This window comes from Phragmites australis, chromosome 20 (genome assembly GCF_958298935.1).
Source record: "Phragmites australis chromosome 20, lpPhrAust1.1, whole genome shotgun sequence".
NCBI lineage: Eukaryota > Viridiplantae > Streptophyta > Magnoliopsida > Poales > Poaceae > Phragmites > Phragmites australis.
In genome coordinates, this window is record NC_084940.1 from 15,036,257 (window position 1) to 15,108,345 (window position 72,089).

The window sequence follows — 72,089 nt, forward strand, 5'->3', positions numbered from 1 at the left end:
GGTCTACTCTACACTAAACTTTCTATTATTCTAAATTTTCTACTCTATTCTAAATTTTCTATCTTAATTTTTTTATAACTATTCTAATTTTTCCACTATATTTTTAATTTTCCTACTCTATTCTAATCTACCTATTCTCTAATTTTTCTACTCTATTCTAAGACTCTACGTAAGGCCTGCCGGTCATTGTATCGCTGGCCGCTGCTGGCCACTGACTCGCCCGCTCTCTGCCGCTGCCTCGCGTCGTTTTCAAATCACGTCACGTGGACGAAGGAAAATTGTTGCTCAGTTACCCTCGTAATATTATAAGCCTATCAGCACTTCGTGTACCGACAAGCTTTACGTGTTTGCTGTCGGCACTCCATGTGCCGATAGGCCACCGTGGTGCACCAAATACCTACGTGGCACCTCCTAGACACAGAGCCCACCACTTGCTGGCACGTTAAGTGCTGACGGGTCCCAGGACCCACTGTCACGTAGGATGTCGGCACATGAAGTGCTGACAGGTCCCTAGTCACCACTCCGCGTGCCGACAGGCATCTATTCCTATAAAATTCAGAATTTGAATAATATTTTTGATATTTTCAATAAAATAATATTATTTAAAAATTCCCATATTTAGCACATCCAGAAAGAACATCATGCAATGTTATATTAGGAAGCATATCATTACAAGGAAAACTTGTCTTGTACCGACCATAAAACACAAAATAGTTATTTTTGTCTATTCTCCGGAGATATACAGGCTTGTTTTTCTGCATAAGATGACAGTTTTGTGTACATCCTTCCTCAAGCATGCGACTATGCGAGGACCTTAAACCAACGTTCAGCATCCATACTCTTTCTTAGGTAGCTAGAGACAAGGTTTGCATATAGGAACGATCCATTCATCTCTCTATCCTTCTCTAAAGCGCTCGTTTCCAATTTCGACTGATCATTGGGATTTTTTTTAAAAGAAAGAAAGATTTATTAACTCTCATCGTTACATCAAGATGATACAACCGCACAAGAGTATATCACTGGCCTCTATATTTGATGAACACAGCCCAAACAAAGAAAACTGGACTGTTACAAAAAAAAAATTGAGAAAAGCCAAACAAGATACAAGCAGTATTCTTCGTCTAGTTTTATTACACCTATGCTTCAATTCGCAATCTAAATTGCCATCCAAATTGGGTGAAAAACTCCCTGGCCACTCTCTCTAGATATGCACATGTTGTAGTAACCAGTCCACAATGCACCTGCCAATGTAGCACTGATCACGAATGGAGCCAGTGTGTACATATAAAAATAACCTGAAGAGGAGAAAAAGATTGTTTTGTTAAAGATGATATCATTCCTGCATAGTCATATAGACCAACAAAAAGTGGCCACCGCTGTTAGTATTATGACCCTCAAATTTTTACTTAGACCATGAAGTCAATTCCCAAACATATTCGGAACACATCATGGTTGGTAAAGATTTGTGACCCCTTGGACTATAAACGGTGCAGAGCGAGTGAAACAATAATTAAAAAGAGGTGTTTAATTGTTTCCAATTTATAACAAAAGCAACACTCTTGATCACCTAGCCATTGTCTTTTACTTAGGTTATCATTTGTTAGTAGTACGCATTTGTATAAATATCAAAGAAATATTTTAATTTTTAGAGGTAATTTTAATTTCCATATAATATTGTTTCATATTTGATTGTCACCTTGCACAAGTGTCTTGTACATAGAATTTACCAAAAAATTTCCTGACCAGTTTAAGTTCCATATAAATTCGTCTCGTCCCTCACTCAAAGTGATGTTACTGATATGTGCCATCAAATCATTCTATTCCACTAATTTGGCTCCAATAATGTCCCACCTAAAGGATAAAATGGGAGGGAATGACTCCATAACACTAGCTACAATATCTTATTTGTTTCGTATAATGTTATATAAGTTAAGGTATTGGTCTCTTAATGGTGAGCTACCTAACAAAATATCCTCCCAAAACATTATTTCAGTGCCATCTTTTATTTTAAAGGTTCCGTTTTGGAGTAGAATGTTTTTTACTTTCATTAAACCAGTCCAGAAGTGCGAGTCACCTGATTTTTCTTTGACTTGTGAAAGTAATTTTGACCTCACGTATTTGTTTCTTATCGGTTCTTTCCAGATCCCTTATTCGGTCAGTAGTCTGTAAAACCACTTACATTGGAGTGAGACATTTTGGACACCCAGATCTTGTATCCCTAGCCTACCCAAGTCTTGTATCCTAGCCCACCCAAGTCTTTGGGTTTACAAATTACCCTCCATTTTGTCAAACGGTATTTCTTCTTATGACTATCACTTTGCCAGTAAAATCTGAAGCATAAGTAGTCAATTATCTTTAGCACCCCTCATGGGATTGGGAAGAATGATATCATATAAGCGGTTAGACTACTGAGAACTGAGTTGAGAAGGACAAGTTAGCCACCCGCAGTTAAGTATTTTGCCTTTCAACTACTTGGGTTTTTTTTCAATTGGTTCCCCTACTCCTTCCCAGTCCATATTTTTTAGTTTTCTGTAGTGAATTGGAATTCACATCCGAATATTTTGGGTATATTGGGCAACCCTATCTTGAGCCACACTAAAGCAGAACAATTTATTTTTGTGAAAATTAATTTTTAGGCTGGACAATTGCTCGAAAGCACAAAGGAATAGTTTCATGTTTTTGGCTTTTTCTAGTCTATAAGATGATATTTTCTGCATATTGGAGGATTGACAGCCCATTTTCTATGAGATGTGCAACGACTTGATTAGTATTCTTAGCCCTCACTATAAGAACTGCTAACATATCCGCGATAATGTTAAAAAGAATTGGTGAGAGCGGGCCTCCTTGCCGCAAATCCTTCTTTGTTTCGACGAATTTTCCAGTTTCATCATTGACTTTTACTGCTACATGTCTCCCAGAAATAAAATTTTGGATCCACGTGCACCATTTTGGCAAGAATCCTTTCATTCAAAGGGACTCTAGCAGGAACGGTCATTTTACCTTGTCATAGGTATTCTCAAAATCAATTTTAAGAATTACTCTATCATGATGTTTTCTATGGAGTTCATGGATTGTCTCGTGTAAGATGACCATCCCTTCTAAGATATTTCTGCCATGCATAAATGTTGTTTGCGTGAGTCGGATGATATGATCCACCACGTAGTTTATTCTATTTGTGATCACCTTAGTGAAAATTTTGAAGCTGACATTTAGTAGATAGATTGATCTGAATTGCTAAATATGGCAAGCCTCTTTGGTTTTTAGAAGAAGTATTATTTCTTCAAAATTTAAAATATATATCGGTAAGTTATTAGAGTGCATTTCATAGAACATTTGTATCAGATTATCATTGGGATCTGCACTCCCAAACGTAAGCATCTTGAAAAAGTACCAATGTGGTACAAAAGTTCATGATCTTATTTGATGTACTTGTAATTATGATATTTCTGCCAGTTTCAAGGCAATCAGCAGAATCTAAGTACAACATCCTCCATCGACGTCCTCGACATCCCCAGATAGTTCAGTGATAGCTAGCATTCTCCCATTACAATTATCCAAGGGGTACTTTTGGTGGATGGTGACACCTCCATCCTTTAAAGTTGTAAATCGCTTTGTCTATGAGATCATATTGGGTGAACAGCACAATTCGAGAAAAGTGGCCTCGCACTCTTTCACTATTGTAGACGCGTGCAATTCAACAAGAGCGCTCTTGCCAACACCGGCTGGGCCAATAATTGGTAAAGCGCCTATACTTTCTCTGGTTGAAGGCTCCAGTTGCATCAAGAAATTCATGATCCCCTCTATCTCCATTTGGCGACCAAACATGCATTTGTCAAGAAAAAGATATATGCATGCTATAAGGTTGCCGGTATAGCGTATGATAGCTCTTCAGAAATGCGACCAACTCACCCATATCGATGATGATGTTACGCAAGTTTTTTAAAACTTGTAAAAGTTCTTTCATGCACTGCGTGCTGCTACTGGAGAGAGAGAGAGAGAGAGAGAGAGAGAGAATTGAATTTAGATAGGGCTCACTTCTTCACTGGCTTTGTTTCTTCTGAAGCTGTCCAGGCTGTAGTAGCCCCTATACATCTCCTTCCTTAGCACGTTCAGTTTCTGTAGCATGACCTTGTTTGTGATATCGCGTTCTTCCACCTCCTCGACAATTACACGAACCCGTAGAAGCAGCCGTCGCAGCCCGTGTAACACCTCATCGGCAGTTGGCGTTGTTTCTTTCGAACATTCGCCGATCAAGAATGATAAAGATCTGCTAGCAACTTCACCCAGAATTGCAGTGAAGATGACATCCATTGAGAAACCTCTCCTTGCTAGATGGTGAGTGAACTACCATGTACCCCTTGCAATGGTGATGGTAGCTAGGATTCTTAGATCTAATTTATAGTCACTGTTTTCATTATCAACATGCATCACGTACGCATAGGATTAGCAGTCACCTTGACAAGCGCAATGTCAAACGTGTTTTATGCATGCCAAACAATGAAGCTTTCGAGGATGATAGCAGATGCAGGCATAATAGCTTTCGGTGTTACCCATGTGTCACCAAGTGGGGGGAGGATACAAATCATAGAAAGCAAAATTATCCGAGAAAGGACCAAAAGAACCTAAAGAGCTTCTTAAACTGTAGTAGATTAATGTTGTGTGCTTTAATCACACAAAATTTCACGTTGAGTACAGTACTACAACCAGCAAATTGCAAGTAAACTCTAAACGATCTTGAGTCGCCGATGTGTCACCATCCACCTTCGGAGCTACCAATGTACCATAATAGGGTATGTTCGGTTTGGGGTTATGACATTAATGTTTTTAATGATATGAACATCCAAGTTGTATATTTAGTTGAGTGGATATGATAGTTCAATTTTATATTTGATTGGAAGAACGAGAATGGGGTGAGAATAATTAACTAAATTATATCTCTTAATTTTAAATAGCAGTTGTTAACCATACTCTAATCAACACGCACTACCACTTATCAATACTAATATTGCTAAGGTAATTACTAATTAACATCAAAATATGCTAATTATTACTAATCATACTCTAATCGCCCTTCAACCATACACTAATCAACACATTAACATTTATCAACCATAATCTCACAGTAATAAATACTAATTAATACTACTGCATGTTAATTAACACTAGTTATTTTACTAATAATCATGATTAAACAAGATGGATAACATCTAGAAAAAGCATCTATAAAGAATATTTCTCAAAGTTAGCCATACTTCAACAAAACACCTAAATAAGTGGATTACCGTCTCCCATCCACTCTCGTCCTCCAATCAAACATACACAGAGTATAATAGATAGGCATAATAGTTTTCGGAGTTACTGATGTGTTTGAGGATACAACAATCCAAAATATCCAAGCTAGACAGGAACAGAAAGACCTAAAAAACTTCGAACTGTAGGATAACAATGTTCTGTGCTTTCATCACACCAAATTTGTTGGTGAAAACAGTAATACAGAAAGCAAATTGCAAGTTATTTGCAAATTGCAACCAGTAAACTCTAACGATCTAATTACAATGAAGAAGTTATTTGCAGCTCCATCATGCATCGATCTCGAAAAATAGCATGATTACTATCGCAACCTTTCTGCTTGCCTAGCAAACCTAAAGCATTGTATTCCGGAAAGCAGAAATTAGTCTCGGCGACAACAGCAAGACGAATGCCAAGATTGAGCCAAAGAACATCTTGCTCAGGTGATGCATCAGGTCCATGTCAGAATCAGTGTCGTTGGGCTTTCTGGTTACGAGTGCTGAAGCGGAGGGCAGGGCTTCGACAACAGCATCTGCAAGATCGGAGATGAATGATGACGTGCACCCAAGAGCAGGAACCCTACCCCAGTTCTCAATGCCCGATTCTAGAGCCAACTCCTTGTACTCCATATCAATTTCTTCCAATGTTTCGATGTGCTCGCTCACAAAGCTGTATTTTTAGTAGATCGTTTAGATTAGAGGCAATCAAAGGGTAATATGAAAAATATCAACTACAACAGGTCAAACTTCTCTGGTGAACAAAACAAACCGGACATTTGCATACTGCAGCTTCATGTTAGCTCTTAGCAAAAATCTTAATGAAACCAGCAAATCTATAGCACATAAGGCATCCATCAATAATATGAAAACTGAGGTCTGATATTGTGTAGATGTTCTTGACATGCCACTTCAAAACATCCATTTATGAAAAAATCTACAATTCACAATTTAGTTAAAGAAGTACCAGTTTAACACTTTGAGACATCAAGACTGACCAAGATTGTGCCAGTGATACCAATGCAATAAACACAAACAGAATCAAGGAGGTATTTACCACATGTATGGTGCAAAGTGCATAGATAATACACAAGACAAGAAAATGAAGATCTTATGGAGCTAGACTTTCCAGTAGTTATTTCGCTTGTGTGGAAAAATTGAACGAGGAAACTACCGGACAGCCAGAATAGGACTAATGCTAAACTTGATGATTACCTTACTGGAACAGCCAGGAGGCTCTTCACACCCTTTTGACCAAGTTCGACTATAACTTTATCGGTATATGGTTTCAGCCATTGAACTGGCCCCACCCGACTCTGCATGTATGCAGAAATGTTAACAGTGTGGTAAATGGTAACAAGAAAGACAAAAGAGCTGGCAATTTGAAACTGTGTAAACTTAGACATTTTCCACTTCTAGTTTTCAAAGATGTTAATAGTGTGATTTCTAGCTTTTAAACATAAGGGATCACTTTTATCTTCTTCGAATTTCCCCAAAGAAGCTATCACAACTCTGAAGGACATTGTTAGTGACAGAAGTATCTATCAAGTTTCAGTAGTCTATACCTGGTAAGCTAGAGTGTGGCTGTTTAAGATTCCTCTGGATCTCAACTCTCCCATGATCAAAGCAATGCACTCCTCCATTTGATCTCTGTAAGGATCTCCAGCATCCTCAACATAGGTAAGTGGCACACCATGTGCACTAAAGAATATCATAACCTGTCATTTATTTTTATAACAATGAAAAATAATGTCAGAATGAAATTACAGCCCATATAATTTTGTGATGATTATCCTACAACCAACTGCAATACTGCATTCAGTAAACAGTATCTGGTACTCCCTCTGTCACAAAAAAGTGTAGCCCATTTTGGAAATTAACACAGTATTCAAATTACATCCTTGAATGTTAATTTCCGTACCAATATGTTAGCAAGGGTAACAAAAGATACAGTGTAGATACAAAACCACAGTTCTAATTAAATTTCTATAAGAAAGAAATGGTACGGCTACATGAATGGCTGTGATGATATTTGCCATGTGTAGATGGAACAAGTAATCCCTTGCCATCAATATGCAAAGTGTAGAACCAACACAAGTAACAGTAAAAAACTTGACCTAAGGAGAGAAACATCCCGAAGGCATTGCATTAAGGTCGAGAAAAGGCCTCGAAAGCTGGCTACAACCCGCACGCTATCGCTGAGCGACTGCGCCACGACCACGGGGAACAAACAGTGAGAGACCTTTTTTTGCGAGAACTAGGGTTTGAGCCCTGGTTGGTAGCCTCACACCTAAAGGTCTTACCACCGTGCTATTCGCACGTTCTCAATACAAGTAACAGTAGAAATAGAGAATGGGCAAACCTCTTCAGGATTGGAAAAAATTGATAGCTCTTTCTCAATTAAGTCAGACATTGATTTCACATAGCCATCACGTTGGTACCATGATTCGATAATGGAAATTGGCAAGCCAGAAAAATATGAATCTTCCCTGCATGGATACCTCTGTGTTAGTCAATCAGGATCGCAGCATCAAGATGATAGGATTTCATATGAAGAGCAATATCACCTACTTGACAATGTTTTGGAGAACACGAATGCTTGATCCACTTGTTGATATTGAGTACTGAGGGTAAAGTGGAAGAACAACAAGCTTGGTAATCTTATCCTTCTTAATCTATCATCAATCAAAAACAGGAAACTATTAAGCATCAGTTAATAGCCGGATGGATAACAGCGAAGTACAACCAAAATAATCATGAAATGCATTTTGTGGAATATTCCAGAATACGATAAGGAAAATACTTACATTAGATAGGTTGAAAATAATCATATCTCAAATAAATTAGAATAGCAAAAACAATCAAATTACAAAATTAAAGTAATGCAAAACATTAGCTTCACTAAAGAAAATCAAATGCAAAAAATAACTACTATTTCCAACTACATGTCATTCTAGCTTTCAAATTTTGTTACCAAATGTATTCCGATCTACAATTTTGAGATGACTTACTATTTTTTCTTACATACCTTTACACCTCACTACGTCATCAGTATCTGAAATTTTACTTTTCCAACCAAAACTGCAGTACCCATGTCATTTACAGCTGGTTACAAAGATGAAATCGGGTATTATGTATTTATTGGTACCTCATACATGTACAGAGGCAAATGCACATGCATGTGGGAATTAATTGTGTATTTGATAACTCGCCATTCAATGAGGGTACTATGGTCATTTGCACGCATGCCATGGTTTAGAATGACATGCATTTGGAAACTGTTGGAATATTCCTGAGACTTAAAGGGAAAAAATAAGTATTTAACATTAGCTTAACTCAACAGAGGCAAGAGGTTTCACCTGATCAATGGCTTCTTCTGTGAAAGGGTACCAATACCTCATTCCAACATATATATTTGCATGCAGATTTTTCTTTTCCAATGCAATCTTCAAAGCATTTGCCTGAAACAACAGCTATTCTAATGAGAAATGTGAAGAATATTTTTTCATATAAGAAGTGCACTGAAATGATATCAACATGTAAGAAAGGTTCCAACATTAACAAATTTATGCCCAAGTTGATAAACCACAATCAATCCTTGTGAACCTTTACCTGCTCATCAGTAATTTTCCTCAAAGGTGATCCACCACCAATTGAAGAATACCCCTCTTTACTCTTAGGAGCTCTGAAAGTAGAAATAAGTTTGGCCAGTGGTTTTTGAAGAAACCTGAACAGCCTCGGTAGTCGAATGATATCCTGAACAGACAATAGAAAATGCGGCTACATTATGATAATGTTAACTGAAATTTAACAATGGCAAAAATAATTCAGTACACATAAGGGGAAAATACTTCTGAATTAGATGTTCGATAGAATTGATGGTGGATCTTAGAAAATTAGCAATTGCCTATGTTCAATGACAAAAGGAGATCGAAACTGGCAGTAAAATTTCTTGTTTTGTTTGGCAATCAATCAACTGATTACTGATGGGAAAAACAATCAATATTAATGCACTCTCGATGGGAGATATTGCCATATTGGTCAAACATGCAAATTAGGTTTTTGCACCTATTTTCTGCTTGGTGCTCGTTAACAGCTAGACTAGTCAATTCAGAAGACACAATTAAGAAACTGAATATCCTTCAATATACTACAAGGAGTGGCCCACAATCATTGGAAGTTGTTAAGCAACACTCAATAAATTGGCGTAAAAACACATTGGCAGTAAAAATGTAAGTGAGGTATAATCACTTACTGGGTCAGCAAATAGGTTGAACAAAAATGGTTGAACATCATCCAGGGTCTCTGGACCACCAAGATTTAACAAGAGTACTCCAATTTTTTCTTCAATAGCATCAGAAGATACTCCTTTGGCATCATGAAAAGTAGTACACACATTTGCAGAGCTAGACCTAGCAGCAAGATTCCGCTGCTGTTGAAGTACTGGACTTCTGTTAACCAAACGAGAGGATCTACTTGCTGCTAATTGCAAGGGCTTAACATTCCCATGCATGTTCTGCTCATGTTTGGCAGAACCAGTAAAACTTGTCGAACAAGTGGCTTTAACACATAACCTGTCAATATTAGCAGCAACCAATCACTGTTACAAACATGATATAAGCTTTGATGCCAACAACCAGATCAATCCATTTAAAAACAAAGGCTGTACTGCCCATCTCAAGTGGGAATATCATCTAAACGTAGCTTGACCTCACCTGCGAAAGGTATGGGAATGTAGCGAGGTGGATAAATGATCAGCAACAATATGAGCAAATTTTCTGTGGTTTCACTTACAAAGTCACTAACAAATTTCTTATAGCAATACAACTTCACTGGCTACATATATCTCATCAATTGTGACTTTTAATTTGTTAATTCCACAGCCTTCTATCATTTTATGGGGAAAAATACAATACTGAATAACAATTTTCTACATTGGAGCCCTAGGCATTCCTCCCAAAAATTCCATTCATAAACCCATAATACTACTGTACCTTGTATCCAGATTATATCACTTGAAATAACATATTTTGATTTTGAGGCTTCATAGCATTGATCTTACTCCAGTACTAATATTCTAAAATGTGTACTGTTCTGATAAATGTTCAGAAGTGAAAAATTACCACTGAAAACCAAATAAACAAGCATAAAGAATGTTATAATCCTACAGAATTGCTAGTTCCAGGTACTCCAGGCAATTAATTTTTTTTGGGATTCATTACAATACTTGTAACAAAAAAAACCATATGGTAAGTATGCAAAAACTGTTCCGACAAAGAGTGTGATGCTCAACTTATACAATTTGGTGCAATCCCAATTCAGATCGCACATCACTCATGATACGAAGAAAGAAACATCGCGAAAAAAATGACAAGAAAGAAAGCGGAGCGAGCGACACTCACGTCGCGGACCCGGTCTTCCCCAAGATTTGCCCACCGGCGCCGGCGCCGGCGCACCTGGAGCCAAGAACCCGGCACTCCATGATCCTGCAGGAGTTTTTAAAAATAAATCAAGAAAAACTTTCATCCAAGAACCTCGGGACGGGAACCTGATGGCCCTATCCCCCAATCCATCAAGCACCAAAGGAAGAAAACCCACCCACGCGCTGGAAGAATAAGAAGTGCGAAGAAAACCAACATACCTGGGGAGAGGGGAAGGGCAAGAGGCGCGGAGGGAGATCTGCTGGCGCGGAGTAGTGGGGGAGAAGTGCAGGAGGAAGAATGGCGCCGGCGTGGATCTCTGCTCGGCAGCTCCTCCCTCTTTCCTGTTCGAGTCGTCTGCGCTCGCGTTCGGTCGGGTCGGTTGGGCGTAGAGGTGGGACTTGGGCCGGGTCGGGCCGGCCCGACCCGACCCATTCGGGCTTCGGGCTTTTCGGGCCGTGCTTGGATGGCCCGATAAACTATTCGGGTCGGGTCGGGCTGGCCCAATCCTCCTTCAGCTATGCCCAAACCCGGCCCGAATGCACGATGGGCCTTATCGGGCCGGGCTGGTACGGGCCCAGTACCACCACATTCCACCGCATGTGAGGTCGCGAACCACTTTTTTACCGGGCTAGACCGCCCATTGGGCCCCATATCAAGGCCCGGCCCGGCCCATAAATCGGGTCGGGCTGACCCGGCCCATCAGTGCTCGGGTCGGGTCGGGCTTAAGCTTCACCGGGCCGTGCTGGGCTCGGGCCGGCCCAAAAAATATGGCCCAAAGTCCCAGCTCTAGTTGGGCGTGACGAATAATAAATTCTCGGGTCAAACGTGGCAGCGCGAAACGGCGAATCGGCAACTACCCTCCGCGTCCGTCTCTCCGCTTCTTCTACGGAGGGCACTGCGGCGGGGGCCCCACACGTGCCGCATGATCACACACGTGCCGCGCACGAATCTTGGAGCGCCCCTCTTGTTTTTTTTTTTTTGAAAAATGCAAAATCCCCCAACACTTCGATTTTGACTTTCTCCTTCAAAAATTATTTCGTTAAAAAAAGAACTCTCAAAAATTTGACTTTGCCATAACCCTAAAATTAAAAAATAAAAAATAACAAAAAAATTCTAAAACAAACTAGAGACAATTCTAAGACTTTATGTGAATTTTTTTTTTTTAAATAATATCCTTTACATCATATTTCATGGAGAGGAAGTTTGGAAAAAAAGGAAAACATGCCGCTCATTTATTAATTCATGTTATTTTAACTTTGTTATGTCTACCATTATTTTTCCTACACAAATCATTGTTTAAGTAAACTAATAAAAGTAGTTTCACTAATTTTGGGGTGTTATGGATTAGTTATGAATTAATCTATCTACAACACATTTACTCAATCCTCATGTTACAATAACTATTTCAAGATTTCATGTATTTTTGAAAGATAGAGGATCATGTAAGAAGGCTAAAAAATTGGTTTCATGATTTTTGGATTAGTAAATAATTAACTATGCATTTAAATCGAATTAATAAATGAGCTGCACGTTTTTCTTTTTTTTAAACTTCCTCTCCACGAAATATGATGCAAAGGATATTATTTTTTAAAAAAAATCACAGAAGGTCTTAGAATTGTTTCTAGTTTTTTAGATTTTTTTGTGATTTTTATTATTTTTTTCGAATTTTTGGGGTTGTTTTTGCAATAAAACAGAACCTTTAGGGGTTTTTTTACAACAAAACAATTTCTGGGGGGAAAGTCAAAATCCAAGTGACTTGGAGGGTTTGCACTTTTCCCTTTTTTTTTTGTTCTTTGCGCAGAATTTTCTATTCTCGAGAAAAATCGGGATCATTAAGTTTCTAGCTAAGTGTCCATGTGTTATAATAAAAATATAAATATTAGACGTGATACCATTAAATATAAACATAATGTAGGAAAATGTAAATATGATATAGGAGCGCTGCTGAACGAATACATCGAGAGTAATGTCGTAGTTTGATTTTAGATGAGATTTGAAAAATGAGGAGAAGATTATCTGCTAATTTTTCTCCTAATTTCTTTATTTATTTTTATTAGTAAAGCGGATCTCATATCTGTAGCTGATAACGAGACGGAAAGACTATAGGACGAGGGTGGATAGGAAAAGTGAATAAATTATTTAAATTTTAGGAGTTTTTGTTACATCAGAGGAGTAGAAGAAGAAGTGACGCAGAATCAACTCGTGTTTTATATAGTAAAGATTGATTTTAACTTTTAAAAAGTTATTATGTAGATATTGAATAAAAAACTTCTCTATTACCATGAGCATTTGCATGAGCTATAGAGATGGCAATGGGTCAGATCGGATCCGGGTGGAGCAAAATTATACCAGACCTGAGACCCGCTAGCCTTAGCTTGACCCGAACCTAAAATTATAAACGGGTAGAATCTGACACCCAAACCCGCATACATCGGGTGCTCGTCGGGTTTCGTTGCCCATCTGGTATAAGGAAAAACTGAACAACAACCATTTGTTATGAGGTAAAATAAACAGCAACTAACAGTTATCATGCAAAATAAACAAGATTACAATATGGATGAACAACAAGTCAGCAACAATATTACAAATATTACAATACAAATGTCAGATATGTTCCAACTTCCAAGTTCCAAACTTCCAACACAAATGAACAGCAAGTCAACAACAATATTACAAAGAAAAGATGAAACCATATAACTTTGGCAGAACTAAGATAACGTGGGCAGGTGGGGTTCAAATTCCAGAACTATATGTGCCATATTTTTTTTCTCTTGATATATCGAACTACATAACTTCTACTATATATATAGGGGGCTGAAATGCCGATGGTTGATTGATGAGGAATGCAGTTCAGTCTATGCCAAATAATCAGTTGCTTCTGCTCCAAATTGCTCTCACCAAGAGGGAACATAATTTCAGAACTAATCCTAGATCTAACAAGGACAATTCCATGAGAGGCATGATTCTACATCAAACGAGGACACGTGTCTTGCAGATGGCTTTATGAGTCCCACAACTTTTCCCAAATGAAGAATCAAGGATGGTACTGCTAGTACGTGGCTACATGCTCAAAAATCAAATTAAAGTTGAAAGCTCACGGCCACTCTTCCTCCAGGCCAGTAGAAAAGCTCAGATCTGAGGACTGGGGTACCAGCAAATCGTTGAGACTTGATAGTGCGAGCGGACGGTGAGATCGGACCATCGGAGGCGGCGGCGCAAACGACGAGGCGCAGAGCGGGACGACGGCGGCACGAATGGGGCGAGCAACTAGCCAAATCCCGATTCCTCAGTAGGCCAACGAGTTGCCTTTGTTGGGTAGGCCACCTCCGTGATTAGGCCTAGACTGCCTGCTAATGCTCGAGTGATCTGTGGGCACCTACGGACGAACATAAACCCACATCCAACCAAATCCATTTTAGATACCTGATCTATCAAACCTGTGGGTAAAATTTGGTACTCAAACCTAAACCCAAATGGTGCAGAACCCATGGGTACCCGAATCCACATGTTTAATTGTCATCTCTAATGAGCTAAGCCACATTTTACTGCCAAGAGCACTGGTTAATTTGCCTAAATTAGTTTTAAAAAGCGCATCTAATAAACATCAAAAGGTTTTTTTCTAATAAAAGGAGTTCATATAATACCATATAGGGTTTTATGAACCGCGAGTATGGGAAACTAATCATAAGTTTTATGAGATTTTGATCTGTCTTGCTCGTTTTTGGATTTCACATTTGGAATGTACATAACAATTTGACAATGTTTGGTCTAGAATAGGTCGCAAATGTTGGTTTAGTGGTGAAAGGTTAGATATCAGGTATTAGGGCCAGTATATTGATCTCGATTTATAGACCATTTTGTAAATTGACATGTAACCTTGAGACGATTTAAAAGATAACTCGTATAATAGGTTGTCTTTTCTGTTGTCTCATAATAATTCCATAACCTCTTAATTTGTGCATTGAATAAATAAATATTATGAGTTACATCGTAATTACAACTCTTATAATAGTGCGGAAGTAGTCTCGTCCTAAATTTTAGCTTATGAGATTGTTGCTTTACGAAAGAACAATCTCTTTCTCTCACTCGCTCTCCTCCACATCACTTGGAATCCTAAGACCATATCTCCTCCACATCATCTAAAATCCTAAAACAACCTAGGTTGACATGTATTAATGTACTTGCCCTTAGCATCTGCGTCATCGTGCCGAATCTGTTTACTGCTTCAAACATCAAAGGAATCAAACCCTTCCTTTCCTATGCAATACTGCTCCAAACCTAGATTTTGAAGGAAAAGAAAATTCACTCCTACCTCTTGGTTTCTCTTCCTTCCCAAAGTCTGAGACAAACCGCAAGCACTGAGTAGGGTTCATGAATTTGTTCAGCCACCAAAATGTGGTAGTTGGCAAAATTCTCCAACATCTGCGAATATCGGTACGAATTGCAATTTGATAGAAACCGAACAAATTTTGTTTATTTTTTTAATTTTTTTGAATTTTGAATCTAAATCAGACCAAAATGTTGTCGTATTCTGAATCTGGTGCGGACCGAATTCATCAAAAGCTACAAATTTCGAGCAGTTTTTGACGAATTTATGAACTCTAGTACTAAGGCGTCATTACCTTGAGGACACTCCATGTCACATCCCAAATCCTTAATCACGCAATTAAGTATAATCATGTTTTTTAAGTATTATGTTTAATTTTGCGTAATTATAATTCGCAATACTAATGCATTTCGTTAAAAGTAAATTGGATGAGAGAAAAGAAATTTGGTAGGGAAAAGAATAAAATTCGCAGTCAAAACAGACCTTTTTCTCTAAAATGTGGGCTCCACATGTGGGCCAACCACTTCACCACTCAAGTAGGCAGCCCCACCTGCTCTCTCTCTCTCTCTCTCCTCCCTCACTCCCCACGCCTCCACCTTGTAGCTGCAGCTCACCCCTCCCTCTCACTCCTCTCTCAAGCTCTCTCTCCCTTCTCCCTCAAATCCGAGCTCAAGAGGAGGATTTAAGGTATGCATGGCCATTGCATTCTCTAGCTCATGAATAGCTCATCTATCTGATTCATTTTCATTTTCATGGGAGATTCAAGTAGTTCTTCAAGTTCTTGGTGTTCTTGAGCTTTTTGAGCAAAAATAGAGTTTTGGGCGAATATGAGCTCTAGAGTCGTGTTGATAGTTGGTGAGTAAGTTCCAGGACCCTTGGACTACCCCTAACATGTTCCCCTTAGACTTGAAAAAGATCGCAACTCGAATCGACCAAAAATCCACTCAAGAGCAGTTTTCTAGGTTGACCCGGATATTCCGGCCTCACCCGGATACTCCAGGTTTAGCAGAAATCGTCCGTTGAATTGTGTTCAAAATTGGTTAAGGTTTAGAATGCAAGATGAGTTTAGAATCCTTTAGATAGGGCATATACACATTTGTGTAGCACATATTTGTAAAGTGAGTCGAATCACCGAAGGGAAAAGTTGTGGGAGAACCCAATTCTGTATCACCCGGATAATCCGGGTAAGCCCGGAGACTCTGGGTAACTACGTTAACGAATAACCGAGAGCCTCTCCCGGAGCCTCACCCGGAGTGTCCGGCACATCCCGGATAGTCCGAACCAGCCCGGAGGTTCCAGGTTAAATTAGAATAGTGGGTAACTGAGCGTCTTCACCGAAGGATGACCCAGAGGCTCCGGAACCCGAATATTCTAGATTCACCTGGATACTCCGGGTCAGATAAGCAAAAGGCCATAACAGAGCGCCTTTTCCGGAGGTTCACCCGGAGGATCCGAACTCGGATACTCCGGATGGCTGTGTTTTCCGGATTTCATTTAGATCGTTTAGTATTGCATCGTTTCGCATATCTTATACTTTTAGCATGTTGTTGAGCATTGTGGCATACCTTGTTGCATTCATTCATGCTCATCATTGCACATGTTCTTGTTTAGCGAATAAGGAGCCGGAGCGGGAGGCGGCCGTGGTCGAAGACGACTCCAATCTTCCGGATTTCTACGAGTGTTGTGTGGGTAACTATAGGCAGCCACCTGAACAGTAAGACAAGCATCTATCATATTTCACCTTTATCAAATTGAATGAAATCTAGATATTGATAAACTATGCTTATGTGTAGCTTTGCATGTATGGGGAGTTAATGTCGGGTTTTTATGGGTAGAACCTATGTTGATTGCATAATCTCTACTTGAATTATTCACCTATATCCCTGTAGCCTTGGTAACGTGGTAAATTTCTAAGAGTCGATCGAAATGCTTAGCAATGCATATGTCCTCGGTAGAAGATAAACAATAGTTTGACCGTTGTTCGCGAGCTTAGAGCTTACTACTTATTCATGTATATGGTTATGTGGATGTTGGTTGGATGAGTGGTGAGTATGAGACAAGGTGTGGGCAGTGTTAGGGGTGATGTCTGCCTTGAAGGAAAGTCTTGGGGGCAGTTCGGAAGAGGAATTCAGGCACCGTAGACCGCTTGCATCGTTTAAGGCCGATCGTTGAGGTAGTTGGCTTTAGCACTTACCTTACTCATCACATGCCGATCTAATGGTAAGGCGAGTTGAATACCTTCGCAGTTATGGCTTTGTGGGCCTGAACATCGACGGTGTGAGCGGACGGGCTTGTAAGTGGTACTAGTTTGCTCCGGGAGTAGTTCTAGTACTACCGCGCCGAGTGATGCATGATCCACACAGTTGGGGCTGGTTGGGAAAGGTTGTCACGAGTACCCCTTGTGTGCACTTTAGCGGGTGACACAAGCCGTATGGTCCTCGTGTTGTGTGGGTCCAGGAGTATCCCCATGCAGGGTGTATAAATAGTTCAAACTGTCACGCTCTCGATCATGAACATGCTATTGTTTCATTTGCACCCGGTCGTAGAGTTCTCATATGTGGTTAATGGTTCAGATATGTGGTTGATGGTTCGGTTATTATGGTGATGGATGAGTTGGTTCAGCTTTCTTATATGTTCAAATACTTATGTTACATTTATGTTACAGTTTTATTTGTGTTCAGTTAGTTATTGCAGGGCAGAATGGCATGTTTGGTTAAGTATAGGTGCTTGCACATATATGTCTAGTTTGCTTACTGCATATGTTTTACTTAACCTTATGGTCTGTCCTTGCTAATAGTTCAATGCATAATTCTTGAAGTCGGAATATTATATACGCATATTGTGTAAGTCTTGCGAGTACCTTCATACTCAGGATACTGCCCTTAAGTTGATGCAGGTATTGCTGCTGCCGATGAAGAGGCTGTCTTTGGCTACTTCGTACCTGCCAATCAGGGTGGCAGGCAAGAGTAATTCATCCTACTCTAGGAGGTCGTACTTTTGGGATGGTGCCTAAGAGCATGTGGCACCGCTCTCTCTTTTGTTGTATAGGTTTCTTCCACTGTGTAGTTGTTATTTCCTTTTTGCTGTAAATTGTTGGAAACTGTTGCATGTTTAAAGAACCTGTAATATATTGTTAATTACTTGCTCTTTATTAAGCTATGTTGTGATGTATTATGTTGGAAGGCATATGTTCCGATCTTGGGCACAAAATACGTGCCGGGACTACCGGAGCGGTATTCGGGTTAATCGTTGAATTCATGATTAAGTAAATAATCGACTTAATGATTAATTCAAGTACTATTTGGACGGTTCCCCACACACCATCATCGACGCGTTAGGCTACTCTTAATGCTTCAAATTGGCGTATATCTTAGATATTAAATGTACATTCATATATGATGTAACCTGATGTGCCAAACAATTAAATGAGGAAAAAGAAAAAATTAATGTATAATGGAAAAAAAGCTAAACTCGAAATTCAAGAGGCACAAAACAAGTAAATATATGTATTGAAGATATATAGTGTCATTGGTACATGTTCAACGTAATTATGTATTGCGAGCCGCTGCACCGAGCTCTAGATATTTCGCGTCGAAGCCCCTTCCACCGCCAATCGGACATACGCTGACCTAATTGCACAGCAATGGACCATGGTCGAGATTGGCTCGCCTTTATGTGTGTGAGAGAGAGAGAGAAGACAAGAGCAGGATCTTAGACTTTAGACGAGAACATGGATTTCTTCGATTAAACTTTCCTCATTCCTTTGTTTTCTGCTCCTCCAATCCAAACAGGGCCTCAAAGTAATACACAATAGTAAACAAACTCACGTTGTCACTATGCTGCAATATAGCTACATGAACAGCTGCCACATTGGAAAAATTCGTTTCAACATCTTGAAACAAACTGCAACGCGCATCCATGTCACATCTCAAAACGTTAATTATGTAATTAAGTATATATAATCATCATGATATTATGTTCTACATGTATAATTATTATTTTAAATGTTCAATCGGATTTTAAATATTTTACGTTTGAAACCTGTACGCGTTTTCCCGACCTCAATATGAGTATATTTGTGAGTAAAAATAGTCTAGAGATCTTTAGGAAAACCCAAAAAACTTTTGAGAAGAAAAAGAATATAAAAAGAAAAAAGATTGTTCCCACGGTCTGATCGGGAGCTCTCACGATCCGACCACCAGGACGCAATGCGCCTCGACGTGTTTGACGACCGAAGATCGATAGGGAGAACTTCCACAAGCTCCTCAAGGACTTCTCCGAGCTCATCCCCTTCCTCCTCTTCGCCGGCGACATTTCTATGTGGATTCATCCATCCCCGATCTCCAAATTGGAGCTTCCTCGAAGTGATCGCCTCTAATAGAAAGCTTCCCTACGTTAAGGTAAGACATCTACTACTATTTTCCTATCATTTTCGAGCCCTAATCGGTCCACATACCATTTAGACTCGAGCTCCACCCTAGCCTAAATCCCATCCATGGAGCTTTTCAAGTTTGGCTTGGTAAATATTGTCCAAACCACCCTAGAAGCACTCCACTAGTCTCCTAGAGCACTTTGGTACCCTTCGTAGTTGAAGGCATGCCCAGATCCTTCGTCAGTGATCTAGCTAAGGTGCTGCTGGCAGGGACTCGTGGTCTTACCATCAGTTGTAGGTCAAAATCTTAGTCAAACTCCGTAGTCAGGAGTCAAACTGCCACTATGACTGGTCTGACTACTAGACCACATGATATGACCACCTAAGGGTCCAGTCTGACCGCCAGAATACAAAACACTATGCACGTCGACGGTCTGACCACCGCTATACTGCTGATCTGACCGCTAGCTGCTCGAAGCCTTATAAACTTAAGACATCTTGTCCGAGGTTTAAACCTTTTCCAACCCGAGTTGTTTATCGATATTTTGCAAATGTTTTCGAAACACAATATTTTATTATTATTTAAGCATGCATCATATGCACACTTTTTCGTCATTTATTTATTTATACGATGCATTCTTGGTTTATTTAGAGAGTGACGCGTCGACTATCAAAGTGGTCGAAGGCGACACTGAACCATCGGAGTTCTGTGACTGTTGCGCAGGAAGTGTCAGACAGGCGTCGAAGCAGCAAGGCAAGCATATAAGCATATTTCACCTCATAATTTGGATCATATGGAGCCTACATTGATAAGTTACTGCTTATGTAAGATATGCATGTTAGAGTTCCAATGTTGGGTTATAGGGGTATAACCTATGTTGATGCATTACCTCTACTTTAAATTGTTGATGATTCATATCCTTGTAACCTGGGTTAACAATGTTGTTTTCTAATTTAAATTTCTCTCTAATATACTTAGCAATGCATAGGTCCTCGATAGAAGTCGAGCGATGGTTCAACCATTGTTCGTGAGCTTATGGCTTATTTCTTGTTCACAAGGATAATAATGATATTGAGAAGTATGAGTTGTGAGAATGAGGCAAGATGTGGACGGTGCTAGGGTGGGTTAAGAGAGGAACCCGGATACCATAGACCGCTTGCATCGTTTAAGCACTGGCTATTGTTGCAGTTGGTTTTAGTACTTTCTGTACTAACCACGTATCTAATTATGGGAAGGATGATCCAAATACCTTGTGTAGCTATGATCCTTTGGCTTGAATGTCTCAGGTGTTATGGGCATAATAGACTTGTAGTAGTATCTAGTTTGCTCTAAGAATAGTTCTAGATGACCCCTGCACCTAAAGGTGCATGTCCTAATCAGTCGGAGCTTAAATGGAAAAGGTTGTCACAAATATCTCCTTGTGTGGACCTGTGTGGTCACGCAAGTCGAAGGGTCCTCATGACGTGTGGGGCAAGATGTACCCCTATAGGGTGTAAAAACAATTTGAATTGCTATGCTCTCGATCATAAGCATGCTTCTGTTCATTTGCAGCAATTGTAGAGTACCGATGTGGGATGATTGTATGGTATGTTAGGAAATAGTCAGTGATGGCTATTTATAAGATAAGATGGTTCTGTTACATATATGTTTGTGTTATGGATCTCAAGATAGAAAGGTATGTGTGGTTAAGTGTACATGTTCATACTTTTGTGTCAAAATTGCTTTTGTGTATGAATCTACTTAACCTTATGGCCGATTCCTTACTAAATCATCCAAATGTATAATCCTTAGAGTCGAATTATTATATATGCCTATCATGGATTAATTCTTGCAAGTACTTTGGTACTCACGCTATTTTTACAGGTGCTATATGTGAGGAGAAGCTAGTGTTTGGTTACTTCACGTTCGTCGATGTAGGTGATAGGCATGAGTAGTGCAAACTACTCGAGTGACGAGGTTTTAGGGTGATGCCTCAGGGCAAATAGCTCCATCCATCTTTTATTGTTCGTAGATTTTGTTTTCCATCGTGTAGTATCTTTAGCTAGGAGATGAGTCGGTTCTTTTATCCTCCTAGTGTTCGTGCGTTGTAAATTACTGTAAATGATAATCCTCTAAAGACTTGTAATATAATTTCATTACTCGCTCTTTATTAATCTTTGTTATGATGACATATATTGAAAAGACGTGTGTTCCAATCTTAGACATAAAACACATGTCGAGACTATAGAATGTTATTCTGATTAATCATTGCGGTCGTGATTATGTAAATGATTGACTCAATGATTAATTAAAATACTATTTAGACAGTTTCCCACATCGTGGTATCAGAGCTTGGTTTAATGAAGTAGCAAAAAATACTTAGGATGTAGCTTAATAAAAATATGTCAACATCACTAAAGCAACACACTAAAGTTAATCTTTAGGTTCTAAGTATTTGCTCTACTTTATTCCTCACCTTGTCTTAGATTTTGTCATACATCTTCTTGTTGGTAACATGTTTAATCTTGATTCCTGACTCATCTCCTTCTTAATAGTTTAAGGATGATCGCTTTTGGCAAGTGGTCCTAAGATGGTGAAGATAAGAGAAGTGAATAGGATGTACCCACTTTTTCGTTAGCTTTTGAACAATTAATTAGCTATACTATGCCCCTAAGTGTGATATGTTCGTGACCTTATCTAAATGACGATCGTGGTCGTCGGGTCGAATCGCTTTCATAGTTGAAAGATTTCGTTGTGGGGGAATTGCTGTGGAAAGACCGTTGCTGGCGCCAGACCTTTTAGCGATTTGACTGCCATGTAGCGGCCTGACCACCAATGCCAGCAGTCTAACCGCCAGCTTGCGATCTAACTACTGACACTTGTACAGAACGCTTTGAGAATTGTGAGCTAGGTTGCGTGTTTGCTGTAGTTCTATTATACCTTTGATCATACATTTTCCCTATTATATAATGCTCTAGTGTGCATCACTTGCTCGGATCTGATTGATGCCATTTCTATCAAGTCAGAGTTTAACCTTTCACCTCTTTTTTATTTTGTCGTTACTAACAGGACGAGAACCCGCCAAAATCTCATATATCTTCCTGAGGGTTCTAATAAGAACAATCCAATACCGTCTCGACTATTGAACATGGTAGACATCTTAATGCAAATTGAGCAAAAATGTCAAGGTTAGGCGACTCTCCTCGAAACTCTCATGTGCAATACGGCCCCTCATGGAGGAGGTGAAGACGGACGCCGCGATGACTTTGCTGACTTTCTTTGGACTCAGCCACCCACCTTCACACATGTTGAAGATCCTCTTGATACGAATCATTGGCTTCGTACCATTAAGCAGAAGCTCGGGCTTCTCAAGTGCGAGGACTACAAGAAGGCTCTATTTGTGACCCATCAACTTCAGGGTGTTGCTAGCGCATGGTGGTCCAACTATGTGGAGCACACTGCCAATCACCGTGTGTCTTAGGCCAAGTTTCGCGGAACCTTTTGCAACTATCATATCCCTAAGGGAATAATGTAAATCAAGAGGTGGGAATTAATGGACCTCCAGTAGAGAGGCATATCTGTTATGGAGTACATGCAGGTGTTTAACCACCTTGCACAATATGTGCCGAAAGAGGTTAAAACTGACATGAAGAAGCAATATCATTTCATGAATGGCCTCTTCTCCAAGATGCAAGACTGTCTATCAGCTCATGAGTTTGTCAACTTTAACAAGTTGGTGAGCACCCCCCGTATAGTTAAGTTCAAGATGAAGAACCAACAGGGAGGAGGAGAAGCGCAAGAGAGTTCTATCGCCTACCATGGGCGAGAGCTCTCAACGTCCACGGATGATGAGTCAACCTCCTCCATCTCACATGCCGACTTCGACTACTCCACGACCAATGTGGGTAGTGTGATGTCCATCCTCCTCTTCGCAAGAACAACCTCCAAGACATGCAGGATCTCAACGGAGTGTGATAGGTGGCCCCACAAGCCCATGCTATAACTGTAGGCGTGTGACTTTGCACAGGATTGCCATTTCCCGAAGCCATGAGCTATGGTGATTTCTCCAAGGCCACCACTACTGGTGCAACCCCCTCAACAAGTCACCTAGCATGCGCAAGTTCCCAAGCGTGGTCGTGTCAACTACACCACTGCCGAAAAAGCTCACGAGGGTGTCAACGTCTTGATGAGTATGTTGTGAATTCACATCCTGCCTCTGTTCTCTTTGATTCTGGAGCTTCTTATTCATTTATAACAAGAAACAATACTCGACATCACAAGCTAAGGGTTAACACTACCCCTAGACCCTATCTCATAGAAGCATCCGGAGCCAACATCGTTACCGATCTAATTATGTCTAAGGCGTTGATTCTCATAAATGGGATAACCTTTGTCGCAAATCTGGTAGTAATCAACTCAAGGGCATAGATGTTATTTTGGAATTGAGTTGGCTTGCCAAGAATAAGACCGTTATTGATTGTGCTAAGAGGACTATCACACTTAATGATCTATCTGGCACCAAGTCCATCTGAAGCTTAAGAAAGTTGATCCTTGTCTTTATGCTCTTAAGGTTGTCACCACCATAGATCTCTTGAATATTCCCGTCGTGTGCGAGTTTCCCAATGTCTTTTCAGAAGAATTGCTGGAAATACCACCTGATTAAGAAGTAAAATTCTCTATTGACCTTTTGCCTGGAACGACCCCAATTTCAATGAGGTCTTACTGGATGCCTCCAAATGAGTTGGCCGACATGAAGAAGCAATTTCATGAGTTGCTCTCAAAGGGTTTCATTCGACCGAGCTCCTCACCTTAGGGATGCCAGTCGCTCTTTGTGAAAAAGAAGGACCAAACTCTACGGATATGTGTTGATTACTGTCTGTTAAATGAGGTCACTGTCAAGAACAAATATCCACTTCTTCAGATTGATATTTTGTTTGATCAATTGATCGGTGCTCAGGTTTTCTCCAAGATTGATTTGAGGTTAGGCTACCACCAAATAAAGATCCGATCGGAGGATATTCCTAAGACGGTTTTCCCTGCTCGTTACAGGCTTTACGAGTATACCATTATATCTTTCGGCCTTACCAATGCACCAGCATTCTTCATGTATTTGATAAAAACAAACTTCATGGAGGAACTCAACAAGTTTGTCGTGGTTTTCATCGATGATATCCTCATATACTGCAAGACTGAAGAAGAACATTCTAAGCATCTCCAAGTTGTTCTTGGCAGATTTCGAGATCACAGTCTCTATGCCATGTTTAGAAAGTGCGAGTTCTGGCTCAAAGAGGTTGTTTTCTGGGTTTGTCGTTGACCCAAGAAAAGTACAAGAGGTTCTCAACTGGGTTCAATCCAAGAGTGTCACCGACATCAAGAGTTTTCTCGGACTTGTGAGTTACTACTGCCGGTTCATCGAGAACTTCTTCAAGATCTTCAAGCCCATGACAGAGCTTTTGAAGCAAGGAAGTGCATTCGAGTGGTCAAACGAATATGAGTCAGCTTTCTAAACCTTGAAGAACATGCTCACGACCGCTCCCGTTCTTGCTCAGGCTGAAGTGGACAAGGGTTTTGACGTCTATTACGATGCTTCCTGTTTTTCTAAAGATAATCAAGGTATCTTGTGGTTTGGGAAGAGACTAGTGGTTTTGAGGGTTGATACATTGAGGAAAAAGATTCTGGATGAAGCTCATAATTCTTTGTTATCCATTCATCCGAGGAGTATCAAGATCACAAACCAATATTTTGGTGAACCTGCCTGAATTGTGAAATTGCTCGATATGTAGATGAGTGTGATATTTACCGAAGAGTGAAGGCCAAACACCTCAAGCCGACCAGTACACTCCAGTCCTTACATATTCCCTCCAAGAAGTGGGAGGAGATCGGTATGGATTTCATTACCGAATTACCTAAAACCTCTCGAGGGTGTGACTCGATCTGAGTCACTGTTGACCGATTGACCAAGTTAGGTCATTTCTTTCCCGTTAAGACAATGTACTCGAACAAGTAGTATGCGGAGCTATACCTCACTCGAGTTGTTAGCCTTCGTGGAATTTTGAAGAAGATCGTCTCCGATAGAGGCACCTAGTACACCTCTAATTTTTGAAAGAGCCTTCATGAAGTCAGGAGAACTGAACTCTTCCATAACACCGCCTACTATCCTCAAACCGATGGTCAAACAGAGAGAGTGGATCAAATTCCTGAAAGACATGTTGCAAGCTTGTGCTCTCACATATGGGAAGAAGTGGAAGATTTGTTTGCGTTTGCCGAGTTCTCCTACAACAATAGTTACCAATCGAGCATTAAAATATCACCATTCGAAGCTCTCTATGGGTGAAGGTTCCGAAATCCGTTGAATTGGTCTGAGTTCGGTGAAAGCTTTTCTGTACCTAGATTTGGTCAAAGAAGCTGAAAAAGATGTTCTGACCATTCACAAGTGTCTTCTCACGGCTCAATCTCGTCAGAAGGGCTATATGAATCGCCGCCAACGAGAACTTGTGTTCACTATTGGGGATTTCGTCTATCTTAAGATGTCTCTTCTCAAGGGAATTCGACGCTTTCAAGTCAGAGAGAAATTAGCACCTCGATATGTGGGACATTTCCAAATTATCGCTTGGCGAGGAGAGATGGTATATCAGTTGGACTTACCTCCATTCCTCTCCGCCGTACACAATGTGTTCCACATCTCGCAATTAAAGAAATGTCTTCGAGTCCCAACCGAAGTCATTGACGTTGCAAATCAAGATTTACAGTCGAATCTCTCTTATTGCGAGCAACCCATACATATTTTGGATGAAGCGGAACGCAAGACCTGACATTACTCTATCAAGTTTGTTAAAGTGCAATGAAGCAATCACTCGGAAGATGAGGCTACTTGGGAGCATGAGGATCGAATCCGCTCCGAGTTTCCCAATCTTTTTGAAAACTTGTGAGTATTGTTTCAATTATGCATAAGTTGAGTGTTTCAATTATGCATAAGTTGAGCATCTCACATGTCTATAGTTCATTATCATGTTGGTCAAAAAGTTTGTTCCCAAAGGAAATCGCTTAGAAACTGTTTCAGCCAGAAAAATACACTCCTGGCGGTCCAACCACGCCTTTGCCAGTCTGACCGCCAGAAGCATTCAAAACCCATTTCACTCTCTGTTCCTGGGTGGTCTGATCACCCTAGCGTCGCGGTTCGACCATCAGAACCAAAAACTCTATGAACAATTTGCGATCTAACTGCCGTACCAACAGTCCAACCATGTCGCGGTCTGACCGAGCTTAGTTGTAGTATGACCGCCAATGCACGTGAAGGTCCGATGACCGAGCTTAGCAGCGGTCTTGTCCCGTCGATGAAAATCGACATAATTATTTTCCAATTATGGAAAAATCCAGTACACTTCATCATTGTCATCTTCTCCCTGAATTTGCCGAACCTCGAGACGAGATTCTTTTAAAGGGGGTTAAAGGGGGTTGTCACATCCCAAAACGTTAATTACGTAATTAAGTATGCATAATCATCACGACATTATATTTTACGTGTATAATTAATATTTTAAACGTTTAGTCGGATTTCAAAGGTTTTACGTTTAGAACCTTTACGAGTTTTCTCCACCTCATTGTGAGTATATTTGTGAGTAAAAAATAGTTTAGAGATCTTTAGGAAAACCCCCAAAACTTTAGAGAAGAAGAATAGAAAAAGGAAAAAAAAAAAGCTGTTCCCGCGATCTGATCGAGAGCTCTCGCTATCTGACCACCAGGGCACAGAGTGCCCACTTAAAGAATCGACCAACTCTCTCAATCTCTCTCTCACTTCTCACTCTCACTCACTCTTCACTCAACCCTAGAGAGAGAAGGAGAGATTCACCTCGACGTATTCGATAGCCGGAGATTGACAAAGAGAACTTCCCCAAGGTACTCGAGGACTTCCTGGAGCTCATCCCCTTCCTCCTCTTCGCCGAAGGCGTTTCTATGTGGATTCATCCACCCCAAACCCGTACACCACCCCGGTGCCCGATATTCAAATCAAAGCTACCCTGGAGTGATCCTCTCTAATAGAGAACTTCCTTATGCTAAGGTGGGACATCTCCTACTATTTTTCAGTTGTTCTTGAGCCCTAATCGGTCCCCATTCCATTTAGACTTGAGCTCCACCCTAGCCTAGATCACATCCATAGAGCTTTCTAAGTTTAGCTCGATGAATATTATCCAAACCAGCCTAGAAAAACTCCACTAATCTCCTATAGCGCTTTAGTGCCCTTTGTAGTCAAAAGCATCACGGAAGCCTTCGTCGGCGACCTACCTAAGGTGCTATCGGTAAGGACTCAAGGTCTGACCACCAATTGTAGGTCAAAACCTTAGTCAAACTCCGTAGTCATGAGTCAAACCGCCACTAGGGCCGGTCTAACCGCCTAGAGATCAGGTCTGACCACCAGCTGCTTGAAGCCTTATGAACTTAGGACGTCTTATCCGTTTCCAACCCAAGTCGTTTGTCGATTTTTTACAAATATTTTTAAAAAATGACACTTTGATGTTATTCAAACATGCATCATATGCATGTTTTTCTATCATTTATTTGTATATGTGATGCATTATTGATTTATTTAGAGAGTGAAACGAAGACTATCCAAGTTGTAGCAAAAATGGCCCTACTAAACCATGATTGTAATTTTGGTGATTAATGACAATATAGTTATTGGGACTAACATATTTGTCTAGAATATATGTTAGTAAGTCTTATGGATGTAATACATGAAGAAGTCACTTAAGCCGAGACAAAATTTGGTTGAATTGGAAAAGGTCTCAGGAGAAATGACTTCACCGGATGGTCCGGTTGAACACACCGGAGCATTGTGTCCAGAGGCATTTGACCTCACCAAATGATCCGGTGCTCAGAGGAGGATACACACCGGAGCATTTCTACCAGAGAAGGTTGCAGCTATTGAAGATCGAAGGTCAACACGGCGGAAGGTCCTGTAATGAAGAGAAGTGCACCGGACAATACACCGGACAATGAACAGTGCAAAGATGAAGAAGAATAAGACCCCGTCAGATAGTCCGATGATTGATTTGAACATATCGGAGGAATGCACCGGTGCATTGTTGATAAAGGGGAGAATGTAGTGACCTCACCGGAAGGTCCGGTGCTTTGAAGATTTATACATCGGAGTATATTTTCCAGAGAGGGTTGCATTGGCTCGACTGGCGGAGGATAAGGCAGCTTGTTGACTCTCTGACTTGATGTGAAGTGATCACAACGGCAAGGAAGCAGAAGAGAGGCTAGTGGTGAGATCTTGCCACGGTGGCTCATCCGGACGGAGGTCTTGTCTTTGTGACTTGGTGACTCAAAGGTCGTGACCGGAACCATATCCTTTGTAGAGCTCCAACGTAGACTAAGGGTGGTATTCATATCATCGATACTATAGGAAAAAAAATCCTTATGCCGAGTTTACTCTCTCTATCTTATTTATGTTTCCGTATTTACTTACTTACAATTTACCTTCTTAGATAGGTTCGTTGCAAGCGCTTTGATCGGTAAAGTAGATACACTAGATAAATATAGAACACATTTAGATAGAAATTGATATAGATTTATTTTGTATTGTTTTGAGTAAAAATAATTTTAAGTGTCATAATTCACCCCTATCTTAGGACGTCATCCTAATTCACCCCTATCTTAGTATGTCATCGATCCTCACACAAGTGATCGAATGCGATACCAAACCACCAGAGTTTTGTGAGTACCGCGCAAAAAACGTCAGACAGGTGACGGAGCAACAAGACAAGTATATAAACATATTTCATCTTATAATTTGAATCATGTGAAGTCTAAATTGATAAATTACTGTTTATATAAGACATGAATATTAGAGTTCCAATATCGGGTTATATAGGTAGAACCTATATTGATATATTACCTCTACCTTGAATTATTGATGATTCGTATATTTGTAACCTGGGTTAACAATGTTATTTTCTAATTCAAAAATTTTCTCAGATATACTTAGCAATACATTTCTCGATAGAAGTAGCCATTAGTAATTGATGCTTCTTGAGGCAACAATTTCTTTAGGAAGATTCTACTATTTGCCACTGAATAAGTTGTTTATTCTACGATATACCATTAGTGTGTCAATAACATGTAGATCAGGTCCTACAATTGATGGCATATCATAGAACAGGCACTTATTAAGTGGCAAATCGTAAATTGTTCCATTTCTTTGATTGCTTTTGTGTTTACAGGAAGTAAAAATGTCCAAATGGACCGTGCAACATGGGCCAGCCCGAGGCACGATACTATTGGCACGACCCAAACACGGCCCGACCTGAGCATAAATGGGTCGGGCCGGCACGGCACGAAGCTTCGGGCCGTGCCTGTGCCGAGTGTGCGGCACGGCGCGGCCCGAATATTTCGGGCCAGCACGGGCACAGCCCAGCCCGGGCCGGCACGAGCACGGCCTGGGCACGCGGCGGCCCAAGAGGCACGGTCAGGCCGGCACAGCACGACCCGGGCACGCGACGGCCCAGGAGGCACGACCGGGCTGGCACGGCACGACACGACCCGAACACGCGACGGCCCGTCACGGCACGGCCCGCCGCGCCGACTCGGCACGCGGCAGCCCACGACACGGCCGGGCCGGCACGGCACGGCCCAGCCCGCGGGGCATGGCCCGGCCGGCACGTGGGGGCACGACGGGCACATGGGGGTACGCGGGTTAACGGGTTAAACGGGCCGACCTGTTTAACCCGTTAACCTGATATTTTTGAATTTTATAGTCATTTTGTGACCGTTTGAGCTAAAAAAATTCGAAATTTTTTGCAAAAATCACTATTTTTCACCTATAAATAGAGGAGCACCCTGCTCTTCCATTCCACACCAGCAACACCATTTTTTTCTCTTGTTTCCTCCTCTCATTCTTGTCTCAAAGTTCTTGAGAATTAGCGATAATTTGGTAAAATTAGTTTGAATTGTTGCAAAAAAATCCGAGCAATTCCAAAACCGTCATCCTGCTGACCTGCTGTCTTGAAGTTGAAGAAATCTTGGTGATTTTTTTGCATCGTTGTTGAGTCTTATTTTGTTATTAGTTTTATTACTTGATTATTTCTAACTCTGAATATTCACAATTTTTTAGTGTCATTAGACATTGATCATGGATACCGATGATCATGATACATCCATAGATCATGATTTTTTCTCCAATGACTCATAGCGGACTACGGCCCCTTTGATACCAGTGCTACAGGTGATGATGGACCCAACGGTAAACCTCCGGTTGGTTCACATGCAGGTGATAGAGCAGCACCTCCATCGTCAGGCTCTACAAGTGCACACACATTAGCAAGCACCGGATCTAAAAGATCAAGAGCCGGTACTTCCGAAGTTTGGCAAGACTTTGAAAAGTTCTACAAAGAGGACGATGGGGTAAGTATCAGGTATGCTAGGTGTTATATTTGTAAACATGAATTATCTGCAAACACCTCGGGTGAAACAGAGCACTTGAATAGGCACACCACAAGTTGCAAGCGAAAGAATGGAGCAGCCATGAAGCAGACGGTGTTGCAGTACAACTCCGACGGCTCTGTTCGTCATTGGAAGTACGACTCTGCCAATACTCGAAAAGAGCTATGTCGCTTCAGTACAAGAGCGGATATACCACTCAATATTGGTGAATTTGCTGCATTTGAAGATTACATTAAGCAAGCTCATAATCCTAGGTTCACGCATGTTTCTAGACAAACAACTAGTAGGAATATGATAAAATACTACAATGCGTGTCGTAGCAAGCTTAAAAAAATATTGCAAACATGTACATTTTCAGTTGCTTTGATCTCGGACATATAGGCAGGTAGAGCTAGAGAGGATTATCTTAGCGTGGTTGCTCATTTTGTTAATAATGATTGAAAATTAGAAAAGAGAATAATCGATTTTCGGTTGATTGACAACGCGCATACCGATGAAAATATTGTTGAAAAAATATCTCAAGTAGTTGTAGACTTTGGTGCAAGTTCTTAATCAAAAAGTTTAGACCAGAATTCCAACATCCGGAGGGGAGCTAACTACCTTCATCGACAGTGACGTTATCAGCCATGAACAAGAAAACTTCAACACACTGCAATGATGGCATGAAAGACGAATTATCTAGTGCTTTCACTGTTAGCGCAAGATTTGTTAATGGTTCATGTATCTAAAAAAAGCTATCTTCAGTCTTACTAGAAGGATAGTAGAAGAGAGAAAAACAAATCTATCAAATAAGATAATTAAAATACTCACCATAATAAAAGATTAGGAACAAGCTGAAGCACGAATGCAACACACTACAGAAAACACTGAGCTTGAAAAATCATTCCAAAATTTGTATCTAGATGGTGATGAGAACGTGTAATTTCCAAAATTTGTATCTAGATGCTAATGAGAACGTGTAATTTCAAATTTACTGAACTAGGTTGTACTCTTTTTTTTCCTTTGCTAGAAAGATTTTTAATAAGGTAATCTATCAATAAAGCTCATTTTTAGAATTAATTATGTGTCCCTATTATTTCTAAATTTTTTATTTTATTAATATTTTTTCTTTATTTTTTTTAAATGACCCTCACGACCCCACCCCCACCCACCTCTCGTCTTACCTATAAATATCATCTCAAACTCTATGTGATCTCATCGACCACCCATCTCTTTTCTTAGTTGCTAGCTAAGTAGCCAGTAGCCACTTCACATCAAGAAATCAATTCCATATTTCAATTCATGGATCAAAACGTCGAAAACTCGCATGTATAGTCATGGGTGTGACAACATTTTAAAAAGGTCTTTAGAGAAATTGACAAGAAACAAATAAGATTTGCTAAGTGTAATATATGCAACATTAAATTAGGTGCTAGATCTCCAAATGAAACGGGACATTTAAGGAAGCATATTAAATATTGCAAACAAAATTCTGAGATTTCTAATAAAACCATATAATTTTTACAGCATAACCATAGATTATACTCTTTTTTTCTTCTAGTAGAAAAGTTTTTAACGAGGCAGCCAATCAATAAAGCTCTTATTTATTTATTTTCTATAATTTTTTGATTTTTTGGAATTTTTAGCTATTTTTTATTTTTTTCCTATTTTCGAAGTGCTAACGGGTTGAGCGTGCCTCCACCGTGCTGACCGGGCCCATCGTGCCTCCACCATGCCAACCTGGCCCGTCATGCCTCCACCATACCGGCCAGGCCCGTCGTGCCGAACAGGCCCGTCGTGCCTCCGTCGTGCCGGCCGAGCCCATCTGCCGAACGGGCCCGTCGTAACGAGAGCCGACCCAGCACGGTAAAAGCTGGGCCGTGCCGTGAGCCGACGACTCGGCACGCGGACCGGTACGACACGGCCTGTTACAGTAAACAGCCCTATCGGGCCGTGCCGAGCCCGTACCGGGCTGACCCGAGTGACCCATTTGGTCATCTTTAATAGGAAGCTTCTTACTCAAGTTAGTCACACTTAGAGGAGCAGTAAAGTCTTCGACAACGGTACAACAGTTTAGCACAGTGTCAATGCAATATTGTTAGTAACTAAAAAAAAATCCATATCAATCAGAGTTGTTGGAGGCTGAAATTTGATGTTTTCAGTCAGAACCTCTTGGACAGAGACGAAAGTCTGCTGAGGAAAGTTCCTGTAACAAGAGTCAATCGTTACCGTGCAGTCAACTATGTGCAATTAGAACAGGTTTCACGATTGATTGCTCTTTGCTAGTCAAATAATCCATTCCAGAAAAAAAAAAAGAACAGAATTGCAACAATCTAAAAATTACCTTCACATGGAAGCATATCAATTCAAACCCGTCTAGTGGTGCAAACTTTTCCAGGATGTTGTAGACGTAGTTCTCGGGAAATGTAAGCATTGTAAGCATGCAATGCAATAATTATGTTCCGTGTTACAGTGCATGCCTCTGAACCTACAATGACAAACAAATAAACATAAAGTTTAACTCATATAATTAACATAAATGCTAGCAATTACAAGCTTAACTTTTATGATTGAATCGAATACATGTAATAATAGCAGTTTGCAATAATGAGCAATCAGACAAGATATCTATTAAAAGCTCAAGGCTATAGCAAAATTGAGTTTTTGCTGGTTTGGGCCTAGCATAAGCCGAACTCAATGTATTTAACCTTAACATAAGAAGCTTAAGATTAAACATGGTTTTGTGTACTTCTAAGAAAGGGGGGACTAGCCAAGCCCTCCCCCCCCCCCCCCCCGGGGCGCATTTCGAGTCTAACCCTGCACAGAGGGGCCGTAAACCAGAGAATCCAACTGTCAGGGGCATCATAAATGAGGAAAAAACGTATTAATGGTTCCAGCCCAAGCCAGCCTCAAGTTTGCACCCGTCAAATGTCCAAATAAAGTTGAACTAACATGCGCTGCTTATACTAGCCAAGTAGTAAACTGGAATCCTTGCAAATGGTAGATTGGACACAGTAAAACACTAACTAAAAGATAATATACTGTTCTCTGAATAATAATCCACTTTATGTTTATAACTCACACTGCCACTCAAAAAATAAAAAATGCTTGAACCTGGTTAATCAAGACCTGATGCAAAGTATATATGCTGGGAAAGATCAACAAAAAAGACCATTATGTCTAGGATATCTAAGTATATCAAAGACCAAAAAAAAATATTGATGGTAAGTGCTACCTCAAGCATATTTTGCCCAGCAAAGAAATTCAGCCCCATGCTTCCACCATTGTGTTGAAGAATCCTGAGCTTCCCTTCCTGTCATTCACCATAAGCATCAGCAATGCATATATTTGCTCCATCTTTGTTGTTGATCTAACTTGTATCTCACCTTAGTCCCATAAACAAGACCTGCTCCAGGGGAAGGATGAAAACATGCAACATTGACTTCATCTAAAGCACTAGGAAGAACTCTTACAAGCTCCATGTCTGAGACTCTATACACCTATGGCAGTGGACAGAACAATGATGTCAGCTCATAACCTAGATAATTTTGAAAATTTTCAGTGGCATTTTGACAATTGGAGCAAAACCCAGCAGTATTTCAATAGATACCTCAACTGTAAATTATAGTGAGTAAACTGCATCTATTTCCAAGCATCAGAAACAAGTATCATGAGAGCAACTTAGCTAGTGTTTCTGTAAAATAATTTACTAATTCGTATAGTGGTCTAACCAACATATGGTTTAGGGTAACTCAACAATATCTACCTCCAAAACAGTGTACACAGGAACTATGGTCTCCCCATCCATGAAAACGCTCCTAAGCAGTGACTTATGACAACGACCATATGCCAATAGTATGTGTTCCGATGTAGGTGAAAACTGCAGCAAATGAAAATGTCATGGTGCAGATGATTAAAAAGCTTCCCTCGAATGAATCCAAAATTTAATAATCAGAACAGAAGAATTATAAAACCCAATATTTATTATGTATTGGCCTGAGACGCTACAGGCTGTTGATGAAGAGTAGAGATGACAGAATAATTTCTGAGATAGAGAATAACCCTAAGAGATGTTATTGGTCTCGGAAGAGAAGGAATATGTGGCAACAAATATTTACCGCTTTAAACAAGCAAATACCCTGCAAAAAGAAAATGCTGAAACCCTACCAGGGAAAAATGGAAAGAAAAAAACCTGAATGGAAGTTAAGCAGTTAGCAGCCCTTATTGCTCTAGACGCAAGAACCGTGCCGAACCTACAAAGGACACATAGAAAAAATTATGAATTAACAAGTCCATCTGCAAACAATAGCCAGATAAAGATTGTGAAAAAACAGCAGTAAGAAAACTTGCGTTGCCTCCTCAAGAGAATAAACTCGAAGCTCATATATAATTTGGTGCGAGGGAAGTGGATGCCGAGTAGGAGATGTTCCAGCCCCAGTAGAATCATACTGCACAGGTAACTGGCTTCCATGGTCACCTTCTGTTTGTGGCAGCATGCATGCAACACAAGCAACCAAAAATCGTCCACAAGGGGAAAAATGGGTGCCCATTTCACTGCAGTAATTGATACTTCAAGTAAGCAAATAAGTCTCAAAACTCAACTACAGCAAAGAATTCATCAAACATGATAATGAAACTCAAAGCCACCAACACAGCTAAATGACAAAGTTTTGTATAACTGCTGCTGGCCAAAACAAGCAATGCACCCATTCAGGAGCATAAAAACAGAGTAGAGAATCAGTATATTTTGTGTAGTCCAATGTACCAGTTTAATCAACAAACAACATGAAAAGATCTAGGTATGTTACACAGGATTTTTTATTTTTATTTTTTATTTTTATTTTTTTTTTATTTTTTTTGGGGGGGGGGGGTGGGGCACATCAGAGCACCTGCAAAGTACAGCGTGAGAAATTGTCAAGCGGCATGTCCCAAGCTCAAATGCAACACACGGATCCTTGATGTTGTGCCGCCATATTCTAAGTTTCACTGTACAAGGTAGTTCAGTACCACTACCATCAAACAGCGAGGTAGGTAGTTCTGACCCAACACCTAATGAGACAGCATGAACCACAGCTTCATCAATTTGAGTACCCAGAAGCAAACTTCCAACCCCAGGTACAGAGGCCATCAGATCAGGGTGTGAGGTATAATGCCGTCTTGACCCAATAAAATTGCCAGCAGTAGCTGGAACTGATGATGAAACATCTACATGCTCTAAATTATGCATGTATGGTAATCCACTAGATGTTGTGAACCGATCCATTGGCATACCACTTGGGCCATCAGGTCTTGAATGCAGAACTATTTCTGGATTTGGGATATTTCTGCTCAAGTGGGATGTTTCTGTGCCATCTCTCTCCCTAAACCTTTCATTAGTAGCAGCACTTCCACCGTACACTCTTGAGTTAGATTGCACTCTGACAGTATACATTTCAGTTCCAGCATATAAAGATGTTGAAACTGAATCATCATCATTAGCCACACCTGTTTCTCCAGGGCATGCATCCATAGACGTAACCAACTGACTAATCTCTTGATTTTCAGCATCTGACAGCAGTGAATTTTGCACTAAAGATGATGATCCCTGCTGCACATTGATTGAATCAATATCCCGATCATTGCAAAGCGGACATATGATTCCGTCATCCCTAAGATATGCAGGCCAGAGCAAGCAAGATGATGACAACCTAGACTCAAGATGAGGACAGCACATTGAGTTAATGTTTGCCAAAATCACAGCTGAACAACAGTTCGAATAGCCAGAAGATGTTGCAGGGGTCAGTGTTGAATCTCCAGAATCAAGGTCGTTAACCTGCCAATGAACCTCTGGATGAGTTTTAACGGAAAATAGAAGCTAGGAAAAACATAAATGCTGTTGACGCAAAATTCTACCTCTGCCGTCAGTAGATATGGGGCACCATGGGGATGAAAATGGACAGCTCTCAGTGAACGGCGGGTTTTCAGTATCATTGCTGGGTCCAAAGCTTCAGCTTGCTTGCTGTAGTCCCAAATGAACAACTGACACGTGTGTTCACAATTTGAACATTAGTGTATATTACTTTAACAATTTACAGAAAAACTTGATTCTTTCATAAATTCAACAGAAAGGTCTCACTTTGTGACCTGATGCAACTGCCAGAAGCTCCCCCGTGGCATGAAACGCAATAGACGCAATAGGCCTATCTGCAAAAGGAATCTAATGAAAAGTTAAAGAGTGCTACTCGAGAAATACCCATGAATACCCAAAAATAATGACAATGAGTCTGTCAAGAGAGATTACAGAAGAAGTGTTCTCCAATGCAGTGTGATGTTTTAGCATCCCAGAGACGAACTTCATGATCCAAACTTCCGCTGGCAACGATATCAGAATGTAATGGATGGTACCTAACCTGCAATAGAACAGCACCTTAATAAAAAAAACTATTAATTTTACCTTTATATTGCTTCCCTGAAATAATAAGTTTGTGGTGAAATGGTATTATTTAACCCAGTGATTATTAAAGAAATATTAAGAACCAGGTTACTATTATGCTATTTATTTATAATAGCTTTAAAGCACATACTAGAAACAAAATATAGTAAGAAAAAGTATGCTGCCCATACCACCCATGGAGTGCGTTGATGTCCGAGCAACTCTTTCAAACATTTCCCGGTTTGGTAGTCAATTATTTTAACAGTGTGATCACCACTGGTAATAAAGAGCAGTTAGTCTAATTGTTCTTCAGCATAGGTCAGACATATATAAAGTAAATTAACCTACTGCGTGGATGCAAGTGTTCTCCCATCAGGACTGAACGCAGCTGCAATAGTTGACCTCGGAGCAGGCACAAGAGGGCAATATTTAGCTGACCAGCGATGCAAGGACTGTGATTCAGCCCTGTAAAAATTAAGGTATAAAAAGCTTACCCAATCAAATGATAGAAGTATAGCAAACAGTTCGAACATTTATCTCAATATAGAGATGAAATACTACTAATAAGAATTGTTCTTAAATATTCATCTTGGTTAAAAGAAAATTCCATTACCAAGAAAAGAGATCATGCCGAGCATCTGTAGAAAAAAACTTTAACTCAACAGAACCATCATCACATCTTGGAGATTTGGTCCAAAGCCTTTTAGCTTGATGTTTTGTTTGAGTTGAGACCTCCCGCTGGGCTAATATATGAAAAATGTTTCTGGTAACAAGAAAGGGGGAAAAAAAGTTACATTCAGCAGAAGATTGCATTGGAGTTAGTTGGGAATATTCTTATATCTTATACTTTTTATTAACATAGTAGTGGTGGACCCTCAGAAAATTTATTGTCACAGAATACAACAGAAGTTCCTCTAGCCCAAAATGATAGAAAACAATGATATATTAGCATCAATTTACCTTTGCCTTGATCTTCTTTCTGATAATGTTTGATATCTCGAAACCGAACAAGAAACTGATTCTGGAGCTGGGGCATGCTTTGAGCCTTCTACCCAACTTTCAGTCATTTCAGGCATTTAATATATCCCACCTAAAATTAATTTAACAAGCCAGATAAAAGATAGCTATGAACATTTTTTCCAGGATGATGCATTTGAAAACGCTTCAACCAAATAAAGACGATACTAGCCCAAACATCAGAATCTGACACCTCAGGAAGTTATATGGTCCAAATATACCTAGCATAATGGTGATGACAAATGCTGTTTCCTGATTTGCAACAATCAACTCCAAGTAAGTTTTCAGGAGATTCTTCCATTTGAAAAATTCTTCAGTGCAAAGATCCAACCATATGAAAATAATTATATTTTTTTATGTGAACTTACTATGCATAGTCGATGGATCTTGCCCACCTTCCTGTTATGGTTTGTTATACCAGTATATTTCCATTGTTTATTTGAATATTTTATAATCTTATGACATGTTTGCTCATTTAAGCTTATTTGAGATTAATCATTGCTGTTTCAAGGATTAATTCTCATGGAGATCACAGAAAAAGTTGAACCCAACATGCCATTTCCACTGGATGTGTGCTGACAAAGCAGGACACTGCAAACAGAAAACATTCAAATTGTCTTCCTTCAGCATATGCCACATCCATATAACATACAAATTAAGTGTGTTCTCTAGACTGAGATCTTGCCATTTAGAGAAAGAAATGTATCAACCAGGCAATAATTTCAAGTCCATTAGGGGGGTCTAAGCGATATGACTAGCGGCAAGTAGAAAAACATATAGTTGTGCGAGTGATGAAACAATTACACCAGCAATTGGATGCATTGTCACAGGGAGATTCATGTTGGATGTATAGGTATAGCCTATTGGGCGAAAGAGAGCACCCATTCAACAGAGCAGAGATACGAAAAAGACAAAAAGAACCCAAACTCCACCACAATCAATCATCACTTGACCTAACTTCAACTTGCCTTCTCTGAAAAAAAAAAATATGTACACATAAAGAACTTCTAGCTGACTTGGCATGTTGGCCAAAAATGGTGAAAGGCCATGGTGAGTTCTCAAAAAAATTGACCATTGAACAATGAACAGCACAATATATCCCCTCTTTGAAATTACCCAATCAAACAAGTTTTAAATGTTACGAATAGCAACTTGTATTCAATGGTAGCCCCAATGGGGCAATATATAGTACATGAGAGAGTACAGTGAAAGGACTCTAATAACCTACACGTAAAGTCGTAAAGGATAATGACTCTATATTCCTAACACCCCTCAAATGCAAGGCGTATGCAATAGTGTTGCATTTGAAAATATATCTATTAAAAGCCATCATAGAGTGGAGCATTTGTAATCCTGTCGAATCAAGCCGAAGTAGTGCAAACGAAGCACATGAGTAGAGTTGTGATGATGACAAATAAAAGAATGCCCTTGGTCAAGAATCGCAACAAAGTGACGATGAGTAGCAAGATGACAAACGAAATTGCCACTAAAGCTATATAAAGACCAAGATAACAAAAGAATGCCCTAGATTAGGAATTGCAAACAAAGCAAAGACGAGTAGCAAGACAACAAACGAAGTCGTCACTAAAGCTACGAAAAGACCTAGATGTCATTGTTGCATCAATAACGACAAGAAAGGATTAGCCAAACAAAGATAAATATTTGGCTAACCACAAAAGAAAACGACTAATTGATAAAGGAATATATGGACTCACACAGCATAGACGAACACAAAGAGAAAATAGACTTGGATGGATACAACGGAAGCAAAAACTCTAAAGAAAAATAGAGATACTAGCAATGACGGTAGAAGAAACAAGACTAGCAAGAGAAAGCGTCCATCGAGGGACCATCACAGTAGAATGCCAACAATAAGTAGACCACAAAGCACCTGGACTAGCTCAACACGAAGTTGCCACTCCCAAGCAAAAAGCCAGCCCTCGAAGTTGCCGCAACAAGAGCATTGAGATGGCTTGGAGATCACCCAGTAGCACCTCGCGGCGGCGGCAGCTGTCGAGCCGAATCTGACGGTCTGGTGGCGAGGGTGTCGGCAAGAACCCACACTGAGGAAAGCGAGGAGCGAAGCGACGGATGATCGAAGCCACATGACGGGTGGTGGTTGAGCGGGCAACGGAGGAGCTTAGCAGAGGAGCACGATGGAGGAGCCAGAACCTGGCGGCGAAGAAGCCCGACAGATCTCAAAGAGCCGTGAGGGATCTTGAAGAGTCAGCCAACGGCACTAGACGAGGCCCCGACGACAGCGGAGGAGAGGGGACCAGTCCCAAAGCGAACGAAGGCTGCGATGGAGAGACAAATGAGGCCCCGGAGAGGAGGCGCATTGGCGACGGCAATCATGGAATCGGACCGACAAGCAACAAGCAATGGATGGAGGATGCGATCTGTGCTACACGCACGTCACAGACGCCATCCTGAGCCGAGCACCGGTGCGGACTCGAGCACAGTGACCGGCGGAGGCGGCTGACAAAGAAGAGCCGGCACTAGGAAGGAGTCGGCAAGGACCAGGGGGAGAAGCTGACGGGTAGAAAAAAATCTAGGGTTTAGGGCGAGTTGCGGTTGAGGAGAAAAATCTAACTCTAATACCATATTAGGAATAATAATTTGTATTCAATGGTAGCCGATGGGGCAATATATAGAGTACGTGAGATAACATAGGGAAAGGACTCTAATAACCCATACGTAAAGGATAAGGACTCTATATTCCTAACATTAAAAAACCACATAAAGTGTTAACAGAGTTAGTAGTACAACAAACTAATAGCAAATTAATAGGAAAAAGTCTTCATTAGGTCCCTCAACTCTCCTTAGTGTCAATTTTCACCTTAAACTGGAGTACTGCTTACTTTAGCCTATCAAAGACCAAAACTGGTGCAAATCAAGTCCAAGGTTGGTTTTGTGAGTTGTTTTGGATGACATGGTATCCTAGTGGGATATCAGCTGATGTGGCCTTAAAATTCCGAGAAACATGGGCCCACGTCTCAGCCTCCCCACTTCTCTTCTCCAACTCTCTATTTTACTCTGTCTCCGTCCTCGTCTCTCTTCTCCGACTAGCAACTTCATTGCCCCTAGCGAGCGCAAACCCCATCGATGGTAATGCTTCGTTCTTGCACTCAGGATTGTTGCCCTAGCGAGTGTGACACTGAGTGGGGCTTCTCCTTCAGCTTTGAATGTTTATGGCTCGCACAAAAGAATGCAGAGCTATGGACCTTGGTAGCATCGCTCCAACTACAAGGCAATGCATTTGAACAAGACAACTTGCTATTCCTGGTCGTAGCTAGCTGCTTAGCCCTGTACTGGACCACTTCCTTAGCGCGAACATGGGCACTCCCACACCATATAGTTAACCTGTTGATCGGCCAAGACCCTAGCCCATATGCAGGGGCCTCCTTGGTCCATAGCGAGCGTGCATTGGAAACTACATATAGATTTGCTCCATGCCACCTCAAAACTAAGATTATAAATTTTAGGGACAATATCCAGCCCAAACGAGCGTTGTGGAAGCCAATTGGTCGTGGTCGCTATTTGGAAGAGAAATGGAGTGACAAGGTATGAGGGAGAGAGTCAGAGATGAGAGAGTGATGGAAAGAGGATTCAACTGACATGCGGGGTTAGTTTATGACGTGGCAGATGATAAGGCGACATCGATGGCATGGTGGCCATGTCACCCAAAATAGTCCACAAAACAAGCCTTGAGATGCAATTTGTACTTGTTTGATATTCAAAATACCTAAAGTAATGATATTGGAGTAGGTAAATTAGACACTAGGAAGGGTTTAATTTTTGACCAAAAGTAGACCTTTTCCAAATTAGTAAGACATCGAAGTACAAGAAGTCTCCTACTAGGCAACATCGACATCACAATTAAATCAAACTAACTTCTTTGTGTGTTTGTTTCTGATTCGAACCTATCGTTATTACTAGTCTGATTTGGAGACATTGTGTCTGCCTCAACACCAACATAGTCTACCGATACGTATTGTTTTGGTTCATGCCAATAGGGAGAAGAGATGGTTGTGGAGCCACTCATGCACCGGCGATAGCTGCCATGAAAGTAAGCGGGAGTCCAGCAAGCAGTGCCACTGTACCTTGCCCTTGCCAACATGTGACTGTAGTGGGGCAGCGTACATGGTTACCTGTACCTACTATCTTGGAAGTAAACTCTGGATGACAATACACGTGTCCTGTGAATGATTTGTCACCATGGTATATAGTCCTATGCTCTCACATATATGGGATGTACCCTCTACATGATAACAATTCATTTTGGCAGTTAAGTTTTCAATGTTTCCATGCACCATAGCACATATAAATCACCATCAAGGCAGCAAGAGATAAAATTCCTCCACCAACAGCTACAGAAGAAGTGAGATAGGCAAAAATGGAAAGTTTAAATTCTCCATCAAAAAGTGGAAACTTACCACCATGAAGAAGTTCATACATAGTGGTAGTGGAAGCTTCGAACAACACAGACTGAAAATTTGGAAGCCTTATTGATAGGCAAATCATTACTTTAAGGGCCTGTTTGTTTCCAGCTGCTTCTGGCTTCTGCTTCTGTCAAAAGCCCAGAAGCCAGTGGCTTCTGGAGAAGCCAGAAGCTGCTTCTGAGGAAAATGAACTAGAAGCTGAGAAGCTCGTTGAGAGTAGCTTTTCTGAGAATTTATGTGCCGAGAAGCCAAAAATTTATTGTAGAAGCCAACAGCTTACTTCCAAAAACAGCTTTTCAGAAAAATCAAAAGTACAGCTTTTCAGAAAAGCCAAAAGCAGAAGCTCAAACAAACAGGCCCTAAGAAGCCATAACCCCTCATCTAAATAGTAAATGACGAAGCCACAAAATCAAGCATGTCATGGATCTCCCAAACTAGAAACCCTAGGAATAGCCATAATAGGTGACTAAGAATCAACACTTGTGAAGCAATGATTTCATTGTGACTGGCTTTCAGCTTCGACCATTTCCTTAACATCTATCTCGTACAATAAACAGGACCCCTAATCCCTCGATCCACACGGAGGCTGCCAAAACAGCATTCCGGCAATGCCATTTTTGGAAGACCAAACACCATTGGCATGGCCTAAGAGTTCTCAACAAGTTGTCAGATTGTAATCACATAAACAGATGCAATATACATCTACAAAGCATGCGTAGCAACAGAATGGAAAAACCGGTGCATCCGCGCATGAGAAGACGATCCTAGTTTGGGAACTGAGGCTGCATAATTGACACACCGATCGAATCCCCTGGCCCATCGCAACAGCCAAGGCCATCCAAGAGTACCGCCCCCAATCCGCCATCCCGAGATACTACCACCTCGCCCTCCGCCAGGAAAGGACCGCAAATCACTATAGCGGGACTTGACTGGAGAGAGGACGCAGACTGTTGCCGTGGCAACGAAATGCGGCATGGAAGAGTTACCTCGCCGAGGCTGGCTTGCGAGGACGGAGGGGTGCCCAGCGGCAAGGACGGCCCGGCTATCGGCCTCCCGCGCCGGCGGCAATCGGCGCCCGGGACAGGGAGACGGCGGCGCGAACGGGTGGGGATGGAGGCCCCGCCGCCGCCGGCTTGAAACCCTCGCCACAGGAGGTAACGGCAAGGAGGGCAGGAGTCAGAGAAATGAGACGGAGACAGGGCCCACAGGAGCGCCGAGGAAGCGGAAATGTCTAGCACGCGGAAATTGTGTGCTACACACGTTTAAAATTTGGTCTTAGCCATGATAATTCGAAGACCCCGTCTAGATAGGAAAAATCATGACTCTCAAATACAGCTATAACAAGTGTGTGGATTAACCCATGTATTGTAATTGGAAGTTTGGAGCAAAGATGCTTGGGTAATTAACGTAGAGAGTATGCGAAGCACTTATACAGTATTTCATTAAAAAATAGGGTGGCCGTACCCTTTTTTTCCCTTCTATTGAATCAGCCGAAGAATTTGGACCATTCAATTTGCATCAAGTGCTCACCGTGCCTTCTTCTTTCTCTAACCTTGCAGAGCTTCTTTCACCTCCATCCCGTCATTGACAAAATCAACTCACTCCCCTCCCTCTAGTAGTGTCCTCACTCGGATCCGTGCTTCCCGCCCCCCGCTATGCTAATGTGGCATGTCATGCCATCCCACCCAGATTTGGCCTACTGGCGGTCCTTCGCCTCCTGCTGCTACGCTGATGCATTTCATCCTCCATTTGGCTTGTCTGCATCCTGAGAACCTTCTCTAATCCCAGTAGTCACTAAGTTTGCCATTGATTTAAATCGCTAGAAAGTCACAAGAAGTATAGAAGGCACACAATAATAAGATTGTGGACAGACAACCCGAGTTGGTAGGCTGCAAGCGCGCCGGCCAATAGATACCCATTGAGCGACTCTAGTTCATTTAATCTATAAATACAAGTGTAGAATGGGCTCAAAATAACTAGATACTTTGCTTGTCACAAAGATGATTTGGTTGAGATCGTTCATTTTTGGAAACCATCCTTCCCCTTGTTGCTCTCAGGCCTACATTTTCTGATGTTGCTACAAGGTTCCACTATGCCACCTCTCCGTGCCATCTCACCGGTTGCCACAAGGTGGCAACGCCTTCCTTCATCTAAGGGGGCAAAAGTTCGCATGCCACCAGAGGTGGATAAGATGGATCTTGTACTTCCCCAACACAGTTAGTCGTCACCGATAATACTTTTATTTTTATTTTGAGTTGAAAAATTCTAAGTACGGCTAAACATTTATGATTTTGAAGTGAATTACAATTATGTGCTGAAATTCTTTGAACTTGAGTTGAATTTGTTTCAAGTTGATTTGATCGTTTTCATGGTGACTGGAGGAGCGCGGAGCTCTAGCTAGCTTGCCAATGTTGGGGAGGAACTGAGGAGGGGGGGAGGATGAAGAAGCCCAATAGGGAAAGGGTGCAGAGGGGAGTCAGTTTCCAAAAATGGAATGGGATTCAATTGCCCTATCGGTAGCCCCGCAAATTAGGAGCCTCTAGATTTCGAAAGGACGACAAAGAACATTACCAAACTTTTTCATAGAAGAAAAGAACTGACCCAATTTATTAGGAGCCCCTAGATGAACTCGTAATTAGGTGAGAATCCATTTCTAGTCAAATGGAGTGAGTTTTGAGTCGATTCACCTTGCATCCTTACCATCCGATAGTAAACCCAACCGTATTATTTTTAAAAACCACAGATCATCCTAGAAATTTAGTCACTAAAACGAAGATTTTTATTAAATTCAGAATACCACACCTCGTTCTAGAAATATAGTTCAAACACATATTTTTATTGATCTTGGTAACCACGGTTCTTCCTAGAATCTAGTTAAACTAGGGGTGGAAAATGGATATTAGATATCTGTATTATCCGATATTCATACTAGATCAAACGTAAATGTGGTAAGAAAAATTCATATCCGATTGACATATGTATACGAATATGAATATGGATATATCCGAATCCGTTTTTCCAAAAATAGATATAGATAATATCCATATCAAAATATATAGAAACACTTTTATAGAATATAAATATGAGTAACATAAAATTTTATTTTTTAGTAAATTTTAAAAACTTACAACTATTCATATGTTGTAGAAAAAACTACAACTGCTGGTGCTCGTTTCAAAAATCTACAACTATTTTGACATATGTTATAAAAAACTATAACTATTTTGACACATGTTGTAAAAAACTACAACTTGTAAAATAATTATAGGTTTTTAAAATTTACTCTATTTTTTTATCTTGTTCTCTTACTTAATTCTTTCGATACAATCTATTATTTTGTTATTTTATACTATAGTAATAAATCTGGCTCTTTCATCTTTTATCCAACGGTCCAAAATCATCTAAAAATAGTGGTAGAGGATCAATCCACTAAAAATGAAGTTCCTTATGTTGAATTGTCATCATGTTCATATCAAATAAATTTATTATTTCATAATTTTGTCGTTGAAGCTGTAGGATATTTGTATACAACTAAATCTAGTACGTATTCAGATGCTGATTTGTATTCGAATAATTGAATTTGTATTTGTATTCAAGGATATTCGAATTCGTATTCGTATTAAAATATAAACATCAATGTGAAAAATGGAAATTCTGATTCATTTCCACCCCTAGTTAAAACAAACTCTTCCTCCGAGTTCGAAGAATGACAACTCTTAGGGTTGAGATAAACACAATTTCAATCGATCAAGTACACATCAAAGGAAAGGAATAGTCTAGTTAGGTCAACCGTACTAATTATCACCCCACGAATTAGGAGTCCCCAAATGAACTACCAATTAGGTGGAAATACATTTCCAGTTAGTGGAGTGGTGTTGAGTCGACCCACCTTGCATCCCTAATGTCTGATCCTAAACCCAAGCATAGCTCTTCCGAGAAATTTATTTACTAAAAAGAATATCTTCATTAATTTCATAAAACCAGCCTCCTAGAAATTTAGTTAGAACAAACTGTTCATTGGAGTTCAAAGAATGACAAGTCTTAGGTTCAAATACTCATCAAAGGAACAATACAGCTATTCTCATTAATTCGGAGGCTAATTGCATAATATAAGGCTTTCTGAAGTTCGTAAGACACGGTATACAACTGTACAGACACCAAAGATCCACTGTTACATGTAAAAATATCTAACTAATATTACAAACCCTTCAGTGTCACACTGTAAATGCTATACATGAGTTGCTGCAATGCAAAGAGAAAGGTGGAAAAAAACGCAAGCTGCTCCTTGGTTAAATTTCTCAAAGGAAAGAGGATAAAAAATGTTGTTATGTAGCGGGTCCGACAAGTGTTTGACGAGGTTCTGCACAGGGCCCTTGCCAGTTACAGCAGCCTGAATGTAGAACCCGAGCCACGCAACCATTGCCAGGCGACCATTCTTCATTTCCTTCACCTTGAGCTCTTCGAATGCCACGGGATCTTTGGACAAACCCAAGGGATCGAAGAGCGCTCCTCCTGGGTAGTTTATGTCCCCAGGAAGATATATTCCCAAAGGTTCTAGTGCTTCGATTCCGCAATACCTCGCATATTCTGGTCCAACCTGACGAATCATGCGATGGCAACAGTATTGAGTGTGTTACTTATAGTCCTTTGAAACAAGAACCAACAAGGAAATGATGTGACAACAGAATATTCTTACAAGATCAAGGAATTTTCATGAAGTGACTGTCTACATTTCCAAAGAGTTTACACACATACAAGGAAATCACTGAAACAGCTGTACACATTTACCTCTATAAGTGCAGGGCAAAAAAAAAGATGGTAATATCTTACCGGGTCAATGAATATTTTTTAGTAGCTCTCTACATTTTCAAAGTGTTTCAGAGACCAGTTACAAAGAAATCACTGAAGATAGCAACATACAAACTGCTGGACACATCTACCAATCTAAATGTACAAGACAAAGAAAAGAAAAAAAATCAGAAAGACAGTATTACCATCAAAAGGGCTTGACAGATAGCGATTACAATGACACCTTGACCACCAGCAATCCGGAATCCAGGAATCCCAAGGTAATCAAGAGTATCACCCTGTAAAATCGACTCATAGTTGAAAGAAAAATATCAGAAGAAAATGGAGATCTTGTGAACATTCTATAAATATTCAACTTGGATACTCTATGAAAATTATCAAAATATTTCCGGATGTAGAGGAGTGCATGTTCTACATCTTTGTAAAATGCGAAGGTCAACTCAATAACATTTTTGAAATAATAAAAAGATATATATTTAGTGAAATACTGTATTGCTAAGTATTTGTCCTTTTCTTTTGTATATTACAGATGTGATAAAAAAATTAACTTCAAAATTTCACTTTCTCTATTATATCTCCCAGCAAACAAGAAAGCTGATCTGCCAGCATTTGGGGATTTCTAATATTGCAAGGAAGTGACACTTGAGTAGAGCACAACAGGTTCTCTTCCAGCTGTGGAATTTTGCAGCAACGCTGATGCTCCATCAGACTTAGCTGTTAACTAGCTTTCAGATGCGGAACATCTGTTTGCTTATAGTCAATTAGGAGCAAACGGAATTGATCTATCATACGCACATAATTGTAATATGCCAGAATTAGTCTTCAACATGTACAGGTGTGTACAATTCTGTTCTAGGAATTATCTATTGTGATAAAAAAAAAAATTCAAAGTTGGAAATCATGAACACCGATGTTTTACCTGAAGTTTTGCGTAACCAACTTTCCACCATACAGGCTCAACAACTAACCCAAATAGATCTAACAGCTCAGGAACAACAACACCAAGAGCAGCAAGCATGGCCCACCGACAATGCAAGATCTCAAAGCTGCACAGTAAACTTGTTGATCAAAAAAAGGAAAGTGAAAAGTGTGCAGAGAAAATAAAACGCACTAACACAAAGCTACAATGACAACAGTTCAGATCATGTTTCAAGAAGAAATACTTGGTTTTAAGAAGCTGCCAAAAGCAGCAGACTATAATCCTTCTGTGATAGGGACAAATACAACAACATATTACCTAATAAATCACACGATAGGTATAATAAGAAGATGCCATAAGTTCGTCCAATGTAAGGAACTATTTACTTGATTTTATCACATAGGATCTTGTCATCACTCAAATCAACAAGGATCAGCCATCATGGGTGAACCAGCAATCAGCAAAACAGCTTGTAGACAACCCGCTATCACAATGTAACAAGCTAGTTTACTCACTAAAGAGTAGAAAGCACAGAGAATAAAAAAGCCACACTAATTATAGCATCTAGCAATGAGTAGCACACAAGCACTGCCTGGAGCAGACAAACAAGTTAGTAGTAGATGCAATGTGCGAGTTGGCATCATGCAGGTACTAACCATTGTTGTACTGTTATTTGTCTTAAGAGAAAGAATGTAGTACTCTATTTTGTGATCATGATCACTGGTAAGTCTATTCTGCTTTCGATCTTTCGGATTGCTTTGTCATTTGCACCAGTATTTCTTTCGTTTGACTTAGTTAACACGTCGTCTTCATCCTTCTCCCTCCATGCTTTGCTTAATCTCCATGTGTATCGCTAGGATCACTCTTGACTTCATCCGGTCTCTTTGATCCTCTGGCACCAAGTCTCCTACTTAGCCCTGATCATCCCACCGTTGACCACCAAAATGCATCCATCACCTGCACACCATGAAATAAGCAAACATGTTTCTGTCACTCTAAACCATCTCCAGGTCAGTTCAAAACAAAAAATCCTCAAATGAAATCACATCCTGCAGAAATCGTGAACATCAGATGTTCTAATGTGTTCATCCTCTAAACATCGGACCATCTAGTGAATGTAATCCTTTCTGCGCACTAAAGATTTTGCCCTATACAAGAAATAGTCTGGTGCGATACTCTAGTGACTGTTTTTCTATCACTGGACTATCCGATGCATCCAAAGATATTATACTACATTTTGCAAACTCTCTGGACAAATTAGTCTGGTGTTTTTTTTGCCTTCAACACCGGAATATCTGGTGCTTCCAACTATACCAGACCTCCATTTCGCAAACCTTCTACAAGAAATGCTCCGATGGCTTGTCCGGTGTTCACAACATAAAGCATCGGACCATTCAGTGTACATCTTCAAACTTGGTGCCAAAAATTCTTTATTGTAGAAATTGCTCTGACGCTCACACTTTATACCACCAGACCATTCGGTGAGTAATATCGGTTTTGCCTCCAGACAGAAATACTCCGGTGTTCAGTTTCAACAGATCACTGGATTATCCGGTGAAACCACTTTTCCATACATCGGATATTCCGGTGAATTCATTTTCCTGAACTTAGACAAAATTTGCCAATTCCATTCTCTAACTCAAGTTAGTCATGAACATGAACAACATCAATAAACACAAGCTAACCAAATTTAACATAACTCAAACATTATCAATAACTCATCACACATATAAATCAAAGACTTTTATCCGAGGTCTTAAATCACCAACCTAGCTGGCGGCATGTCCAGGTCCAGCGGCATGACGACGATGTCCCGTGTGGCACGCGTTTCGGATGGCTTGACGAGCGCGTCTTTGTTGAGTTCCTCACAGCAAAAGCCCTCTTGACCAGCGAGGAAGCCACCACGCTGAGGGCAGTGAGTGCGACTGTGGAAACCCTGCTGCACGGCAAAAACTCCGGCAGTCACCCCAGTGGCGGAGCTTCCTTATAGCCAAGGTAGGCCATGACCCCCCTAAGTCCAAAATTTGTAGAAATAATGACTAATTTTGTCACTTAATTGCTAATTATACACTAATCCAACTCTTTTATTGCCCCCTGAATTCTTTGGCAAGCTCCGCCACTGAGTCACCCAATAAATTGGTTTTGGTGGAGAGGTTAAGATAGAGCAGGACATGGCAGCCGGTGAAGGAGTAGTTCAGTAGGCTAGCGTCCACTAGGTTGTTGCGTGGAAAGTCCAGCGGCGGCGCGAACGGAAAGCCACCGCCAGTTATGGAGTTCCTCAACAGGTTCAAGAAGACAAAGATTACAGTGCACAACACGACGCTAGAAACATCGAGTGCCTAAATCCCCATTCGTTGTGTCGAGTAGAAAACAAGAGAAAGAGAGAGCGATCCAGACAGATATGTGCACGTGAAGCATTTTTTATGTAGCTACTACTCGTAGGAAGAGCTCGAGGTGTATGATTCTTTAAGGAAATGCATGTAGACACCACTGGACACTGTGTAGGTTTTGAAGATGGCTGGATAGCCTATCCAGAAGATACCCGTGACGACAATAGAAGCTTTAGCAGCGGGGTAGCCACGCAGGGGCATTAGCCTCCGTCCCCTAAACACACTACTACAAATGATTTAGGTCATATTTGTTTCAGCTTTGAATTGTGATTTTTAGGTTTTACAATCTGAAGCTGAAACAAACAGACAGCTTTTGATTATAGCTTTTTAAAATCTACTGGTTAGATTATGGGAATATGAGAAGCTGGTTTTTCTCAGCTTTTGATAGATTATGAAAATCTATTTTACTAAACTGCCCATTAAAATTTTTTAGAACCTACAACCTAAAAGCTTTTCACAATCCAGCTTTTTACAATCTAGCTTTTCACAATCCAGCTTCTATAAACTGCTTTTCAGAATCTCTAGCTGAAACAAACAGGTCCTTAATAGGACGTACATGTACAAATATCTATTCAAAAATATCTGTGCAAAGGGTACGACAAACGGTTCTAAAATAGAACCGTTTGAAAAATGTTGAGAAGTAGTTTTCATAAAGTGAGAAGCTTTAGTACAGATGGTTCATATTTAAAAACAGCCTGTATTATTAATAGAAACAGCTCCAAAATGTGACCATCTGTACAAATAACGTAGTTCAGACAGTTCTAAAAGCCGTGCATCCCGCTTTGCACCTATAGTTCAGACGGTTCTAATGTAAGCTGTGTGTCCCGCTTTGCACGAATGCATCCCACTTTTGTGCAATAAAAATCCTAGAAACTTCTTCAATGCCTATACACCTGTACGAGTGCTTATCCTCGAAAGCTTATTCTCTTTGGTAAGCTCCTCAAATCCGACCCCCTCCCTCATCATCTTCGGTGAGTACCTGCCCATCTTTGAACTGCTGTTATCACTGTCATGGAGGCCGGCACGGAGGTCGTTGTCTTCTCCACCGGCACCGTTGCTCACCACCTCCACTTCGCCGGCTCTGACGCCTACTAAAACCGAGGCATCTCCGCTTGCGCCGTCTACGAGATCTGCCTTTTGCTATTGAGATCCGTCTATGAGATCTTGTGGCGGTTCAAAGATGGGATTTTTTTTCCTCTTTTGCTGTTGAGATCTGCCTTGTTGTTTGTCCTGCAGGTCCATGTCAGTCGACGAGAAGCTCGAGATGCTTTGCGCCGAGGTTGGCGGAGCTCGACGAGATCAGGTGAGTCTCTTGCTCCACTCTCCATCGGATCTCGCTGGACATTTGTCCGGTGTTTCGCCCTCATTTTTGCTGATTTTTTAGTGGGTTTTTTTTTCCATGCAGCAAGAACGAGAATGCTGTGTTCATCAACGTCGTATCGTGCTACCTCAGGTAGATCCCATAGATTCCCTTTGAATGTTTTGTGCCCTGTCGATTTGTCACTTGCGCGTGGGTTTTGATGGTTGTGGTGGTGTTTTTGCTGCGGGGAGGCGGAGCAAATCGAGTGGAGGAAGATCCAGATTTTGAGGATTTAATTTGGGTTTGGTTAGATATTGTGACAAGGAGGCCTATAGTGTTAGAGAGCGATGGCATTCGACCTTGGAAAAGGGATGATAGGGTAGCATGAGCCATGCTTGGTGCAGTGCCAGTACCTGTGCCTCAAGATGACATGAGCATGTATCTTATCCATCCATCACTGCTTACCAACTTCAGCTTTTGTTGTGTTGCAGAAGAAGTAGTAACCAATAGTGCTCTTCTATTTTTTTCTTTTTTTTTGCTTAGGTCCTAGGTCGCCAACGGATCATGCTAATGAGTGCATCGTGATTGATTAATGTTCAGACTGTTGCTAAGTCATGAGTAATATATCTGGCCTTTTTCAATATTCTGTGCTCAATCTTTCATTCATGCATGATGCATGCAAAGGCACAGCAAGCAGCCGCCGTGGCGGTGATTTTATTTTTTGGTATTTTTTGAGTTAGTACAAATGGTTCTAAACTATGAGCCGTCTATATACTCTTCGTAGTTTATAAACAGCTTCAGTTAAGAGTTATTTGTGATATTCTCTAGTATAGACGCCTCTAGTTACGAGTAATCTGTATAAATCTTTTATATAGTCGGTTTAAAATAGTCTGTACAAATTAGATTTGTATAAGTTTCTTTTCATAAATAATTTAAAAAGTATATCACATAGGTTTTTAAATTGTCTGTACAGATATTTTTTTTATGACAATCCATCATGTCATCCGCAGAACGCTGATCGCGATAGCAACACAGGTCAATTTGTTCTTCAGTAAACTCAATGCGACCAGAGAAGAAGGCTAGCCTTAAAAGGAACCCACCAACCCGGGTCGTCAAGCGGCACGAAGCATGGAGCACGACTTCATGTTTGCTAAGAAAGGAACATCAATAATTAGAGCTAAGGCATGGAGCACGAGCATATCTACGGACACACAAAGGGGATGCATTGCGTTAGTCGGAGCCAACGAGATGGTTGATGAGCTCAAGCCCTAAGGTGTGTTCAATTCAATCAAAGCGGCAATTAGTGTAGCCATTATCTCATTGGCAAGAGGCCACAAAGAGCTTAGAATTTCTTTTTCTTTTTTTAGAAACCATAATTCAACATGCAAACCCACTCTCACACTCACACCACTATAAATGTCTCGCTGTTGATATATATATCGTCTAATACCGAAACAAAATTCTATTTTTATGAGACACACCTGAGGTTTGATCCCTGGTTGGTAGAGGTAAAGTCATCTCTACTAGCCACCCAGGCATTCCTAGCCAATGTTTGGTTTTCAAGAGCTTATAATTTCTAGGAGTTTTTACATCAGAACTAACTTCAAAAAACCAAATAAATAACAAAGAATAGCACAAAAGTCTATAAAAAAAATTATGTGAACTCAAAAAACTCAAAGAACTAAAAAATATTGTAGGGTCTAGCTGCGCTATTTGCGCGGACTATCTTGCTAGCTATTTAGAAAGTGCACTAACAAAGTGGTATTCATGTAATTTCAGTCAAATTACTTCTTTGCATCTCATGTATTTAATTTAAAGAAATATAGCTATTTGTTTTTTTGTCACTTTTGACTTCCAGGAACACGCTGAGCTTAAGCCTGTACAATCTAAGCCTCAATTCACGTCAGCAACCGTGGCTGCAGCAGTATACGTCAGCAACCATGCCAGTGGTCACCTGTTTGGCGTGGCTACTGAGCTACACTACGCTAGCTAGCACTGTACAAAAACATATATATTTTAACATGAACTCTAGATATATGTCTAGTTGATATATATATATATATATATATATATATATATATATATATATATATATATATATATATATATATATATATATATATATATATAGGAAAACTAGTATGTACTCCTGGGTGTATGTACTCCCACCTCTCATATACCACTTTTACACGTGTGTTATACTTCTTTATCACTTTAAATATACTTCATTAGTAATTATAAGATACTACAATACAAATCCCATGAAATTTTTTATGAAATTCCATGATTTTTATCATAATGTGCGTATATACTTCTTTTATGTATAAAAAAGAGTATATAGCAAAAATGAAAGGCTAACATTGAATTTTTTTCATACAACTCATATTGGAGTATCTTAGAATTAGTATTAGAGTATACTAAAAATGATAAAAGAGTATAAAGTATTTGTTTAGGTGGTATATTGCATGTGGGAGTACATACTCCTAGGAGTATAGAATAGGTGTCATATATATATATATATATATATATATATATATATATATATATATATATATATATATATATATATATATATATATATATATATATGTATATATGCGCGCGTGCCTGGATTGTCACGCATGGCAGGATGGAGGTGGTGAATCTGAGGAGCGCCGCCGGCATAGCCAAGGTCACCGGCGCAGCGCTCTGCCTCGCCGGCGTCTTTGTCATCGCCTTCTACACCGGGCCGGCGCTGAGCCCCGTCAACCGCCACCGTGCCTTAGCCACCCACGCCACCTCGGGCCATGTGAATAGTTCTTCGAAGGCGACGACGTGGATAGAAGGGACGTTCGTCATGGTCCTCGCTAACATGGCATTGGTCCCTGTCCATCGTCTGGCAGGTTGCTCGGCTAATTTCACTGTGAAATCAAAGCATGCACGCATCAATAGTAGTAGTTACTTTGATCTTGATCCGATTCCAACGACGTTATCTGTATTGATGCATGATGCAAACCTGCAGGCCGTTCTCCTCGAGGAGTTGCCCAACAGGATGCTGGTGGCGGCGGCGCTCTGCGTGTTCAGCGCGGCGCAGTCGTTCGTCGCCGCGACGGCGGCCGAGAGGGACTTCTCAAGGTGGCGGCTCCGGCCGGGTGTCAGCTTGCTCGCCGTCGTCTACGCCGTAATAATGATTGTCTTGCGTTCGTTATTCTGCTAGTGGTTTAATGGGCGCGCATTTCAACTCCGGCAGCTGCGGCTTTCCTTTGATTGACTACGGCTAGGCCTTGTTTGCAAGTTCCTATGCCGGTCGGGATCTTAGCTAGATCAATCCCCGCCGCCCCAGTTCCCTTCGGCGGGGATTAATCGGACCGGGATCGTTGCACGTAGGATATGGGCTCTTAGACAGGACTTATCTCTCTAAATATATATACGATACTTCGTTCATCTCAAAATAGATAACTGTTGATCACATATCATTACGTGAAAAAATTATGTATGACGGATAACACACCTATCGTTTTAAACACATTATTGATGACTGGTAATAAGTAACGGAGAAGTATTCGTCACCAATGATATCATAGGTGACAGGTCGTAACCGTGTCCCATCACCTATTAGCGTCTCATGTCATAGAGAGGAAGCCATAAGTGATGGATAAACTGTTCACCTGTCACTTATGTTATAAGTGACGGATGAGTAAATAAGTTATCCGTCACTTAGGTTACCCTGCAGGATTGTTCTGTTTCCTGGTTATATCCTGGAGCATAGCTAAGATTTGGTAGTCACCTTCTCCCTGCAAGCAACAACGATGCATCCAAATCTATATAAACAAACACACTTATATATAGAATCATTTCATCACAGAATCACAAATGTTACAAAATTCTAATCAATCCATCACAAAGTCGCATATGTTACAAAAATCTAATCAATTCATATTACATAAGACCTCACAACCTAGTGTTTCTATAGTGCAACTCCCCATGTGAGCTAATGACTACATATACTATGAACTCGATGATCCATTGTCGAATCCCCAAGAGTGCACCGTCATCGAAAAAACAAGCTGAGAAAAAACCTACATAATTTGACGTGTAACCAATATCATGTTATCATAGAATAAAACTAATTTTACGAACAATCTTGTATTGAACTTACATTGGAGGATTTCATATCCTTTGCTTAGATAGTGAGGAGCATGTTCTATGCAACATAGAATCCACATGCGTTGTCAGGTGATTATCGATGGTACTGAGACAAAGAAAATTTACTATTAGATCAAAAGGAAAGAAAACAGTAACGGAGAGCATTTGATAATTTGTTTAATAACATTTACTGTGAACCCAATTTTGTGTGTCAATCTGTGGCCGTCTTTAACGTTGTAGTTAGGATCACTCGAAGGTACTTGTCAAAAGTCCTGCATAAAAGGGATCAATTATAAAACATTTCAATGTTAGAAAAGTTAAATATATAAATTAAGGTAGACATAACTTACGCATCGAGAAGTCCTTTTACAGTGCTATAATCATGCTCTCCAGGTTTGCCTTTTCGTTCTACTTGTCTTGATGAGTCGAGGTATCACACCAAGTTTCACTTGAGAATATTTTTGCATTGCTATCAGTGTTGTGGGCACCTAACAGGTAGTCTATTTTGGAATACTGTTGCATTGTCTTGGCCATATAGTCCAACGTGTAGTCAGGGTAAAATTGGATGACCGAGACTATAATGGTCTCAGGGTCAAGAAATCTGATAGACTCCTTGTTCTTCTTTATTTCTTTCATCAAGTATCTACATATAAGAATATAGTTAGATTCAACACTTCATGACATTAATTAATGAATGCATAGTTTTAAGGGACTTACAATATGAAGATCTGTAACAACGATACATCCATGATATCAAGGTTGAAGATGTTGTATAAGTCATTAAAACTCACAAGGAAGTAGTCATCTTCAGTTAAGAAATATCGTTGTTTGTATTGTACGATTATGGATTGAGCATTGATGTCTCTAGAACTCTGCATGTAGTAATTATGCAGGTCGACATATGCTTGTCTCACTCTTGTTAGGTCATCTATCGTCATCAAAGTCTTCCCATATTGAAATTTCATGTTGGTACTAGTCCATGATGCTCTAATATACATGAACTTCTTCGCCAGTACAATGGCCTTCGACCTCTTCGGCATGTTCATCTTAGAGCCTTTCTTCTCGGCTCCCTTTTCCTTCTTCTTTGGGCTCTTTGGGGGAGACGGAATTGGAGCTGGAAGCGAGATTACCGGATGCAGAGGAGAAGGCAGTGAAGCTAACTTCTCTAGAAGTGAGGGGCGCGGTGGTGGTGCACTTAAAGCTCGTCCAGACTAGTATGCACTGGAGACCACGATATCGCCTCTCTTCCATTGGATCCTTTGACAAAGAGCTTCGCCTAAAGTTGTGAATTCATCAATGGGGGGAGCTCCAACATGTGATCAGTAGCATTTCTATATAACATATCCATCGTAACCACAGTATAGCCAATACGTGTCGGGACCGTATGTAAGATATGAACATCTGGATGCATCTAGCCCCTTGCAACCTTGATGTAATACCTGTCAGGCCTAATTACAAGGATGCATGGCGTGAGTCCTTCTACCAAATCAATTGTATCTAACTCAGTCACGTGGACTGTTGGTTGATCGATTTCCTTGGAGGCTCAACTACTCTTTCATTCAGTTCCGAGGCTAGCTTCCTTTGGGATGAAAATATCTATTCCCTTTGCTGTAAGCTGTCCATGATATTTGCATAAACTTTGAGGATGATGTCCTGTGTTAATGCATCCACATCCACAGCACCTGACCTCTTCCTCTTCCTCTTCTTGTACATTCTGAGGTCTTCGAGAAAGCCGTATTTTCAACCCTGAGAACTGGATACACCTCGCACTCAACCTGGGTACTCTGGGTTTCCCAACGCCGCTAAGAGAACATCATGTTCCCTGACCCCGGTGAAAGGAGCTTGGCTAGCTTCAGCTGTTATTTCTTTTACTTTGTCTGCAACTAACTGGGTTTCACTATTTATAAATGTGATTTCTCCATTTTCATACTCACCCCCTTGCACGCAAATATGACCGTGATCGTCTCGAGAATTGTAACTAAGGATTTTCGCGGCCTTCTTTGGCTAATTTTTCATCCTATATCTGCCATTTGGTCCTTTTTCCCGCATACCTGGTTGCACCGGTCCTATGGTTGTCCTTGTTCCTAGCCCAAAGCTGCTTCTTCTGCTCACTGTCCTTTTTGAACTGCTCTGAGCTCTTCATCTGCACAAAAGCATCACAATCTTCCTCTTTTAAGTGCTTGTAACTTTCGAAGGGCGCCACCTCTTTAGCCAAGAACCGATTAACAAGCTTGCTCTTAAAGCTTTGGTGAAATTTCACGATCGCATTGACCGCAACAATTGTTTGACACTCACTCATATTTACAGGCTACTCCAGATACTCTTTGACGACATTATCGAACAAGTCTCTCTTCACTTCGTCACCGAGGTCATCAAACTTAGTCGTTATTGGCACCATCTCCCTAGCAATGAGCCCCGCGACCCTCCAAAATTATTCAAGGCCTTTTCATCTGTAGACAGCTCGTCAGTATCGATTCCTATGATGATAACCTTGTCCATCGGCCATTGTGTTTGTGACCTTGGCTTTTGGGAAATGTGGCTAGTGGCTAGTGGCACCCAGCAAATGTGGCTAATGGCTCCTTCTTCGTTCACGTGTCGCACAAGACCCGATACGTCGCTGCAAGGACAACGGAGGCCTAGCTCAACTAGGGGACATCATCGGGCTCTGCATCTGCGATCCACCTTAGGTACGGAACAAGGGTCCTCGATACCATGTGACCTTGGTCGCTGGTGAACATAACCCAGCCGAACAACCAAAGCAGATAGGCCTCAAAGTGCCTCGAGACCGAGTACAAGTCGGTGTCCGGGTGGATGTATGCAGGCTAGAAGTAATGCAAATGATGATGAGTAAAATTTCTTTGAAATCGTAAAGTAAATGTGAAGATAAATTGCAAGGTATCTGAAACTCGAGGATCCACTTCTTTGTGGGCCCTCGCGGATCCGACAGGAACCCGGGCACATAGGCGGGTGCGCCGTCCGTCCACTGAACAGGGGCGAACCACTGGTGCATGATGTTCATTCAATTTGCATCCACGTCGACGACTCCAGTAGCAGCTCCGGCGCAAAGTAAGCCTAACAGGTAGGCTACGTCCTGCAACGTCGGAGCCATTTCACCACAGGGAAGGTGGAAAGTGTGGGTCTCAGGCCTCCACCGGTCTACCAGTGTAGCGTTCAGCGAGCGGTCAAAATATAGAATCATCTTGTCGCTGCCTCAAGGTTCTCTATCGCTCGGGCCTCCACCAAATGACACAGCGGTAGGAGTCCATATGCTGCCAATCTGAACCATTTAGAATATAAAGTAAATATAGGGTATGCAATAAATAAATAAACTGGCACATACGTAACTAATTAGTGACATACCTATGCTTCCAATGATCATTGATCGTAAGTAGCTCCCTAGAGCCACGTGGTCAAAAAATCCCTAACTCCGTTTGGTGAATGACAAACAAGAAGCTGCAGTGCTTCTTGTACACTGCAGGGTCAAGAAGCTCAGGGGTCGGTGGGTGCATCATATCTGCATTGAAACCAAATATAAACAGTTTGTTACATGAAAATATACACAGTTACATGAACAACATATAACATACACGTACACAAAGTTACCTGAATATATTACAACATATAGGTACACAATCAAATACAAATGTAAGGTCCAAATGCAACGTACATAAGTAAGGTGAATACCATACAAATATAACATTGAGATATGCTAAACAATTCACACTTGACCGCCTTCATGACCCCACACACTAGGTATATTTTTCGGAAGTACTTGTATGTGTGACCTGTTTCATCGCACTTGCTGCATCGTTTCACCTGTGGACCCACCTCGGATTCATCCATATCGTTTCGAATCAGCCGAATTTGTTGACGTCCCGATGTGTACTTCATCCTCTCAAAGTCTGGCACATAGATTCGTGAGGGACCTAGATTACTTGTAAATGTATCAACAATGCCGTAGCCATACAGCTTATGGTTCCATATGTTCAGTATCTAATACTTCGTAAAGTACTTAGATGTGTGTACACGGCCTGTGTCGCATATTGTGCTCCCCACATGCAGCTATGATGTGTGTACATGGCATGTGTAGCAATTATGGCTTCTGGCACGTACAGATGCATGTTCCAATCCTAAACACGCACTCTTGCACATAGCGCTCATGTCTGCTACCCCTACGACTCTTATCACGGCACAAGACACTAAACCTGTGCTCCGTAGTTCCCTTCTGATTGACGTGGTGCATATGTGCCTTCTTTGTGGTATTCTCAATGTACTCACATAATATCGATCCATATAGTGTACGGTTATCTTCCATTGTCTTTGAAGCAGTTGCGTAGCGATCAATCAAATATCTGCAAGTCCCATGCATAATACCTTCAACAATTCCAACAAGTGGGAGGGACCTCATACCCTGCATGACCCAGTTGTAGATCTCAGCAATATTAGTTGTCATTATCCCATACCTTGCCCCTCCAATGTCATATATCAATGCCCATTTCTCTCTTGGCTCATTTTGTATCCACTGCGAAAAGTTCCTAACAGCTGACACTAACCTCCTTAATATCTAGAGAGTATCTGTTGGGAGTGGTCCAAGAGCAATCGGGCCATCTCCTATGTCTCTTAGCTCAGCTGTCTACTTCGTGGTTAGTTCATCTAGTCTTGCTCATAGGGTGTTGAACTTTCTCTGATGGTTTTAGCTGCACAATTTCTTGAAAAGATTCATCAAATCCTTGTTTTTGAATTGTCTGTAAAAGTTTGCACCTATATGCCTCATGCACCACCTGCTCTTCAAGTCGAACCACTTTGTTGTTACACACCGTCAAACACTGCCGTATTGCATATCCAACAAAGACTGCAACAACTCTGCATGTCTATTATGAATCAAACAAATATCAGCCTGGTCCAGAATAATAGCATGCTTCACCCGCTCAAGGAATCAATACCAGCTAACCCCGTTTTCACACTCCACGAACGCAAACCCCAGTGGCAGGACTTGGTTTTTCCCGTCTACCCCAATTGCAGACAATATCTGTCCTTTATACTTCCCAGTGAGGAACGTCCCGCCCAAGCAAATGATGGGTGGATAATGCCTAAATGCCTTGATGGTTGCCACAAATGTAAAGAAAGCACACTGCAATACTCGCTTCCCGCTATACTTCGCATCAATCGAGGGGTAATGCTTGATGTCAAAGTAACTTTCGGGGTTTCTCGCACATATTGTGGCTAGTTGACGTGGTAGGTTATCATATGAATCTTTGTATATCCAAACCTCATCTCAATAGCCTTCTGTTTCGCCCTCCATGCCTTGGCGTAGGTTATTGTGTACTAAAATCTTTCCTCAATAGCACAGATTATTGATCGTGGCTTATAATTTAGGTTGTCCACAATCTCCCCGTACATAACATTAGCAACAAAAGTAGATGATAGGTTCCGGTGGGAGAACTCTATTTTCTCAATGTGACAATTATGCTCCCTAACTATTGAGCACTCCCAATAGTCAACCCACTTCTCCATGAATGCGTAGACCCACCACGGACAATCAGGCATCAAACACTTGACGTCGTACTCTCTTTTTCTCGACTTCACAACCTTGAACTGCCTCCGAAGAGATAGCGACCAGAATTTCACTACATCAATAACACCCTTCTTATTAGGGTACATAGCACCATGGGACACCTCGTTCTCATGATATTCCCACGGTGTCTGATGAGCCTCACTAACCACTAGCTTTGAAAATTCTTGATTCTTCCACTCCGCAAGAACATGAGCATTTCCCTCCTCGTCCGATGAATCCTCATCGACAATGGTTTCCTCCAGCTCTTGATCTTCCATATCCATCTCTTCAATTATGCTAGGGATATGCTCTCCCTCATCGGCTACACCCCTTAGTTACATCTCACGCACTTCCCCAACATCTTGCTCGTTCCCCACATTTGTCGGGTCTACTTCATCCACCACTGCCTGACTTGTTCCTGCTACTGCTTCTGCAAAGTTTATCTCTGTTGGATCCTTCTTATACGCCTCAACTAGCAGCACCAGTCGAAGACCCCTGAGTAGCACGACTTAGCACAGCTCTTAGCTTAAGCTCATGTTGCTGGGGATCCAGTTGAAAATAGCGCATCAGCCACTTGCACACGCCCACTATGGTCCTCTCATTTGCTCTACTAAGTTCCTTGACGACATGCTGAAATTCACAGAGATCTATACCGCTAGGACTATAACTAATTTGACCTTCACATAATATATCTAAAAATATAATTTATCGAACATCCCTAGAAACATCCAAAAATATATCCAATATTAATACCAAAAAACTATACTTCTGATTATCAAAACTCTGACAAAATTACCGACACCGATGATCACCTAACAATACGTTTATTCAATATTGCTCCTAAGAAAAGAACCAATTTAAACTAATTAACCATTCGTCTATTTAATAACATTTCTAATTAGCTATAATTATAACTTACATCATTATTCTGTAAAATCTAATAATCGAAACTACCATACTCTAAATACTACTATGTATTTGATAGCTATCCTACCATATCGAAATTGATCTTTACAATATATTACAAAATATAGCATATCCTACATTTCTAAACCCTAGGTCGTATATTATAACTACTGTTATGCCGCTAAACCCTAGATCTGGTAGTACTTTAATTACTAATAAAAATATAAGTCTAAAAAAATTATCAAAAAACAAGATCCAAAATCCGCATATAAAAACAGTAGAGCTTCGCCACGCTGCCTCCCTCTACTCTCCTCTACCTTTCCTTTTTTCAAGATTAAAATGGCTATTTTGACTGATTTTCAGTCTTTTTATACTGATGGAGGGGAGTGGAGGATGGAGGCTAACTGCCCTCTCAGAAGGCGGTAAGGGTGGCTGGCGCGGGGAGGTCCCTACCCGCCCTCTGAGGGCGGTAAGGGCGACGGGCGCGGGAGTGGGCCCTACCCACCCTCTGAGAAGGCGGTAAGGGGTGGCGGTGCTATCGTGGTATCCTTACCGTTATCTGAAAGGGATGCAACCTTTTAAGAGAGCGATAGATGTCTATTTTTGTAAATCTTATTATTAAAAATCTATTTATTTAAATATTTAATATAAAAATATAAAAATAAAAAAGTCCCTAATGCACTACGGTCGGTAAGCTCGGGTAAGAAAAGGCAGATCGAAGAAATCTCCGGAGCACGCGCGCCATGTATGTATGATTAGAAATTTCAAAGGCAAGTGCAAGCGGGCCGAAAGCTTGGATATTGTTGCTTTGGGCACAAAGGGAAAGTGTACCCTTAAAAAAGTATTTCTTGTAATTAAAACGTATTTTCTTAAACCACCACCAATAAAGACCGTATTCTGATTTTTATGCAGTGAATCCAACAAGAGGTTACATTGAATGAATAACTGATCCGGATCCAAGGACAATAAAGCTTTCGAATAAGCATGAGTGATCAAATGGAATAAAGCAGCTTGATAAGATCCTGTATCTAGAGCTAATATCATATAAACCAATTGAGACATTGTACAATAGGCTAAGCTTCTTTTCATGTCTTGCTGAGTAACAGCTAAAGTAGCACTTCTAAAAAGAATGCTATTGTACCTACTAAAGAAATAAAACTTATTATCAAAGATACGGATATGAAAAGGAAGAAGTCTAGCTAGAAAAGAAATCCCCACATGGTTGCTACGTGTATAAGAGCCAAAATTGGAGGTCACAGTTTCGAAGCCTGATCCGTTATTTTTGAAACAGCACATGGAGAGAGAAAGAGGTGGCAAGCATTAGGGATGCCCATGAGAAAAAGATCAGACCCATGCACGTGTGGTAACCACGGGTAGAGTTGACATCTCTAGCGGACACCGCACAACACATTAGCAACCTGGGCGTGCACTTTAGAGCAGCTCCAGCGTTGAATTCTTGAGGGTGCTAGGAGGAGAGGGGGAAAGATTATTAGATTGCCTAAGGGATTTCTGTTGCGGGCGAAAATCCTGTCATAAAATTATTTTTTTCACTTCAGCGTTCTAACAATTTCTCTTTATAGTTTTCGTCACGAAGGGATTCTAAGGGTCATTCCTTTCAGGACGAGATTCTCTCCTTTTACTTTGTGATTTCCTTCAAAAGAAGCTGTAGATAAGAGAAAATAAAGTGAATATTGTCGGAGGGTGAACTCCTGTCGCAGGGATCCCGAGAGACCCCTTTTTAGAGATTCGGCCGGGGGATGATCCTGGAAAAGCTTGTTTGGGAAATAAGCGGGAACGGAAAAAAATGCGATGGCTGGTGGGAGATGATCGCCCTAATGCGAGAAAAATGGGTGCACCGGGGTTTAGACAGGTTCGGGCCGCACGGAGGCGTAACACCCTACTCCTGTGTGAGCGCTATATTTATCCTTGAAGGGAATTTTTCAAGGATGTATCTGGTTCCAAGGGGAGAGCTGTTTACAAAGAGCTTGAGGCTCTCGTGTTCTAGCTTGGCTTGAGCTGGTTCGAGCGTCTGCGTCCTCTTCTTCACACACTTCCGGTCCGTTTTCGGTCTGGTTCGTCGGGGGATCCTCCTTTAGTGTTCTCCATCCTTTCCTTTTATAGGCGCGCCGACCTCAACATATCCTGAATGGGAAAGAGGGGATGCGAATGCCAAGATACCACGGAGAAAGACGTAATCATTTCGTCTTGACGAAGTGACAGGGGCGGTGGAGAAATGCGGCGCGCATCCGACCATTCGCCACTGTGGAAGCCCTCGGGCGCCATAAAGGGGGCCCACCGGGCAGCCTCAGAGGTGCCCGGTGCGCCCACCCTGTCTTGTTCTTCTGCCAGGGCAGGATGGCAGGCGGAGCGCTTCGATCTTGACAACGTTATCCCGAGGCACCCGGATGAAACGGGACGGGACCCGTGCATTTAATGGACCCACGCCCCCCTGCCAGTTCATGGCAGGGTCTGACACTGGGGCGTGGGCAGCTGAGAATGTCAGGATGTCAGGCCGCGCGTGCCTATTAAATGCGGCATTGGGCCTTTGACTGGATGACACCCTGACGAGGGGACCCTTCGGGTCGTCGAATGATCTTGCGCGAACCTTCGGGGAACCGAGTCCTCGGGGGCTGCCACGTGCAGCCCCGAGCACTTGAGTGAGACCTTCGGGGAACCGAGTCCTCGGGGGCTGCCACGTGCAGCCCCGAGCACTCTCTCCCGAGCACTTCGGTGGGACCTTCGGGGCACCGAGTCCTCGGGGGCTGCCACGTGCAGCCCCGAGCACTCTCTCCCGAGCACTTCGGTGGGACCTTCGTGGCACCGAGTCCTCGGGGGCTGCCACGTGCAGCCCCGAGCACTCTCTCCCGAGCACTTCCTTCTTGGTATTCGGGCTCTGCGGATCATCGGGGAACTAGGGTGCTTGGGAACCAGAGGCGGCGGCCCCGAACACCTTCTCCCGGGACTTAGCTTCTTCTTACCTTGCAGGGTGGTGACATGTGGCGGATGGCCGGCTTGGTCTCGGGACTTAGGGACCCCTGGTTCTGAATACACCGACAAATGTGAACGAAAAAGATAATCGAGAAGGAAATGAAATGAAGAGAATATGGTTGAAGATGACCTTAGGGTGCTTCACATTGGAAGAGGTGCTTGTTTAGGCACCGGGTGCTTGCATTAAATAAATAATCGAGAGGAGAGATAGGAGAGCTGTTAGAGAAATTTTATAGTATGTTGTGGGACCCACCCACCTTGAGAGAAAAGGGGTGCTACACATTAATTGGAGAGGAAAATGGAACTTAGCACCTGTGATGTGGCAGACTCTAGCACGTCTTGATGAATTATACACTGGAGCTGCCCGGTGTACAGCTCCTACCAACAAAAGGAGAGGTTGGTGATTCCTGAGATGGGTGATCTAACGATGACATCAAGCATTGCGCCAACAAAGCAATAATTTATGCATTGGTAGAGAAGCAACCACTGCAACAAAAAAATCTGTGTAAATACTTCCTGCAGTCATTTGCAGCTGTACAATGAGTAAAGAAAGCACAAAGCAAAGGATAATTAACGAAATGTTGGCATGCAAATGAATAGTAAGTGCGAATGATAGATGAAAACTTTACTTTTATGAGAATGATACATGAAAATCCGTCCCTTATCACACAGACTGAAACGTACCAACAGAATGCAGTTTTCAAACAAAAGAGCTATTATCTCCATCAAGGCTTAGACGGCAAAAAAACATTGAGAACAGCTGAAAGAAAGAAATGTGCCTGCATCCACACTTTCAAATTATATTACCAGATACAAAAAGGTGTTTGAACTGCAGTTATGAATTATGATATCCTAGTCAATGTGTATGGGGCTCCACATCATCAAAGAATGTGACGAAATTAAGTTATTAGTGTGATTTGATGTATGACTAATAGAATAATTATTGGCAAGACACCAGATGAATATGAGCCAACAGCCAACGGATGCTAATTGTGGCCATGCCGGTGTTGCTGGCAAACCCCTACTCCATTGAGGAGATCCGGGTGTTCTTGGAGCATGGCAAGCTCATGTCAGGTCTTTGTCAGGCTTAGTAGGAGCAACCAGTGTTATCTGGATATTTGTGTCTAAATTTATTTACCAATCAGACACTTCGAATCCAAGTCAGATTTCGAGTTGTATTTCGCATGTCTAATTTTTCTTTGTTGAATCGAACACCCGAGTTTGAGTAGGATTCCAACACCTATGTTCGTGTCCAAGTAACACTGAAAGTAACTGTTTCGCGGAGGAGGTCGTTGAGACTTGAGAAGCACAAAGATATGTGGAACAAGTGCAGAGGCCATCTATGGAACTCTAGAACCACGTGAAGATCGAATGGAGCGATGCCTCGCAATGGCCCGACCAGACAAAGTCAACGGTGGAGGTGGGCGCCAGCCACCTCCAGCACTGTATCTTTAGCGTTTTCGAGATCCTAGGTGCTAGCGGCCATCAAGAGCTGTCATGCCCTGGTGATTACGGAGCAGACATTCCCGAATGCGGGCTCAGTGGGTGGGAAAGGTGCTTGGCATGGAGGCCATGTTGCTCGGCAACACACTTGTGCACGATAAGGCTGCAGGAAAGAGGATGAGGAATTCAGAAAGGGACCGTTCTTGAACGGCATGGTCTGCATCTTCAATAAATCCGAGGCAGGCTGAGCTGGTGCTTAAGTTTGAGCATAGGCACGCGTACGATTGCAAGTGTTGTGACTGTACGGCGAGGCGAGGTACCTGTGCAAGAGCCAAGAGATACCCAAGCTTGAAAACCAACTCGCCATTCGTCGGTGGCAACATCTTGTCATGGGCAAAGCAGATAGCAGAAGCCTTCACGACATGGAGGGCGACGCCACTGCTTTGATAAAAATAGCAGAATAGATCAGGAGAGGATAGTAGGAGCTGTGAGTTGAACGGGAGGTTGAGCAATGAGATAAGCATGTGGGAAAGTAGGCACGCATGTAGAGATTTGGTTGAAGAAATCACAGACGAGGTGAGGGCAGTGCATTCTGAGTGCAAATTGCGGGGGGGGGGGGGGGGGTGTCAGCCGGAACTCTCTCCGGCGAGGTTCCCGGCTCCGGCGAACTCACTCACGAACTCACCAGAACGCTCAAGAACACAGGAAACAAACTGGATTTTGGTGCTGTGCAAACCGCGGCAGCTTTTCTGTATTTTAGACAACTATTTATCATACAACTCGACGCTAAAACTGGAAGGGAAAAGAACGGAAAGGCCGAGCTAATTCCGCTGCGCGTCATGACCCTGAAAAACAGAAAAGCAGGGCTCAATCAGCTCTTGCATGCACGGCCATGATTTGCACTACTGCATGTGCCATCCCACACGCCCAAATCACGCCACGCCACTACACACGCGCTTGCGCAAAATAAGCAGACGCGCTCAGGTGGATAGGCATCCAAAGCTGAGCTCAACATTACTCCTAATAGAATTTGGAAACGAGCAGGAACTCAGGATTACATGACTTGCTCACAGGGGGGGGGGGGGGTCCGAGAAGAAATGTTTGGCCAGCTCCACCTGTCGATGCCAAACTTTGCGAGAGAAGGAGAGTGGAGGCAGAAGAACGCATCACCACCAACTCCTTTGGAAATAGTAGTAAAGCAAGAGAGTGAATCACACTACCGAATTATATTCTAAGAAAGGAAAAGGGCAACATTTTGCTTCCAGATAGCCCGCTCTCCCTCCCCTCCTCCCTCTCCACCGACGTTCACCCCGACCTCGGCGTACACCAGCCCCACCCCCCCCCCCTTGCCTCCCTTGCCTCCTCTTGACCCCGTGGCCACTTTTGCATCCCAGGTCCATGCGGCCTCTGCATCCCAGGTCTCTACGACCTCCACCCCCTATCTCCGTTTGCCTCCCCTTTCCACCCGGCTGCTTCCTCAACTGGTCGTACTAAGGAGCAGCGATGGCTTTGCGACACACCCCTCTCTGCTTCCTTGGTAGAGTGGTCTCCTTTGATCCCTCCGCCTTGCGCAACCTCCATCCTCAATGACGGCATGCCCCGAACCGCATCTAAAGGGAAGGCTATTCTCCAAGATGAGTCCCCCGCCCTTCAGTTAGCCTCAGGCCTTGGTGTCGCTCTTCGCGGTGTCGTCCCTGCAACCAAGACTGTGTTGCCTCCTACCAATGGTGTCGGCTCAAGCGCCTACCGTCTGGTGGCTCCAGGCCCCTCTAGTCGACCTCCTCCCGCTGACAATGATGGTGGCTGGACGCTGGTCACGAGACGGCGGCGCTTGAAAAAGGCAAGGTATGGGCCTGCCCGAAACCTTGTTCTTGCTAAGCGTAGTTTCCTTGCTGCGCTCGATGGGCGGTGCCTCAACTGCTTGTCTGCGTATCACCGGCGCGCGGACTATCGTCTCCCGCCCCGTTGCTTTTGCTGCAGGGAGTTCAGCCACCGTGCCAACGATTGCAAGCGGCCCCGTGCCAACACCTCTGTTTCCGAGGCATTCGGCCGACGTCGGCAGATCGTCCGGCTCTCCTCTTCGGCCGGTTCCATGCCACCTGGCTCGGCAGCCAGCTCTGATATGCCGCCCTTCATTCCAGTCTCGGACCACCATGGCTCGACTCCGTCAGGGTCTGTGGCCTTCAGCTCCACCCCTCCCTTTGCGCTGCAATTTGCTTCAACTGTGGGGCTCGGTACTTTTGGCTCTTAGACCTCCGCCATGGAGGTTGTCGTTCAGCCTCCCGCAGTGGCGCCAGAGCGCTATGTTGTGCCTTGGTCCGACGCTTTCTCCTTGGAGGAATGCTGTCAACGTTGGGCAATTCTTGCTTACGCGAATCGGGCTAGACGGGGTTTTCAAGCGCATGAAATCTCCGTCCTCATCTCGAGAGCTCTCGGTGTGCCCGCAACAGATTTCAGCATCAAGAACTTCTCCCCCAAAATTTCCTGATGCCTGACCATAGCCCCTTGCTGCTCTCTACCTCCATCTGCTATGTGAAGCGGCGCCGGTTCCAGTTCGAATCCTTTTGGCCCAAGATGCCAGGCTTCCTCACGGTTGTGCAGAGTGCTTAGAGTCCGTCTCCTACCGAGGATTATTCTCCACCTCTTATTCGGATGGACTTGTTGCTCTGACGCACTGCGAAAGAACTCCAACGTTGGAGTAGCAAATCTTTTGGGAATATCAATGAGCAACTCCTTATTGTGCGGGAGGTCATCTCTCGCTTTGGTGTTGCCTAAGAGTCCAGAGTGCTCACGTCTGCGGAGTCCGATCTGCGCAAGCACCTCAAGCTCCTCTATCTTGGCTTGGCTTCCTTGGAGCGAACGATTGCCCGATGTAGATCCCGGGTGGCCTGGCTACAAGATGGTGATGCAAGCACATGTCTCTTTCATTCCTTTGCCAATTACCGAGCGTGCAAGAACACCGTCACCTTCCTTTCCTCAGTCGATGGTTCTGTCTCCTCTCATACGGAGATGGAGATGACTATGTTTAACCACTTCAGCTCTATTCTCGGCACTTCTCAGTCCAGGGAGTTCTCCTTAGATCTCCAAGTGATCGGTATTAGATCGCTCGACCTGTAGGCCCTGGACAGTCTGTTCTAGGAGGCTGAAATCCTTAATGCTATCATGCACTTCCCCTGGTTCGGACGGGTTCACGACGGAGTTTAACCGTGTTGCTTGGCCAGTTATCTGCAAAGATGTGACCGTTGCCATTTGTGCCTTCGGCTTGGGCGACAGAAGGGAGTTGGATCGTCTAAATAATGCTCTCATCACCTTGTTGCCTAAGAAAATAGAGGCTTTGGCACCTTCTGATTTTCGGCCCATAAGTTTAATTCATAGCGTCGGCAAGCTTATCACGAAGGCGTTGTCTCTCTGGCTCGCACCAAGGATGTCTTCGTTTATCTCGTCCAGCCAAAGTGCATTCATCGCTGGACGTTCGGTCCAAGACAATTTCAAACTGGTCCATTCAACTACCAAGCTTCTCAAGAAAGCAAAACGGCCTAAAGTTTTGTTCAAGCTGGACATATCCAAAGCGTTCGATTATGTCAACTGGCCATTCCTTTTTGAGGTCCTTCGTGCTAGGGGTTTCGATCCTATATGGTGCAACTAGATCGTGGGTATCCTCGGATCTTCTTCAACACGAATCCTTCTTAACAGTGTTCCGGGTCCTTCTCTATTTCACACAAGAGGTCTAAGGCAAGGGGACTCGTTATCCCCTTTCATCTTCATGCTTGTCATGGATACCTTCGATCGCATTCTCTCCGCTACAGGTGAGGCTGGTGTCCTGGACAATGTGGGCCATGGAGCGATCTCTCATCGCTGCTCTTTCTATGCAGATGACACGATTCTCTTCTTCTCGCCAACACCTTCAGATATCCATGCTCATCTGGCCATCATCGATTTCTTCGGTGTTGTTTCTAGGCTGAAAACTAATTTGCTCAAATGTGCGGCGGTCCCTATTAGCTGCTCTGATGAAGACATAGCAGTTCTCTAGGATTCACTTCCTTGTGGGCTGAGTTCATTCCCCATTTAGTATCTTGGTGTTCCTTTGTCAACGGACAGACTACACAAGTCTCATCTCCAACCTTTAGTGGACAAAGTTGCTTCTAAGCTTCTGGTGTGGCAAGCTAAACTTATCTCCAAACCGGACAGGGCTACCCTTGTCAAGACATTTCTTTGGGCAAATGACAATGCTATGTCTGGGGGCCGTAGCTCGGTTGTTTGGCCTGCTATGTGCCGGCCGATCGAGTATGGAGGCCTGGGTATTCCGGACCTCATTTGGCTGATCTAGCTCTACGCTTAAGGTCGCTATGGTGGTAGTGAAGCCAGCCGTCTAAACCCTGAGCCGCTCTACCGATGAGACATGAGAAAGAGGTTATTGATTTTTTTTTTATGCTTCCACTTTCTTTGTGGTTGGCAATGGCAAATCGACCATGTTCTGGACTGATGCTTGGCTTGAGGGCCGATCAATCAAATTCATCGCCCCATAGCTCTTCGGTTGTGTCGCCCCTCGATTTGCAAGAGCAGAACAGTTTATGATGCCCTGAGCAATAGGAAATGGATCTAGGATATCAGTGGACCCTTTTCCATCCTGACTATAGCCTAATATTTGCACTTATGGGAACAACTTGATTCTGTCAATTTGTGTGTCGATGAAGACCGAGTCATTTGGAAATGGTCTTCTTCCGGCATCTACTATGCACACTTAGCTTATCGTCTTATGTTTGAAGGGAGTATCCGCTTCGAGGGGGCCAATTGATTTGGAGGTCTTGGGCACCTACTAAAGTCAGGTTCTTTGCCTGGCTGATGCTTCGAGGTTGGCTCTGGATGGCTATCAGAAGGCGCCGGCATGGTCTCTAGGATAAAGACTTATGCACACATTGCTCTCAGTTACCGGAAACAACGGATCACCTTCTGCTGCACTGCAATTTCACAAGACA

The 72,089-nt window shown here is 41.9% G+C and overlaps 4 protein-coding genes across 7 annotated transcripts; 1 reads left to right on the top strand and 3 right to left on the bottom strand.

Moving 5' to 3' along the window:
- Positions 1-5,327: 5,327 nt before the first annotated feature.
- Positions 5,328-11,549, bottom strand: LOC133901770 (ferrochelatase-1, chloroplastic-like). The gene is made up of 11 exons (XM_062343255.1): positions 11,498-11,549; positions 10,927-11,086; positions 10,688-10,771; positions 9,541-9,859; positions 8,898-9,041; positions 8,645-8,746; positions 7,857-7,960; positions 7,648-7,774; positions 6,851-7,003; positions 6,501-6,601; positions 5,328-5,958 (listed from the first exon to the last, which is right to left on the bottom strand). The coding sequence occupies exons 3-11, from the start codon at positions 10,765-10,767 to the stop codon at positions 5,643-5,645; spliced, it is 1,446 nt and encodes a 481-aa protein (XP_062199239.1). The 5' UTR covers positions 10,768-10,771; positions 10,927-11,086; positions 11,498-11,549; the 3' UTR covers positions 5,328-5,642.
- A 21,293-nt stretch (positions 11,550-32,842) lies between these two features.
- LOC133901567 (uncharacterized) lies at positions 32,843-43,896 on the bottom strand. Of its 4 annotated transcripts, XM_062342920.1 has the most exons (17): positions 43,666-43,896; positions 38,459-38,828; positions 38,181-38,310; positions 37,834-37,983; positions 37,569-37,685; positions 37,412-37,496; positions 37,089-37,197; positions 36,924-36,991; positions 36,701-36,826; positions 35,698-36,620; positions 35,159-35,362; positions 35,001-35,061; positions 34,575-34,688; positions 34,195-34,308; positions 34,044-34,121; positions 33,153-33,296; positions 32,843-33,014 (listed from the first exon to the last, which is right to left on the bottom strand). In XM_062342920.1, exons 3-16 carry the CDS (start codon positions 38,294-38,296, stop codon positions 33,276-33,278), a joined length of 2,286 nt encoding a protein of 761 aa, XP_062198904.1. In that variant the 5' UTR covers positions 38,297-38,310; positions 38,459-38,828; positions 43,666-43,896; the 3' UTR covers positions 32,843-33,014; positions 33,153-33,275. The 4 variants fall into 4 exon arrangements, with proteins under 4 accessions (XP_062198904.1, XP_062198902.1, XP_062198905.1 ...); XM_062342918.1 differs by lacking the exon at positions 38,459-38,828; XM_062342921.1 differs by lacking the exons at positions 38,459-38,828; positions 43,666-43,896 and adding an exon at positions 42,674-42,811.
- A 3,011-nt stretch (positions 43,897-46,907) lies between these two features.
- LOC133901493 (chlorophyll a-b binding protein 7, chloroplastic-like) lies at positions 46,908-50,208 on the bottom strand. The gene is made up of 4 exons (XM_062342847.1): positions 50,177-50,208; positions 48,408-48,534; positions 47,674-47,766; positions 46,908-47,276 (listed from the first exon to the last, which is right to left on the bottom strand). The coding sequence occupies exons 1-4, from the start codon at positions 50,206-50,208 to the stop codon at positions 46,908-46,910; spliced, it is 621 nt and encodes a 206-aa protein (XP_062198831.1).
- A 4,518-nt stretch (positions 50,209-54,726) lies between these two features.
- LOC133901494 (WAT1-related protein At5g64700-like) lies at positions 54,727-55,293 on the top strand. Its single transcript, XM_062342848.1, has one exon. It carries the CDS (start codon positions 54,727-54,729, stop codon positions 55,291-55,293), a length of 567 nt encoding a protein of 188 aa, XP_062198832.1.
- Positions 55,294-72,089: the final 16,796 nt, after the last annotated feature.

Excerpts from the sequence above, each read along its gene's own strand:
- LOC133901494 (XM_062342848.1), top strand. The coding sequence starts at position 54,727 with ATGGAGGTGGTGAATCTGAGGAGCGCCGCCGGCATAGCCAAGGTCACC.
- LOC133901567 (XM_062342918.1), bottom strand. The coding sequence starts at position 38,296 with ATGCCTGAAATGACTGAAAGTTGGGTAGAAGGCTCAAAGCATGCCCCA. Across the intron at positions 37,686-37,833 it reads CGGCATGATCTCTTTTCTTG|GGCTGAATCACAGTCCTTGC; the intron begins GTAATGGAATTT and ends TAATTTTTACAG. Across the intron at positions 35,062-35,158 it reads TATTCTCTTGAGGAGGCAAC|GTTCGGCACGGTTCTTGCGT; the intron begins GCAAGTTTTCTT and ends TGTCCTTTGTAG.
- LOC133901493 (XM_062342847.1), bottom strand. The coding sequence starts at position 50,208 with ATGCCGCTGGACCTGGACATGCCGCCAGCTAG. Across the intron at positions 48,535-50,176 it reads CTGGACATGCCGCCAGCTAG|CTTTGAGATCTTGCATTGTC; the intron begins GTTGGTGATTTA and ends TTTACTGTGCAG. Across the intron at positions 47,767-48,407 it reads TTGGTTACGCAAAACTTCAG|GGTGATACTCTTGATTACCT; the intron begins GTAAAACATCGG and ends TCGATTTTACAG.
- LOC133901770 (XM_062343255.1), bottom strand. The coding sequence starts at position 10,767 with ATGGAGTGCCGGGTTCTTGGCTCCAGGTGCGCCGGCGCCGGCGCCGGT. Across the intron at positions 7,961-8,644 it reads CAGAAGAAGCCATTGATCAG|ATTAAGAAGGATAAGATTAC; the intron begins GTGAAACCTCTT and ends GATTGATGATAG. Across the intron at positions 5,959-6,500 it reads CTCCTGGCTGTTCCAGTAAG|CTTTGTGAGCGAGCACATCG; the intron begins GTAATCATCAAG and ends CTAAAAATACAG.